Source organism: Rhinopithecus roxellana, chromosome 10, assembly GCF_007565055.1.
Source record: "Rhinopithecus roxellana isolate Shanxi Qingling chromosome 10, ASM756505v1, whole genome shotgun sequence".
Lineage (NCBI taxonomy): Eukaryota > Metazoa > Chordata > Mammalia > Primates > Cercopithecidae > Rhinopithecus > Rhinopithecus roxellana.
The window spans coordinates 118,274,342-118,346,430 of record NC_044558.1 but is presented as its reverse complement, the minus strand read 5'-3'; the positions used below and the strand labels follow the sequence as shown (position 1 = coordinate 118,346,430).

The 72,089-nt window shown below is 39.5% G+C and overlaps 3 long non-coding RNA genes across 4 annotated transcripts in view; 1 reads left to right on the top strand and 2 right to left on the bottom strand.

Annotated features, from left to right (window-relative positions):
* LOC104678606 overlaps nt 1-4,506 on the bottom strand; it is a 12,667-nt gene extending 8,161 nt beyond the window's left edge. Inside the window, exon 1 of the long non-coding RNA XR_004059480.1 lies at nt 4,349-4,506. This is a non-coding gene — a long non-coding RNA (uncharacterized LOC104678606). The remainder of the gene's footprint in view (nt 1-4,348) is intronic.
* A 32,265-nt stretch (nt 4,507-36,771) lies between these two features.
* LOC115900071 lies at nt 36,772-49,911 on the top strand. Of its 2 annotated transcripts, XR_004059751.1 has the most exons (4): nt 41,791-41,844; nt 47,356-47,445; nt 48,833-49,007; nt 49,547-49,911. It is a non-coding gene; the product is annotated as an uncharacterized LOC115900071 (long non-coding RNA). The 2 variants fall into 2 exon arrangements; XR_004059750.1 differs by lacking the exons at nt 41,791-41,844; nt 47,356-47,445 and adding an exon at nt 36,772-36,853 and having other exon boundaries at nt 48,833-48,992.
* Nucleotides 38,763-48,480, bottom strand: LOC104678607. The gene is made up of 3 exons (XR_750215.2): nt 48,159-48,480; nt 44,046-44,613; nt 38,763-40,732 (listed from the first exon to the last, which is right to left on the bottom strand). It is a non-coding gene; the product is annotated as an uncharacterized LOC104678607 (long non-coding RNA).
* Nucleotides 49,912-72,089: the final 22,178 nt, after the last annotated feature.

The window sequence follows — 72,089 nt, the reverse complement described above, 5'->3', positions numbered from 1 at the left end:
CATTTTTTATCTGTAAAATGGAAATAGTTATACCTTCACTGTAAGTTTGTTATTTTAGCAGATACTAGGTATTCAATAAATGGTATATATTATTTCTACTATTAATTCAGATTATTTGGGATATTTGGGAAGAAACGTCATATTGAAGACAGACAAATACAGTTTCTAAACTATTTTTAACCAATATTAAACTTAGTCTTTCCTACCGCAAAGTCATGATATTATTTTTATTGAAGTACAAAATGTGATAATTACTTAATATTGCTAAATTGTTTTATATTGGGTTTGGCTCATATGACAGGCTTATGAGATATTGCTGAGCTCTGATTCCATCATTCAGTATGTGTTACCTGTCCTTCTTAGTCTTGTGATCTTCAGGCAGGTGTACAGGCAAGGACCAAGCTCACAAAGACACATTAGCCACTTTTTCCAGAGTTGACATTAATTCACTAAACGACTTTCTATTGTGACCGGAGTTTGTCATGTACCTTGCTGACAAAATGATACTAAGCACGTGGGATTTCCCTGACCTAATTATTTAGATAAAAAAGTGGGGGGCGGGGGGAAAGAAAGAAAGAAAATGACATTGGTGTGAAATAATTTGTTTTGTGTGAGCTCATGTTGACTCAGTTGTTGAACTAAATCCTTTTCAAGTCCCATAGTGATAAGAAAACTATAGGAAGAAGGCAGGGCTGTACCTTATTTGCACAGAGTCAAACAGATTTTGAGTGTAATAAATCTAAATGTGTAATAGATCACTTCTTTGACTTGCAGATCAGAGTGAAAACAATTTCAAGGGCAAATAAAAGGAGGAAGTCCGGCTCTTCAAAGCATGGTCACATTCCCTCACACATAATTTGGCTCTTATGTTCTTCCAGAGAACTTGTACAGAGCATGGCATGGCAGTGGGGCTCATCAGAAGGAAAAGTGTGGGTGGCTGGGTGTGAGGCTCCTCTCCTTGCCCAGACCCTCTAATCCTCTCCAAGGTCAGGGACAGAAAAAATAATAAAGTAGACATTCATTCCTTCCAAAAGACTTGCTAAAAGGAAACTCTCTGAGAAACCCTTTGGCTATTTTTATGAATGAATTTTTTTAAAAAAAGTTTTTAGATGAATTTTCCAAATACCTTTTAGTCTGAGAGAAAGAAGGAAAAAAAAAAAAAAAAAAAAAAAAAAGACTCAATGCTAATACCCTTCGCATGAGCTCTAGTTTGCTCTTGCCTCCAGCTGTTGAATGAGTTAGGGTCATATGTGGAAGGACAGCTCATTCTGTTTGGAAGGTCATGCAAGGGAGTCCGGAAGAGGAGGGGCATGGAGATGCCAGACAGAAGGGCGAGCCAGCGGACACATGTGGACAGGGCTGCAGCCAGCTCCTCTTACTCTTGGTGTGTCACTGCCTGCAATGGAATCCAAGGGTCTGCCGTCAGGAGTGCAGCAGTACTGTGACCTCTCTTGGAACCTGGCGGTGAAGTCTCCTAGAAAGCATGTTTACTCAGGGTCCCTGATCCAGAACAGGAGCCTTCGCTTTGAATTTAGATTAATTGTCTGTTAGTATAATTGAGTGCACCTTCCCATCCCTGCCATCTACAAGTAAACTGACAGTCAAAACATTTTCCTTTTATTAGAGTCTGTTCTAAAGTTGTAAGGCATGATGACATGTAGGACACGAAAGGTTTTACGTTCTCCAGAGGAAGATGCAATATCCAATCAATATATTTCTCTTATCTTAACCTGATATCTTATTTAAAGCAAATAACAAGTGTCCAAAAACAGTCTGGCTCTATTTTCCTGGATAAAATGCAGGAATAAATTAAATGCCCACAATACATAAACTCTCTACACAAATTAGCACATGGAAAAAGGCGTACATAAAATGAAGCTAATCCCCATGAGAACACTTATAAATGGTATCCTAAGATATAGCAAGGAATTAATTTAGCTCTCTAAAAACTTACTACCTAGGAATACATTAAATTAAGGAAGAATTTGACTCATTTGGAAAGGTGACCCTTTTACATCATCTATAGTATTTATATATTTTTTAAGATGAGGGTCTCACTATGTTGCCCAGGCTGATCTCAAACTCCTGGGCTCAACCTGTCCTCTTGTCTCAGTCTCCTAAATAGCTGGGAGTACAGGTGCATGTGCCACCATGCCCGGTCTTATACGCTTATGTTTTTAAAATGATGCCTATCAAGTAGTGTGGCCAAAAGCATGCTATTTTTTATTCTTTTATCAATAAAAGTTTATTTTATTTTATTTTTAATTGACACATGATAGTTGTACATATTTATGTGGTACAATGTGGTGCTTTGATACAGGCATACCGTACGTAATAATCAAACCAGAGTATTTATCATATCCATTACCTCATATATTTATCATATCCTTGTGGTGAGAACATTCAAAAGCCTCTCCCCTAGCTGTTTTGAAATAGACAATGCAATGTTGTCAACCACAGGCACCCTACTGTGCAACAGAGCACCAGAGTTTATTCCTATTTAACTGTAACTTCGTACCCATTGCCCAATCTCTCCCTATCTCCCCCTGCTCCCCTTCCCCGTCTATCTTCCATTCTCAGGTTCCTAATCTGAAAAAAATGCACCTAGTTTCTGTCTTGCATACTTGTGAGTCTCAGCGATACCATCCATATACGCACACAGTTCTCAGTGCGGGAGTTGCCCTCAGCAAGTGGCAATTAGCCATTCCTCTGTTTGAAAGACAGTCAGACACAATGGCCTAGGGTACTTGCCTTGCGGATGCTCTGCAGTTTCTAAGCAGTTCTGCTGCAGAAGCACTACTGGGGGACATCCCCTTTCCAGGTGAAACTGCGTTGTAATGAACGCATTTTGATACTTCGGTCATCAGTTTCCCTTGAGTTGGTCCCACATTGAAACTGTCATAAGCTCACATCCGTTAATCTTAAGAAATACTGTTTGTTGAATTTTAGAGATCATGGAAATGATCAATTCAAAGTAGTTTTCCTCCTGTTCCATCTGGGATTTATAAAGAACTTCAGCCTTTCCTAAATATGAGACAAAAAGGTCTGACAGCGAGTGACTTTAGAGAGATCTCTGGCTCAGAAAAGGCTACCAGACTCCAGGAGATGGTTGGAAAGAGGGGCCCATATGAGAATTCTGTGTTTATTTTCTCCTTAGGTGAATGCCTTTGCTGATAATGTTTCCAGGCACCACTGGGCAGTGAGTCATTTTTGGCCCTACCCACTTCACTTAAGAGATACAAACTGAATTTAAAACCCAGATATCTGAGGAAGGCCATCTCATGTTCCTTCAGGGCACCCACAGCCCCAGCAGCAACAAAAGGTGGTGATAATGGAAGGAAGTAGAGAAGGAGACCCAGAAAATTGCATGCATTAACTAGAGTTTTCATTAACAGAGTTGAAAAAAGAAGACATTTCAAATTTTAAATTCTTCTCCCAATTCCTGTACCTGGCTCTTTAAGGTTATACAAATCAGAGGATTACACTGCGGGGGATAAATGTTTTGAAGAAGTAATCCATTGATCACTTCCTCTCACTTGACATGTTTAACTAGATGGAATCAATACTTCTTAGCCTAGCAATGGGTTTGTAAAAAAAACAAACAAACAAAAAAAACAAAACAGTAGCACAATTGGATGTTGTAAGGTATCTTAGGATAAAAGGATCCTGTAGACAAATTCCTTCTTTATCCCTTACCCCACCTGGAGCACCTTTGATTAAAAGTCAGATCTGTATGGATGTATGAAGTCACTGAATTCATGGAGGTCAGGGCACAAAGAATTCTTTTTTTTCGTTTTTCAATGCATTTACTTGTCATCCAACACCTGCCCTAATGACACACACGTAAACAAAGAATCTTGAGCTTTAAACTGAGTGCAAGAAATTGAAAATATAACTATGTAAAACATCAAAAGTCCCACCCACTTTTTAAAATAATTTGCTTAATTCAAGCATATTTAAGAAATAGTGCGCCTGTCTAACACATGTGTATTACATTAACACAGTGCCTACTTGCAGGTTTTATTTCTTGCAGTTCAATGAGTACAGTATTTCAACTGGAGAACTCGAAACAGACACAAAGGCTTTTTTTTTTTTTTTTTTTTTTAACCCTTCAGAGAAAATATGCAGGGGCAATCACCACTTCTTCATTTTGACTGTCACCTGGATTCACAACCGTGCAGCCAAAGACAGTTTCAGATGGGCAGATGGCCCTAGCGGTTAATAGGGATGAGAGTGGGAAAAGAAATAAATGAATACTCTGTTTTCTGTGTAAGCAAATAAAAAGGCAGAGGAAACAAAAGGAATGAGCCAGTCATGGGGTTGAATCATCAAGTCCCTCTAAACATACCTTGACTTTCCCATGCAGGGGTCTATTTCCCTGATAGCCAGTTCAGTGTGGACACTCATGCCGACGAGCTTAAGAATGTTTGCCTGTCAGAGATAAATACTGCATTTCTGCTTGCTGCACACACAGTTGCTGGAACCTGACAATGCCATGCACGAGTAATAAGCAATCATGAAATAGTGAAGGAGTCAGGGCTCTTGAATTACACTTGCTTTATATGGGTTGAATTGCACATCTAGGGCAATGTTTGGCCAAGTGAACAGGGCATGCAAAGACCTCGCTTCCTCTCTGTGCTGTGGGGAAGTGAGACTGTGCCAGGCCTGCAAACACGGTGAGGAAAAATCTGTTTGAATGCTTACTGCTGAATGGTGCTGGGCATTGTCAGCTTTTGTTTACTTCATCTTACATGTGAAGATCGCAGCTGTTCCTTTCAGTAAAAAGAAGTAGGAGAATGTAGCAACCAACCTCACATTTTCCCCTCCTCCAAATGTTTGTGGAGCCCAACAGCTGTCTTTGCAAATCCTGTCACTCAGGATTGGAATGGTTCTACATAATCAAGAATGGAGTGGTGAGGTTGAGATTGTTGGCTGGCTTGAGGTGGCAGGTGGGAATGAACTGTTCTCGTAATGGGCTCACTTGGTCTGTTCCTGCAGGGATTGACTCAAAAAAGAAAAAAGAAAGTTTAAAGGAGGCGATGTAGGAAAGTTGAACACATACGTCTTATATTTCATACATATAGGTCTGAATGGCTGTGAAGCATGAATTCACTGCTTGTTAGAATGGTAAGGGATTTGAAAGGTCCTCTTGTCTAGGAGTTTTCAAAGTATTTTTAGAAGCAGAATTTTTTTTTCCGCCCCTCAAATGAAATCTTAGACTAGGGATATCGTGTGATAAATGAAAATACCTACATAGAATAAGTGGGAGCATCAATGGAAAACTGGGTTGGGTATAAGAAAAGTAACTTTAATAACAAATGAACTCAGTTCTGGGAACAGGGTAGGAGTCATGAGGACTGAGGCAAATTGGATGTGCTTGGAGAGGACGAGTGCTCCTCCTCCTCAGCACAGCCATGGGCGGCCTAACAATGTTTTGGTCAAGAAAGACTGCATGTATGATAGTGGTTCCAGATTATAATACTGTATTTTTATCGTAGTACTTTCCCGATGTTTAGATACAGAAATGCTGACCATTGCAATGCACAGGAATGCCCTAGGATGGCAGCCAAAGCCTTCCGTCTCGCACCCAGCTCATTTTCCTAAAAAATATGTGCATTTAACATTGTTTTTCATCCCCCAAGAATGGGGTATCAACAGAATCTATAGGACCAAGACTTAAATGAAATGAATCAAGAGTAACACAAACTCTAGCAATTTTCAATTAGAAATTCAAGGAAAGCTTCATAAAATTTTCATAGAATTCTGTTCCAATTCACCTAGCCCATTTCAACTGTAGTGTAGAATTCTGTTGTTAACAGCCTTAACATCTTTTTTGGGATTTTTGCAAATATGAGTACAGTTTACGTCATCTACTCCCACCCAATAGATTAAATTCCAGGAGCCTGGAATACAGAGAAAAAAGAAAAAAAGAAAAACTTATAAAGAGAACAACAAAAAAAAAAATCAGCTAAGTCTGAGCAGTTTCAAGAGACATCCTGATTTTTTAAAAATATGTGGAGACTATCCAGTTATCTCAGATTCCTGGTTCATTTTCCACTCAAAAGTTAGGTCAGCCAGCCTCTGAAATAACAGTCCTTGATTATCTCTGGTTTTGAAAAACAGAAGAATACAACAGATTGCCTCTGCTCAGTCAACCAAGTTCTTGTGTTTTAGTTACCCTGACATCAACTTCAGGTGAAGGAAGAATGTTTACATATCAAAGTGGATAACATTTCATGCTTGTGGAAGGCCCTTCTTCCTCTGTTTTTCTGGCTGTGCAGGCTGCAGCCAGAACCAGGCTGGCCTCTGCCTGTTTTAAAGGAATTTGACTTATGGACTTGCTCCAACACAAAATAAATATTCATTTTCCAGAAGAGGTACAAAACATCCCCTGTTATTAATAACCTACAGCACCTCTCTTCTTCTCATTTCATACATACAAGCAGAACTCGACTTTCACTCATATTATAGTTGATTTTTTTTAACACAATAAAAAGTGGAGAATGACAGAATTTTACTCAAAGAATCTTTTTTGTATTTAGTTTTTTTTTTTCATTCAGTGGTTATGAAAAGCAGAATTATGTCTTACTCATTGAAATCTTTTGAAATGCTTTTAGACTTTCCTCAAATCTTTTAGATCACAATAAAGGAAATCGATAACCATCTTTCCAGGTGAAAGGAGTTGAACCAGCTAATGCATCACTCATTCTGATTAACCAATTCAAAGGCAGGCAGGCAGTTAAATATTTGCTATAATTCATTCTTGAGTGGTTATGCATGCTTCAGTGGCAGATTTTATTTAATAAATATCAATAACCGTGGCAATGCTCAAGGAAGAAAAACAAAAACAAACTATAAAATTATAATTTAGGTGTCTCTTTTATTAAAAGTACAGTGGAAAACTATCTCAAGATAACCATGGCACATGAATTAGACATGTCTCAGGAATATGTTTGTTTGTTCTCTCTGTGCCTTGGGATGATTTCAATTAAAGCTATAAATTATTTTATTATACATTTATTCCAATTTAGTAGATGTCTACAGTGTGGGAAAGTAGGACGATATGGGTACAATTTAAATATCTTACATGGTTGCCTACAGCATCGTAGAGATTGGACTAACTAACTAACCCATGAAATAATACAAGTGTCATTAAGTACAAAATTTGTGCTATAAAAATTCTTATGGGCTAAAATTACTGGGGCAGGGATCATAGAAAATTAGAGTTGAATTAGGTAGGAAATCATGGGTACAATTTGGATCTGTGTTGAGAAATGAAACCTGGCAAACAGACAAGCAATGGCAGAGACACAAAGCAGCAAGCATGCCCTATATAGAGAGAGGACTACAGGGATGGTGATGAGACCAGAGCGGAGGTGTATTCATAAGGCATGCCCATATTATGAAGAAACTTGAATCCTAGGAGGATAATCTGGGGCCTCGTTCTGAGAGGCGTTGGAGAAACATTGCTGGATGCTTTGAGATTACACCGATGATGGTATGCAGAAAAAATCTCAGGGAGGAAGGACCAAAATATCAAGAATTACCAAGGAAGTTTATAATATGTCTGCAATAATGGTCCAAAAACAATGGTAGCAAAAGGAAAAAAAGATCTAAAAAAAAAAGTATAGAATGATGGTTGATTCCATCATATATTTATTAACAGATAAGAATTGGATGCCTCTATGTGCTGTGGACACAAATATTAGTACTGTCCCTGCCCTCATGGAGCACAGGCCCTAGGAGATCAACCAGGCCTGAGTTTGAGACCTATGTGTGGATTTCTTAGCAAGGTGTCATGTCAAATGACTCTTGCAAAAAGTGAGACAGAGTCCAGAACAATAAATTAAAACACTTTACAAGTGTCTACATTGCTTTTTTTTTTAATCTCTAGAAAACCTAGTCAACATATGGAAAAACAAACAAGGAATAAGATATGTTTTGTGATCCTGCATCTCTATCAGCTTCAGCAGTGGATAAAGGGTCACCTCTGAACTCCCAAAGCCCCTCCCCCAAATCTCAGCCATCTTTGACATCAAAACAGGTGGGAAAAGCTCTGGATTAGTAGTCAGAAGTCTTCTGATTTGAGTCTTGACTCTACCACTTATTTAGTCATATGACCTTGGGAGTCATTTATATTCTTTGAGTCTCATTTACCTTCTTCATTTATGAGACTAATACCACCTGCCTGGCAAACTCAGAGGATTATTATAAAGATCAAAGGAGAAAATATCTATTAGGGCCACTAGGGCATAATGATGTTGGTAGGAGAGTAAAGGAGAATGAAGAACTCTGCTTGGGTAACTCTTTGTCTTGACCTAATTATCAGAGTCTAATTTTTTAAAAAAGATACATAAGAATCAAGCCTTGATCTAAAAAAAAAGCCCCAATCTAAAGAGGCAGATCTTGACTAGTTAAGTACTAGTTAAATGTTTCTGCTGAAAAATATCTTTTTTAGCTCCAAATGAAAATTTACATGAAACTCTAAATATATAAAACAGAAAAAAAGTGAGTTATTTTCATATAAAGGCTTTAAAAACAATTGATAACATTTACTTATTGTAAAGCCAATCAATGGGAATAATAAAGTTTTTCTGATTAATACAATATTAGAGATGAGAACCTTATGTCCACCTCAGCCTCCAATTTTAGATTGTTTTTACTTCAGTTGCAAAGTGTCAAGACAATTCTGATTCACACAGCTAAGTGGTTACAAATGGTAAGAATTATTTTTATCAGCTTACCTTGAATTCTCTGCGATTTTTTTAAAATAAACCCAAAGAACAGGAAAAGCTTTGCTTCAATGTCTGTGTAAAAGTTAACTGACAACACAAGTTAACACATAGAGTGAGAATATGTGTTAAATTTGGTATACGTTGCATGAATATATGTTTCTTTTTATTAAGGCATTTTAAGTAGTGAAAAATATTTTTTAACAGCATTTAAATCATATATTTGCGGAACTTCTGAAAGAACTCTCTGGAACCTGAAGTGTCTGCAGAACTGTGGTCAAAGCTAGCCACATGCATTGAGCAGAGAGCATTGTTCTAAGCAAGTGCTGTTTGCAGTTTTTTTCTTAATCCTCCTAACCACTCCATGAGATAGGGGAAGACTCTCAGACACACAAAGGTCTAGTAATTTTCCATATAGGACACCATCAGTAAATAGCAGAGGCAAGATTCAAACCCAGTTGTTTTTGACTCTGTGGCATGTGTCCTTAAGAGCTGAACCTGATGGAAGAGAATGGGTTCATGGTCTGGCCACACAGCTTAATAACCAGGAAGTTTCAGTTTCACACCTACTGAATACAGATCAGTTGTGAAGCTTAATTATGACACTGTCTGGAAACCTTGGAGTTTAGTGGGTGCTTAATAAATATTAAAGTGGCTGACTCCCCATCATGAATACATCTAGGTATTGTATTCTTATCCTCTTTTTGCCATGTGAGAATACAAGAAGAAGACAATAGTCTATATCTGCGAAGAGGGACTTCCTGACCTTGGACTCCCCAGCTTCCAGAACTGTGAGAAACGTGTTTGTAAGCCACCCAGTCTATGGTACTTTGTTATAGCAGCACCAGGCATGGAACTAGCCACTGGTTATACATGACATCCAACACAGGTGTGGTAGCAGCTCTCTGAGAGCTGGCAAAAGGGATAAGAAGTAACACTTTTTGGTTTTTGTAAATTGTAATAAGGGAATGAATAGGGTGAAGTGATAGAGAAAAAACTGGGAGGATCCAGCTCAAATGGACTATGGTGGTAATAAGGAGTGAGCAGAAGGAGACATGTGGATATGCAAAGGTCCTGAGGCATGAATGAGCTTGGAGTCTTCAGTGAACCGAAAGAGGACAGTGTAGTTGGAGAAAGGGGAAGGAGGTGAGGTTAGAGAATGCATGCAAGACCTCCTAAGCTGTGTCAAAAGAGAAGAACAAGTTAAGATTTTGTATTTCTTAAAAATGAAAACATGTAACTTCATTTATTAAAGAAAAATCAATAAAGGGAAAATTTTCTGGATAAACTTCTATTGTCTTTTTTGAGGGACATAATTTCTCATCTATTTATTTTTGAAATCTCCAAGGAAAAGGTAGTGATTGTGCAACAAGAACACACCTTTTTGTGAATAATTACATAATAATACTACCAGAGTAAAGCATTTAGAGAGAGGAGTTGATTTTATTCTTTTCAACCTGGAATTTTTAGTAGATAAAGATAAAACATTTCAAATTGTCTCTGAATACATTGCTATCTCTGCAGGGATTCGAATTACTGTTCTTTCTCCCTTTTACAAAAGAGTCATATCCTAATAACTTATTACACTAAAGAAAAACATTTATATAAACTTTGCATATTATATTCCTGAGATACCTCAAGAATCAAAATAAAGTCATTAATGCAGAAATATACATATATAATATTTAACTTTCTAAAAATCTACGGAGTGTAGCAACATAACAGTGAACTTGACAGAGAATTACCACTTCTGAAATAATATTTTGCAAATGGTAATTTATGACACTATCACTTAATACCTATAAGAATATGATCTCAGCAGGTATTCTAGGCCAGATTGAAATGCAGGGAACTCTTAATAGAAATGATAAAATAATGGTATGGTTTGGCTCTGTGTCCCCACTCAAATCTCATGTTGAATTGTAATCCTGCAGTGTTGGAGGTGGGACCTGGTAAGAGATGATTCAATCATGGGGGTGGTTTCTAATAGTTTAGCACCATCTCCCTGGTGTTGTCTCATTATAGAGTTCTCACGAGATCTGGTTGTTTATATATATATATATATATATATATATATATATATATACACACACACACACACACATAAACACACAAATGAATATATATATGTGTGTGTATATATATATAGTGTGTGTGTGTGTATATATATATATATATACTGAAGACAGAGAGTCTCACCCTGTTGCCCAGGCTGGAGTGCAGTGGCACAATGTCGACTCACTGCAACCTCCACCTCCTGGGTTCAAGCAGTTCTTGTGCCTTAGCATCCCGAGTAGCTGGCACAACAGGTATGTGTCACCAGTCTCGGCTAATTTTTTGTATTTTAGTAGACACGGGGTTTTACCATGTTGCCCAGGCTGGTCTCAGACTCCCGAGCTCAGGCAATCCACCCGCCTTGGCCTCCCAAAGTGCTCGGATTGCAGGTGTGAGCCACCGCGCCTGGCTGAGATCTGGTTGTTTAAAAGTGTCACCTTCCCCTTTACTCTGTCTCTCCTGCTCTGCCATGTGAAGATGTGCCTGCTTCCCCTTCGCCTTCACCATGATTGTAAGTTTCCTGATGCCTCCACATCCATGCTTCCTGTACAGCCTGTGGAACTGTGAGTCAATTAAATCTCTTTTCTTTGTAAATTACCCAGTCTCAGGTAGTTCTTTATAGCAATGCGAGAACAGACTAATACAAATAATAATGATGATGATTAAAACAAAAGCTACTCCTAAGCAGCTAGACAGAAGAGAAAGGTTGGATTTAATGACTCTTTAGAGCCAAGAAGGTAACTAAGCACTTTTTATGTTGTGGGTTACTCTACTTTGAAGGGCTGGGTTTTGAAACACTGAATGATAGGTATGTATTCCCTTAATATCACAAACCATCAAATAGGATCAATACAGAAATGTGGAAGATAGTGTTTCAAGTTCTATAGTTTCCTCCTGCAATTTCACTTGTAAGTGGAAAAGCCTGAGTTGATTACTTAGAAGATTAAATTCCTATTACCATAAAACTGTTATGAGGAACAGATTATATGTCCTTTCTAAGTAAGCTGTTCTGGAAGATCCTCTGTGATATCTTGGAATAAGCAGGATTAAGAGTCAGAAGACTTACTCTTGCTTACTCAAGACTAAGTATGACCTGGGTCAAGTCATTTAACCTCTTTAATCATTACCTTCGTCGTCAGTGAAATGAAAACATCAACAACAAAAAATGGTCTTATTTGCGTACTTAACTAGGTTTTCGACGTCAAAAGATGCCTCTGAACTTAAAATAAAAGTTACAAAAAGTAAATTGTTTAGTGTAAACTATACCTCAATAAATCTGACTTTAAGAAAAAAAAAAAAAAAAGAAATTGCCTGCTACTCTGTGAAGCATTGTATATTTGTATTATGTTTTGTTTCCCAGTGGAAGCAGCAAAGTACTATGTGGTCACTTTAGTGTGGTCAACGTTGATGCCACATCACACTTAGTCACCACTCACATTTTTGGGATATGGGGGACATCTACACCTTAGGAGGTGCTGCAATGAATGGGGGCCGGGTGGGGTTGAGAATATGCTATATCTTTTTAGTTATACTTGGTCTCATATAAAAGCAACTCTATATAAAAGCATTCTTCCCTTTGCTTAAGATTACAAGGTGTGATGAGAAAAATAGTACTCTTACAAGAAGAAGAAGGCAGTTATATAGGCCCTAATCAATTGGAACTTTTCTTGTCCCTGACAAAATGTATAAAATACCTGTTCACTAGACAGCTCTTATGGAAGTCTCACTACTCTCAATGTGTCTGCAAGTTAATCTGTTTCTCTTCCTTCTCATAATGAATAATATCATCATCTCTCTCTTTGCCAAACCCAGAAATCTGGGATTTATTTTAGAGTTTTCTTCTTGCTCAATTCTCATGTTTAAACCCAGCACCAATTCTATAGATTCAGTTTCCTTACTGTGTCATGTAGCCATACCTTCCATTATATTTGTGTTGCCTCTGCTCTTGTTCTAGTCCTCATTTCTTCACAGAAGAATTACTACAGTAACTCCCTGCCTAGTCTCCTTCGTCCAGAACTCACTCTTATATGTCACTGTCTTCAATGATGGAATACTAAACATTCTATATTGGAGATCTGACCAAATGATTCCCTTGTTAAGAATTTTTAAATGTTCCCTAGACCTTTCAAGATAAATTATCTTAGCACATGTGGTTTTTTATTCTCTAGCCTTCTATCAATCAAGTCCCATTATTTCACACTTCTCTACATGCCCTTTACTCTAAACATATCATGTTTCCACACTTTCATGCATGATGCTAACACAGTCTAGAAAATTCTTTTCCCCTCTGCATACCTGGCTAAGTTGCTCATTTTTCAAACTTTAGCTCTATTGCCAACATTTTTCCAGATGCCTTCCTGATATTCTTTCATGTAAATGTTCCTTTTTCGGGCTCTGATGATACTTTGTGTATACCACTACTGAATTCATTAGTCTTCATTAATCCTAACCCTAATATTTTCCTGTGTATTTCTAGATACTAATGATGACTGGCACATAAACTGGCATTCAATACATTTCTTTTGAATGGGTGAATCAGCACCATACAATATGGCGGTCACATCAGAAATGAAGATACTATGAAAGCCTGAAACTGAGTTGAATAAAACAAGGGAAGCCAAGCTGTAAAGCTGTTATCTGTTAGAGTTAATACTTAAGGAAGCCAAAGGGAACAAATTAAAAGAGAGGAGCAAGGAAGCCAAAAAAAAAAAATTTTGGGATAAATCTTACAAACATTGGGTTCTGGCTATGGGTTGACATATGCATTAGGTTATGTAAAGTTCCCTAAAACTACAAGATTGCAGCAAAAATGATTGTTCTTTGCAGTGGCACAGGGAGAAGGAATAGCCAGTGCAAAAGCCTTGAGACAAGAATGTGTTTGAAGACTATGCAGAAGACCAGTTTAGCTGGAATATAGTAAGTGAGGGTATTATGGGTTGAATTATGTCCCTCCCCTTACCAAATTCACACATTGAAGCCCTAACCTCTAGTATATCTGAATGTCCTTGGAGATAGGGCCTTTTCAGATGTGATGAAGTTAAAATGAGGCCTTTAGGTTGGGCCCTCATCCAATCTGACTGATATCCTTATAAGAAGAGGGAATTGGGGCATACACAGAGATACCAGGCATGTGTGTGCACAGAGGAAAGACCATGTAATGACCCAGCAAGAAGGCAGTCATCTATAAGTCAAGAAGAGAGGTGTCAGAAGAAATGAAATCTGCCGATACCTTGATCCTAGACTTCCAGCCTCTAGGACTGTGAGAAAATAAATTGTGGCAAGGCACGGCGGCTCACGCCTGTAATCCCAGCACTTTGGGAGGCCGAGGCGGGCAGATCATGAGATCAGGAGTTCAAGACCAGCCTGGCCAACATACAGAAACCCCGTCTCTACTAAAAATTAGCCGGGCATGGTGGCGCATGCCTGTAGTCCTAGCTACTCGGGAGTCTGAGGCAGGAGAATCGCTTGAACCTAGGAGGTGGAGGTTGCAGTGAGCCAAGATTGTGCCACTGAACTCCAGCTTGGGCAACAGGGTGAGACTTCATCTCAAAAATAAAATAAAATTAAAAAATAGATAAATAAATTTGTGTTGTTGAAGCTCCTCAGTCAGTGGTATTTCATCATGGCAGCCCAGCTGGCTAATACAAAGGGAAGGAGCAATAGATAAAGCCAAAGAAATAACAGGCTGTGCAGAGGAATGGGAGAAACTATGTTGTGAGGACATCGTAAGGACTTACATTTTTATTTTAGTGAAATGAGAACCCACTGGAGGATTTGGAGTGGATGAATAATATTATCTGACTTTTACCTTTGTGGATATTGGGAACTGATTCTTCAGTAGTTATACCAATATGGCAGTTAAAATTGTCAATTGTGTAGGAGAGAAGATGCAGAAAACAGTAAACAAGGAGAGGACATTGGAGAGATCTTTTTGCTTTCATTTTACAATGGAGAAAACTGAAGATTTAGAAAATCAAGCCCCTTGCCCAAGACACACAATAATTGCCTAGCAGTTCTGCAAATAGAAATCAGATGTCCAGCACTCTTTACTACTTTGTGCTTGGAGAAAGATGAATTTGGCTTCTCATGTAAAGAACATGAGCTTGATTTTGTTTTAGGGAGGCTGGGTTTACCCTTGTGAGAAGATATTAAGACTTGAGTGAGTTATGGTGGCCATGGAGAGCACTGTGACAATCAGCTGCTCCCCCATATCTCCATGACTCAGGGCATGTAGCTTGAAAGACTGGCAGGAACAAGTGGAAATTATTCATGGGCAGCCATCACAGACTTCCCAGCAACATCCTTCATGGTAGGGCATTTCACTGATGCCACAGTTTTCAGAAATGATAATAGCAATGTCTGGTCTCTAGACATTCTCCAACATGCTAGAACGGCCTTTTGGTTCTAGGTAAATGAAGAATTCATGTATATATGTGTATTTAGTATTTAAATATATGTATAATGTATATGCAACAAATAAATATCAAACCTGAAGATAATAAAATATGCTTAACAACAGTATAAATATACTCAATCTGTAGGATGTTGAAGTTACAACAGCATAGAGACCTGAGTTCAAATAATAACTCTGGCTCTTGGTTAACTACACGAATTTAGAAGTTATAGAAGTTCAGCAAGATTCAATTTCCTCATCTGAAATGTGGGATAATAATCATGACGAACTCATAAGGTTATGAACAGATTAGAAAAGACACTTAGCATAAAGCACTTAAGATAATGCCTGGTAAGTGTTCAATAAAGGTAGCTTTTATTTTTATTTTTAACTTTTGCTTAATATCCTCTTCTTTTTCTAGTTTTCTAAGGTGGAAGCTGAGATCATTGATTTAAGAAAATCTTCTTTTCTAATATAAATATTTGATGCTATAAATTCTCTAAGCACTGCTTTAGTTGCATTCCACAATTTTTGGTATATTGTGTTTTATTTTCATTCAGGTGAAAATCTTTTCTGATACCCTTTGTAATTTCTTCCTTGACCTATCATTAGGTTTCCAAATATTTGGAGTTTTCTGCAGATATATTTGTGTTATTGAGTTCTAGTTTAATTCTCCTATGGTCAGAGAATATACTTTGTATTACATTAATTCTCTTAAATTGATTGAGACTTGTTTTATGACCTGGGATATTGTCTATCTTACTGAGTGACCTTGAACAGAATGTAGATTTTCCTCTTCTTGTATGGAGTGTTCTATAAATGTTAATTAGGTCAAGTCGATTGACAGTGTTATTCAAGTCTTCTATATCTTCACTGATTTTTCTGTCTACTTTTGCTATCAGTTACTGAGATTGAGGTGACAATTTTCCAAATATAAGTATTGGAACTATAAGAAGTCATATATTAATATAGTTACTCCAGCTTTCTTTTGGTGAGTGTTTGCATGGTATATCTTTTGCCATTCTTTTATTATTAATTTTAAAAATCCACTTGGTAGGTACTATATTTCAGGCAGTATATAGTTGGATATTGCCTTTTAATCCAGTCCTGTCAGTATCTGCCATTTAATTCAAGTGTCTAGACTGTTAACATGCAGTGTAGTTATTGATACTGTTGGTTTTAAATCTTCTATATTGGTTATTTGTTTTCTATTTACCTGTCTTCTCTTTGTTGTTTATTCCTCTCTCCCTGTTATTATTTTTTATTAATTATTTTTATTATTTTATTTTTACTATTGTCTTGTTAGACATAACTATTTTTAGTGATTCCTCTGAGGTTTACAGTACATATACATTTTAAATTTATCACAGTTCACCTTCACATAATATTATACCACTTCACTCATGGTGTATGGACCTTACATCAGTATCCATCCATTTCCTCATTAATCTTTTGTGCTATGTTGCCATGTTTTTTACTTCTATGTATGAAATAAAGTCCAGAATTTGTTCATTTTTGTTTTTAACTTTAAAGAGTTATTCATCTCTTGAAGAGGTTCTAAAAGAATAAAAAATCTGTTCTATATTTATTCACATATTATTCATTTCTCTCTTCATTCCTTTGTGTAGGCCCAAATTTCCACCTGTTACCATTTTTCATCTGCCTAGAGAATTTATTTTAATATTTGTTTAAGTGCACATTTGCTGATTATGAGTCATCTCCTCCTTTTGTTGTCTGAAAATCTGTCTTTGACGTGATTTTTGAAAGATATTTTCATTGTATAAATAATTCTTGATTAACTTTTTTTCATTTTTATATTTTAAAGATATCTCTCTATTATTATTTGGCTTAAATAATTTCTGACAAAAAGGATGACTTCATTCTCACCTTTGTTCCTCGCTATGCAGCCTATCTTTTTTCTCTGGTTGCTCTTAAAAAATGTTTTTTTCACTGTTCTTCCCACTCTCCTGCCAATTTTACTGTGATTTTTCTCAGTGTGCTTTATTGCTTAAAAGCCTTTCTTCTGCTTGAGGTTCATTGAACTTCTTGAGTCTTTGGGTCATACTTTTCATCAAATTTTGGAATTTTTAACCATCATTATTTCAAAATATTCCGTTTTCCACTTCTCCTTCTGAACTTCAATTACGTGTAGGTTATAACAATTATATTTTCCCGTATCTCACAGATTTTCTTTGTGTGTGTGTGTGTGTGTGTGTGTGTGTGTGTGTCTTTGGATTTTTTTTACTCTCAGTGTTTATTTGGGGTCATTTTCTTTGGCTTTATGTTCAAGTTCACCAATATTCTTTTACAGTGTCTAATTTTCTATAAATCCCTGTATATTTTTTGATCACTCAATTATAATTGTTTTCTCTAGAAGTTCCATTTGAGTATTTTTTATATCTTCAATTTTTCTCTTTATTATGCTCATCTTTTCCTCTACCTTATTGAATACATAGGGAATATTTATAATAATTTTAGATTTTTGTCTGTTAGTTCTAGCATCTCCATCATTTCTGATTCTTTTTCTATTTTTTGACTTGTTCCTTGATTTATGGATTTTGTTATACTTCTTTAAGTAGTGTTAGTTTTTTTGTTTGTTTTTTGTTTTTCCGAAACACAGTTATTTGGAAGTGATTGGGTCCTATCCTGTAAGCTTTGCTAGGATGGGCCCAGAACAGTCTTTAGCCTAAGGCTAATTTATCCTCACTACTAATATAGGGCTCCTCTGAATATTCTACCCAATGTTTATTGGATTATGACATATTTCCTTTCTTTCTTTTGGGATCACAAACTAATCACAGCCCTGTGTGAGGGTCCAAGGGTTTTTCCCCTTACTTTTTTCTGACATTTCTTTCCCCAGTCTCAGATAGTTGCCTCTTGCTATTGTTTGAGTGTCTCCTCCAAAACTCATATTGGAACCTTAATTCCCAGTGCAGCGATGCTGGGAGGTGGAACTTTTTAAGATGTGGGATCTAATGGGAGACATTTGGGTCTTGAGGGTTCTGCCTTCATGGGAAGCTTGGTACTATTCCCATGGTAGTCAGTGGGTGTTTACTCTTACAAGATTGTGAGAAGTGCCATCTTGCTCTCACAAGGTTGAATTAGCTCTCACAGGAATGGATTAGTTCTTAGGAGAGTGGGGTGCCTCTTGTGTTTGATCTCTGTCTGCTTCCCTCTCTTCTTCTTGCCATGTTCTGTTGCAGCACAGGCCCTCAACAGAAGACAAGTGGATTCTGGTGCCATGCTTTGTGGACTTCCCAATCTCCAGAATCATGATCCAAATAAACCTCTTTTCTTGATAAATTATTCAGTCTCAGCTATTCCATTATAGAAACACAAAACAGACTAAGACACCTCTCATGAATAGTCAGATCAGAACTCAATTAACTGAAAGGAACCCTTCTGCATATCCGTAGTGTACTGTCTCACTCTTTGTACAGCTTTCTTCCTTTTGCTACTCACCCCTCAAATTCTAGCCTCCTTGCCTCTCTAAACTTTTGCCTCTATCTCCTCAACTCAAGCCTGGCAAGCTATATGGGGTCTCTCCTTCCTGTGCTACAGACTGGAAACTTTCTACAAGCTGCCAGTTGGTAAAAACACAGGGATTTCAGATGAACAACTTATCTTGGTTTGGCCAGGACATTTTCAGTGGTAGCAGTGAAAGTCTCATGTTCTGGGAACTCCCTAAGTCCCAGGCAAAGTGGGAGAATGGGGATGGTTGGCCACTCAATCACTCAATGTCACATCATTGCTTTCCCTTATTTTAGCATCACAGTGCTATACTACCTTTAGTCAAACACCTGAGACCTCCATTTTGGTCAGAAGTAAAAACCCTGATTTATTTTTCAATTGCAGAGGGCAAATGTGGGAAGATAAATTGGTACCTATTATTGTGGTCTTAGATGATGGTGGCCTAGACATAAATGGTGATACATATGACAGCAAAAGGTAAAAGGAATTGAGATACATTTGAGAGATATGTTGAACAGGTCAAGGCCCTAAAACAACTTATACAATACTTTTTATGGATGTGTTTCAATAATCCAAATGATTATAAATTCAACTACTATGTTTTAATTTTGCCTATGTTTTTGTATTTTGATCACAGGAAATCATGTATGAGATCCTCAGACACCCAGGACCCACACCCACTAGACAGAGAATCCATTGAGAAATTTGAAAGAATTGAAGTAACAATTCACAGAGGGAGTAGAGCAAGAGATTGCTTTTCAGAGTAGAGAGGCTAGAACATTTGGGTCCCTTCCTGCAGTAAAAATTCCTTTTGAGCCTCTGGCAACCAGTAGAGAAAGGGAACCTACTTAGAACCTACCACTTCTTTTGCCATCTGCTATCTTCACAGCTATTCAGGCATGATCAAAGGCCCTGCCAGTCCACATTATGCAGAAAGTTGGACATCATCAAGCTGTACCGATGGTACTCATTTGTATCCACCGTGTTTTTCTTCACACCATTGTCAGGATTCAGCTGCCATAGTTAAGTTAACTGGATGTAGATCTTCTTGGGAGTCGAGGAAGCTACACACAGAAAACTCCCAGGTGAGGACATTCTCTGGGATACTGTAGCCCAGAAGGTAAAGGAATTCTGTCACTTAACACAGGTCTCTTACTTCGCCTGCAAGGAGACAGGATGTTGGATTTGGCCTGTTTTGAAGGAAGGTAAGTGTGCATGCGTGTGTATATACATGTGTAAACACCTGTGTGGTCATGTGTAGCAGGCAGGTGAAGGGGAAGAAAATTGCCAAAAACTGTTTAGTGCTAACACACAAAGAAAACCTTTGTCAAAATGTCTCACAGGAAGCCCAAACCAATCCAAATGACTGATGTTAGATCTTTTCTGAGGGAGCGGAAAGAGAAAAATGTGGGGATTTGATGTCCAATACAGGGAAAGGAGTCAGACCTAAGGAGACAAAAGAGGAGGATGACTTTATAACTTTATCGAGAGTTTTCCATACTCAGGTAAAATCAATCAAGGATAGAAAGGAAAGGTGACCAAAGCATTTTTGTTATGCTTGGTTGTGAATGCACTTTTAAATTTTGTTTTATAAAAACATATCTCTTTTACAATACAACTTCTTCCTCAGATGATTTGTATTTTTGTGTTAACAAATAGTTTTGCAGTGGCAGGAATCTGAAAAATGGCATGGAACAGATCTCTCCACAGAGAATTTCAAACTAAGATGAGGATTAAAATAAGCAATCCATTAGATCATAAGATCTTTGAGGGAGAGGAGCCCATTTGATATATTTAATTAAACCTCAACACTCATCCCCCATGCCTGCACATGGTAGATGTTCAGCAAATATTTAATTAATGGAAGCCTAAATATTTGGGAATAATAACAGTCTTTGAGCAAATGAGCTTGAAAATGCCACACCAGATATTCTTTCTTATAGAATTGTTCCCTTACAACACACATTAAAAGATTCTGAGAAGGTCTACAACAACAACAACAACAACAACAACAACAACAAATCCCCATTTACTTCTTTATTTGTTTTATTTTTTAAGATAGAGTCTTGCTTTGTCACCCATGCTGGAGTGCAGCGGGGCCTTCATAGTTCACAGCAGCTGTAAATTCCCGGACTCAAGTGATCCTCACACCTCAGCCTCCCAAGTAACTGGGACTACAGGCACATGCCACCACTTTCAGCTATTTCTTTTTTAGAGACAGGGTCTTGCTATATTGTCTAGGCTGGTTTCCAACTCTGGGGCTCCAGAGTGATCCTCCTGCCTCATCCTCCCAAAGTTCTGGGTTTACAGGCATGAGCCACCATGGCTGGCCCCTATTTAATTTTTGAGTGAACAAGTTTGTCACCACTATCTTTGATCATGGAACTGTTTGTAAGGAATACCTATTAGCTTCCTGCAGAAATGCTGTTGTGACTCAGTGTATCTTTAAGGTACCAAAGCTGAATCCTAAAGATGAGAATTTTGAAAGACGACAGTGGTATCGTGTTGTGCCCTTGTTAAATTGAATCCACATCATGAAAACATTTTATGTGTTCAAGTTAAATTGGTTTATTTTGTGTTATTGTATAAACTGGACTTGATAGGTTGCAATTACAAAGCATTTTTTAAATTTTGCTTCTGCCCTTCCAAACCTGACATTTTGACTACTTACCCCCAATCCCTAGGTTCCTCTAACTAATAAAACTCTGAGTAGTTCTCTATTGGCTTTTCTGATTACCAACAGGTAATAAATTTTTTTAAAAAAGCTTTTTTCCAAGGTAGTAAAAAGTCTAGTCGAAAGTCTAATCTGTGTAAACTTAAGCTCTGTCTTTTCTCACAACTCTATTATCAGATTGGAAATCCAGGAGTAGGAGAAGAGGCCAGGTTTGTTTCCCAACTTCTCCTTTCTCTATCTCCTCTTCCTTTCCTGTCTGTGATTTCTGGCCTCTCCAAAGGCAAAGTATTCAAAACAACTTATAAAATACTTTCTATAGATGTATTTCAATAATCCAAATAATTATATAAATTCAACTACTATCTTATGATTTTGCCTATATTTTTGCATTCTGACCACAAGAAATCATATATGAGATTCCCAGACACCCAGGACTCACACCTACTGGATAGAGAATGCAGTGAGAAATTTGAAATAATTGAAATAACAATTCCCAGAGGGAACAGAGCAAGAGACTGCTTCTCAGAGTATAGAGGCTGTGGGGAAGCAAGAGGAAGAGTATAGAGGAGTGTGGGGGAGCAGGGGAAGGTCATAAGATGGAATAAGAAGTTCTAACTTGACTGGTGCTCTTATAATCTGTCATTGTGATCCTCCTAGTACAGGGAACATCCCAACTGATGTGTGTTTCATAGAGCATTGTGTTGAGTTTGGGGATGTTCCCTCTTTTTCTCTACATTGCAGGACATCTCTCTCAGTAACTGTTCCCCTGACTCCAGTTACGCCTTCTCAAACTAGCCATCCATGACTTCTTTATTCTCTTGGCTTCAAATGGTGCGTTCCCCCTAATGGAGTCGTGACACCCTGCCAGGCAATTTCTTTCAAGATGCCTCAGTCTGCCTTCTTTGAACAGGGTCCTTATTTGCTTCAAATTTTGGAAGTCCTGCTTAGCCTCCACATAGCTCTGTTTCAGACGTTTAAAAAAAAGAGCAGTTCTAGTTATAGTGTTTTCAGGTGTAAGTCAGACCTCAATAATATCTGTCTGTTAAAATTCAGAGGACACATATCAAGCTCTCCAAGTGGTCCCATCAAAGTGTCTCTCATTTTGTTTGCATTAAGGAAGAGACAAACGTATCTGGAAAGGTGAAGCATGAAGATGAAGATGCTTCCTAAATTGACAACACCCTCCAGAAAGATCCCCATGCCAAGTTCTTTGAAGTCCCTCTTGATAAGCTGGAGGTTGCCAATGTGATAACTTGGGTAGAACCTCCTAGTGTGTCCTTTTATAGGCAAGCTACCATCTGGTTTTAGAAGGTGAGTTTCCTTGGTACCAAGTGTATTGGGCCTCTTCTGATATACCTAGACAAGAGGGAATGCCCCATTTAACATTCTATTGTACGTGATTTCATATACTCAATCCACACTAACATCTTTTATGAGAAACATAGTAAATAGCAAGAGGAACCAAAGCTGAAATAAGAACTAGCCATGGATACAACCGCTGAGACTTAGTCGTGTTATTTATAGTGCATAAGACCTGTGAAATAAGGAAGAAAAAGCTGAAAGTATTAGTTTTGTGCACCATTTACTAGCTTCATGGTGAGTTTTACAGCCATTAGAATGTGGCCAAAGATTGAATTGCTCTTGTAAAAGGCTCCCTTTGCTCTACTGTCCACTTTGCTTCATGCCCATCAGAAAAAAAGTTAATTTTCCCTGTAAATACTTTCCTGTGCTTAGGGCTTGCACTTGTCCTTTGGCTTTCATTGTGTTTGACCTCTACAACTATACCCTTGTTTTGCCAATGGGTGTCTGTTGTTAGCTGATTCCTAATGAGTCCAAAGATATTAAGGCCATCAGCAATGATGCTAGAGAGTTTTTAACTGGGACTCTCAAAAGAGTCTAAAAAATGAAAAGAAAATGCCGTCTATATCGAATGTCAATTCTCTGATCCATGTTCAGAGATTACCTGTGTATCTTACCAAGTTAAAACCCAACTTTCTGTAATGCTTAAACTTTCTCGCAATACCCTAACATAGTGGTTCTTATTCAGGGTCGCATGCTGGAATCACTTGAGAAGCGTTTATAAAATCCCAGTGCTCAGGTTGCAGTCCCAGGTAACACCCAGGTATTCCAAAGTGCAGCTGAAGTTGAGTCACTGCTAATCACGTTTGTCTGGAATCTAGCCTCTATTCATTCACAGAACAGACAGTTAAAACCCTTAAGGAACCATACCCTAACTACATATAGAAGAGACATGGGGAGTACATTGCTTAGGTTATATGTTTGTTCTCGCCTGCTCAGTGCCCCTTTAAAAGTTTAAAAACGATGATTAGATTTCATCATGTAAAAAAATCGGGGGTTCTAATACAAAAGTCTAAATGTTCAGTTTCTCTTGAACATTCGGCTGTTCTGTCAAGAGTAACTTCCTTCTGGTTACCAGAGACAAGCATCTGGTATCACTAGCAGCAGACCACTTCACAGGTGGCCTGGGCTTTCCAGTTTGCCCACAGACCTTAACCTGCCTGAGTTCCCAGCCTGGTCCCTACAGGCAGAGTTCTGAGTATCTGCTATCATCCCAGTTTGAAAAAGTCTGTCAAGGCTTCCTCCTCTTTGCCTCTTCCATTTTCAAATGCCGGAGACTCCAATTTGTGCCAAAGAGCCTTCTTTGATCTGAATGACTCAAGCTATCCCTTAACTCCTGGATTGTTGAAAAGGTTATTATGTTTCTCTCTTCCGTTCTCTACCAGCCCATTCTCCCTCTAGAGAGTTTGTTTTGTTCTTTTGCTTTAAAAATGAAAACAAAGTGTGACTACACATGTATCCTCCAAAGACCAGCTCCTCAAGGCTGAGAGCCAGATGCCTGATTTGTTTTCCATCTAGAGCTGTACATGCAGAGAAAGTCGTCAATGCAAGGCCATTCTGCTTTTGACCTTCCTAGGGCTGAATGCACAGCTAGTCAACAGAGGAGCTGAAAATAGAACCCAGGACTTTCAAATCATTGTTCTGCTCACTGGGCTGTGCTTCCTCCCACAAGGACTTGGTTAAACAATGTCCTGTTTGGCAAAAGCAGAAATCATAACCTATGTATGAGAAACTGGATGTGAAGAAACGCAAGCCCCACCCTCGGGAAAGATGGCACTGTAGTGTAAAAGGAGTGTGAATTTGTTTCTAGCACTGCAGCTTATAAGTTAGATGCACTAAAAAAAAAATGTGTTAAGAATCATTGGCTCTGTAATGTGTGGCATTTTGAACAAGGAGTTCTTACTGAGTGCCAAGAATGAATTTGCCTGACAACCCACAAAAAGGAAATTTAGAACATTAGAAAGGTTATCATGAAAATGACAGAACCTGTAATAAGATATTCAGGGATGTGGAATCTGGGGACTGGTTTTTAGCATAGGGTAGCCAGTGTCACAGGAAGGAGCCAGAAGATGGGTAACTCCATCATTCTTCACTCGGAGTATGTGTGTGACCCATAGAGAGGGCAGAAAGCAGGGCTAAACAACTTCCCCAAGCTCTGAGGAAGAGTTCAGAACTTGTGCATCTGTGCTGTCATTTTGCAAAGGATGTACCTCTCTTTTAGGGATCGTCTCTCTGGGCTGATTTATAGTGATCACCTTGAGGGCAGGAACCCTGTGGGCCTCATTGCTGTTGCCCCAATGCTTAGCACGTGGCCCATCCCCAGAGACAGTAGACCAGAGCCTATAGCCAGGCTTTCTGAGTTTGAGTCCCAACTCTACTGTTTCCCAGCTGCAAGACTTTGAACAAGTGACTTTATGTCTCTGTGTCTCAATTTCCTCATCTGTAAACTAGAGATGGTAATAACAGTTCTTACCTCAAAGAGTCATTATAAAAATAAAATGAGTTACTACTTGTGATGTGCTTTGAATGGTACATGGTACATAATAAGCATTCCTCAAGTTTAGTTATTATAGGCAATCAATGCATAATTTGTGAACAGATAAATGTTCTAGCTAACAATAATGACTAGTTTTTATAGGCCAGGTGACTTGCTAAACACTTTACATGAATTATCCCACTTAATTCTAAACACAGGCATGTGAGATCCCCTAATTCTATCAGTCCATATTACAGAGGAGGCAACTGAGGCAGAAAAGAACTGGGTAACTTAAGCTTGTACAGCTGGCAAGTAACTTTATTGTCTGACACCACATCTTTCACCATGACTCTGCCAATGAAATACCTATTTTCTAGGAAGAATGCTAAGGAAAAAGCTGCTTTATGATATTTGTATGAGGCTCAAGTATAATCATTTATTGACACTTTGAAAGCATTAAAACATATATACACATATGTGAGATGGTGGTGATGACTAATAAACCCATGAGAAATCCCATTTTCGTCTCGTTAGTCTGATTTAGAATATCAAAAGGTGTTAAAAATAATAATTAGCTTTAGGAACCAACAAACAAGTAAAACAAGTCACTTTGACACACCAAAATGCAATTTGATTTGCAAGAATCACCTACTCAAGATAACAGCCACTAAATAAATGAACAAAAGAGAGTGTTGAGAACTGAGGCACCATAGTCCTTTGCTTATTTCTTTGCTAAGATGTACTCAGCTGTGATATATATTTTTTATTTATTCACATACTTTTATCGCTTTGAATAGTTTCCTCAGCCAGAAATATGAGTAGAAAGGATGAGATGCTTTTTTTTCTTCTAAGATATTAGTTGGAATATTCTAGGATGTCATAAAGGAAACCAAACTTGAGGCTGAGAAATGAGGTTTCTGATTCCAGCTTCACTAAAAAGTAATTCCCTCGAGAATCTGAAGCAAGTTTCTCAGTCTACCTAGACCTTGGATTTCTCTGTCTGAAAATACAGCTTTGGATCCCATTGACTATCGAATTCCTAGTACCTCTAAAAATATTTCATTTTCCTCCTTCATTTTATAATATTATTAAAAAATAAAATATTTCTTTTTTTATTATGCAGTATACCTTTCCCACCTTGACCCCCACACATAGATTTGAACGTTTTTGAAATCAGATGGTTTCACAATTCGAACATAAATTAAATTTAAGAATTTTTTCTCTTTTTCCCCTTCTTCTCCTCCTCCCCTTCTTTCTCTTCCTTTTTTATCCTGCAAAGTTGTCATTAAATTGATAATGTATATCAGAATTAAAGAAAAATACAAAACCCCAACATAAACGACACAACCACTGCCACCACAAACAATAACGAACCTGTCCCAAAGACCTGGTTGATGTGTAAATAGATTTGCATACTGAAAATTGGAGAGAGAGCATTTTAAGTGTTATTACTCCTTAATTTCTTTGGAGTTCGGGCCCTCTTCCAAGGAATAAATTATAACTTATCTGTAGCAGCTATGATCCCTGAGTTTCCCTGGCCAAGGGTGACAGCACTGTATCAGAGACAAAACCCTTACTTTTTGAAACTAAAATGTCTCAATACATTTGACTATGTCATCATCTGCATGTATGTATGACTAATTTATGTGACGCCAATCCTTTCTCTGTAGTCAGCTGAGAATACTGAGGGGCCCCTCTTTACTCCAGGCACATGCAAAGTGGGAGAACAGATGTTCTTTGTTTCAGGAAAGGATGGGATGAAGGTTAGCTCATGGGTAGAGTTTCCTGTTTGTAATATTTGAAGCCAGGGAGATGCCAACAGTTTTAAAGGTCTTATTAAAGGGATATAGTTCTGCTGGGGCAAGCTGCAGTGAAAGTAAAACTTGCTCCCCAACTGATGTCTTGGTACTTCAGATGTACATAATACTGACCATATTATTTCCTTGCTAACAATCCTTCAATCACTCTCCTTTTGCCTGCCAGAGACAGGCTAAATGCTTTAGCCTGTCCGTTCTGCCTTTGAAATGGTTTGTTCCTCTGCCCTTGAAATGGTTTTCCCACGTCTTAATTTGGGCAACTCATTTGTTAAGACCTCGCTCAGGGCCGGGTGCGGTGGCTCATGCCTGTAATCCTAACGCTTTGGGAGGTCAAGGTGGGTAGATTACATGAGGTCAGGAGTTTGAGACCAGCCTGGCCAACATGGTGAAAGCCCATCTCTACTAAAAATACAAAAAATTAGCCAAGCACGGTGGCTGGCGCATGTAATCCCAGTTACTGGGGCAGCTGAGGCAGGAGAATTGCTTGAAACTGCGAGGCGGAGGTTGCCATGAGCTGAGATTGTGCCACTGCACTTCAGCCTGGGTGACAGAGGGAGACTCTGTCTCAAAAAAAAAAAAAAAAAAAAAAAAAAGACTTAGCTCAGGTGTCATCTTCCCTTTGCAGCCTTTAACATCTTGTCAGTTAGAATAGAGACCTCTTAATTGTGGTCCCAAGGCAGCCCATACTTCCCTCTATCCAAGGGATTCTCAAACCTCCCTGCAGAATGGAATCACCTGGAAAGCTATCAAAACACAGCAATGCCCAGGTGCTACTCACAAGGATTTTGGTTTCATTGGTCTGGGTTGGAGTAAAGCATCACTATATAATATACCCAGGTAGTTCTGTTATTGAGCCAATGCTGAGAACCACTGCTTCATTGTAAATCTTGCAACATATTGTATTATAAGTTTTGTGTTTATCCTCCCCAAGATTAAGTTTATTGAGGACTGAAATTATTTTGTGTTGATATGTGTATTGCCTGAGATTTTTAAAAAAATTCCAAGCACTAAGAAGTGTTCAATAAGTAGATTATAAATAATAAATGTATTCCTGAATGAATGAATAACACGTACACATTCCAACCACCCACCCATCTATGTTTAGAAGCGCGCTTACGTTCATGCAGCTGTTCAGGGTTAGAAATTGTGGAAAATAAAAGAATCAATGTGGATCCCAGGTGTCTGGAGATAAAGGATGTAGACTAAGAGGAGTTTCTGAGGAAACAATAAAATATGGCCTGTAAGAAAACCTGCAAAAGTTTGAACTAATTAAGAACGGGTGCTGAAAAAACAGGGCTGTGAAATCTGACCTCAGCAAGAACTTCTGGAGCTTGAGATGGGGAGAAGGGAACAACCAGCCCTAATGCAGATCAGCTTCTACCTACATAAGATAGAAATACAAGGACAAGTCTCAGCTTTCCCTTCAGGGCCAGAGTTCAGAGCCTGAAAGTCAAGATGTCCTAGTAGTCGGGTGAGGGGCAGCGGGGTGAGAATCAGCAGAATGGGAGTCAAGCTTGATATTCAAGCTTGAGTATCATGAGACACAGCAGTGCTCCATCTGCTCTGTGAATCTGTATCTTGGGGGTCATAGCATGTGCTAAGTGCTTTATATATGTTATCCCATTTAATATGCAGAATTAGGTTTATGAAATAGGCTTTATTATTTCCAGCTTCACAGATGAGGACACTGAGATTCTGCAGAGTTGAGTAAGCCTCCTAACTCACCTAATCATAATTGATAAATGTCACCTTCTAAATGGCCAGTAGGAATTACTGGCCTGACAACCCCGTATGGAGGAGAGGTATGGGAGAAGATGGAGAGATAGGTTGGAGCTCCAATATCTCTGTTAAGAAGAGGGCTTTCCCCGCCAAGTCCTGCCAGTGGACTAGGAGACAGCAGATGAAGGAACCTTTGTAGATAGTTGCCTTTAATTTTAGAAAGCTCCTACTTGTTTGGGCCAGGAACTACTATGTGACCTTGAACAGTGAAAACACAATACTCTCCACTTCTGGACTCCCAGTGGATGTGTTTGTGGAAGCATGTGCCTTTTCTCAGAGGAGACATGAACAAGAACACTTGGAATTCAGTCACTCTATAAGATAGAAGAATGTGTATAAATATTGGATTGCTGCTTTTTAAAAGAATGAGTTCTTTTTATTACTTTCATAACATGAAAATTTCTTATATTTCATCTAATGTGTCATTAAAATTTAAGTATTTGATCTATCATGTTAAGGGGAATTCCCTCTTCCTCCACCTCCCTCTTGACTATTCATAGTCTGTCTTCCGGAAATCTTGTCTTCTCTCTTGTCTTAATAGACGTTTATGTTCCAAAACAAAGTCTGATCTTAATTATTAGTCTAGCCAATCAGTTTTGTCTGTCTACATTAAGGAGTGATGAAGATGCATGCAGATTTTAGTCTGCTAAAAGATACCTTCTCTTTTCAATAACCTGTGATGACTAATTTGCCTGGAATAGTTCATGCAGTCACAGCCTTGATGCTAAGCATGTTGGAGCTACTGTTCTTTCCCCGAACTCTGTACACAATTTCTGTCTGTGGAAACTATAATCACTCTTGCTGATAAAGATGCCAGGAATAGGTTGGCATTGGAAATTTCTTTGGCTTATTGGGAAATAACCTGGGCTTTGAACTCAGCTGGAACTGGGTTCAAATCCTAACTCTGCCATTTACAAACACTCCTAAGGCCAAGGAAATGTCAACAAATGTCAATTACATTTTTTGTCCTTTTCTGTTGAGGAATAGTATACGCTTCTTTGATCATCTCTATGATCCAATCATATGTACATTCAGTCCAACACACCTACACAAAAAGCACACAGTTATAGATTTTACTGTCCTCTGCCTTTAGTTTTTTGACAAGAAGCCAAGATTTCAAAATAGCTCATGAGCAGTCTGTATTTTATGGCAATTTATTATTTGACCTTTCTCTAGAATGTGAATGTTATATTACCCCTGGTTCCTTGACATGTGAAAAAATACATCCCTTCCCTCTCAGCCTGTGTCTTCTGAAAACAAGTTCCAATGATCATTTTCTAAATAATAGAAACGAAGGTAGCTACTATAGGCATTCATAACTGACCTTATTTCAAGAATTTGGGTGGGCAACTCTTTACTCACTCTCAAGAGAGGCAATGTGTGAGTCATGAGAAGATCTCCCTAGAGGTAGTCAAAACAATTGGCAGTACCTGATCTTGGCATCTTCATCCACCCTCTGGTCCTGGTTTTCCCCTATGTGAAAGGAAAATTGTGCCACAGAACATCTAAGGTCCATTTCTCCTCTTAAATATCTGTGTCTAGTTACTGCTTATTTATAAGAAAATAAGTTGACTTGTCCAAAGATAAAAATATATTAAATGGCAAATATTTCACAAGAGAACTGGTCTTTCTCTGCTCTTTCTCTTTTATGTCTGGGTTATAAAATTATTATAATGATACTCTTCATCACCCACCTAATCCCATAAAACATCTCTGACTATATAAGCGCACATGGTCTGTTTCCCTTTAGCAATTACTCACTTTACCCATGGGAATCAGGTTTTTGCTAAAGCCCAGTAAGGGAAGGTGCCAGCTTTCTGTTAGGAGACTTAATTTTTCTCTCTGGGCAAACTCTGAGTGGGTCTCTCTGAGACCAACTCAGCATTACTCTACTGTCTTCTACTAAGGGAGAATTACCACTAGTACTTAGTACTAAACACTGGTAATGTGCCATAACAATGAGGGAGAAGGAAAGGAACACCTATTAATAGGTATCTCAGTTCAAACTGCAACACTGAAATACCATAGACTGGGTGGCTTGAACAACCAACATTTATTTCTCATGGTCCTGGAGGCTGGAAGTCTGAGATCAGGCTGCCAGCATGGACAAGTTCTCGGGAGGGCTCTGGCCATGTCCTCACATGGCCTTTCTTTCGTGGCCGCATGGTGATGGGAATGAAGGGAGAGGGAGAGGGAGAAAGAGAAAGACAGAGAGAGAGATTTCATGTTGTCTTCCTTTTTGTTGTTGTTGTTTCTGATTTTTGTTAAATAAGGGCATTGATCTCATCACGGGGGCTCCACCTTCATGAGTTCATCTAAACCTAGTTCCTTCCCAAATGCCCCACCTCCAAATACCTTTACAATGTGGATTAGGGCTTTATCATATGAATTTGCAGTGGGCGGGGAACACACACATTCAGTTCACAGCAGTGGGAATAAATGAAACATAATAGATTCTCTTTATTGTGCCTTTCTATATGGCTTTGTGCTAAACTAATGCATATTACATAGTTATCTCATTTATCCTTTTTTATGCCCATCATTATTCTTCAGAGCAATTCTTATGCCTCCTTCAAAGCTGAGAAAATAGAGGCTCAGAGATATTAATGAATTACCCAAGGTCGCCTAGGTCTCTGACTGTAAAGCCTGTATTAATTTCATTTTTTTATCATGGGCCTTGCCAGTAAATGTGTCTGTAGCGGGTAAAAAAAATTATTCTAAAATGTGGAGAGCCCCTGAAATGACCTTCATTACTGAAGAAAATCTGCCTGAATCGTATATTCCACATTTGTAAACTTTAGGGAAAGACCCCTCCAATGAACTTGGAAGTAAGTGCTAAAATATTTGACACCCCAACGGCATCCTTTTCCCCAGTAGAATCATAGAAGTCAGATGTGATTTGGCATGTAATAATAATGGATATCATTGATTGAACTCGTTACGCTCTTGGCTGACTGCTGCATACTTCATAAGTATTATCTCATTTACCTAATGCCCCATGAGATGGTTACCACTTTCTTATTCAGTTGCAGGCACTGAGGCTTATAAAGAGTTGTAACTTAGCCAAGTCACGTGGCTTAGGAAGATGGGAATCTGGGTATATCTAAATCTAAAGCAAATTACTCAACAGTGCATCTTCACTGCAGGGCAAAATAGAATGCAGGGAGTCCTATTCTCTCTTCTTGTTGGGGTTTCACTTCCAAAATTCTTAAAGAACTTGTGAGAATCACTCTTAATGAATACAGAATATCCACAAGAAGTGGCAATCACAGTTACAGGAAAGGTCGACACTGTCAGTTCTGACTACATTTACCTTAATTAAAAACAGAAATTAAAAGGGAAGAAGGCAAAGGGGAAAGTCCCACTTCCAAATGAGGTCATTTGAACAATAAACTAGTCTCAGTAATTATTTAAAGGGAGTAGAACTGATTAGATATCAGAAATAGAACTAGGCCTTTTGGAGAAGAGGCGTTCTCTAGAAGCCACTTCCCTTGCAGAATTTCCCTGAAAGATCACTTATGTTTAGTTTAACATTTTCGAAAATGAGGAGTAACAAGATCTGCTAATCTAGACTTGTTAGAACATAAGGGATTACCAACAATGGAATGTTTTCAGTTGACTGCAGCATAAAGAAGCCAAATCTAACAGGTCATCATGAAGGAAAAGCATGTAAATACTGCCCTTGGATTTCACAGTGACAATATTTAAGGGGGCCTGGCCTAATTCAAGTTGGTTTGGCACTAAATGCTAGACTTTCTTATCATAGCTTTCATTCCTTAGCTGAGAAATGGTTATGAAAGCAGATATTTTCTTGGGAACTGAGTGAATTTCAAATATATTGTGACTTGATATCAGTGGATTAGGATTGTTGCAGCTGTGTGGGATGAAGGGTAGCCAACACACTACCTGGAGTCCTGTAGAATGCACTTATTATGAACCAAATGTTTGTGTCCCTCCAAAGTTTATATGTGGAAACCCTTACCTTCAGTGTGATGGTATTTGGAGTTGGAGCCTTTAAGAAGTATCTGGGTTTAGATGAGGTCATGAGCATGAGGCCCCCATAATGGGATTATTGTCCTTTAAGAAGAGAAAGAGAGACTAGAGAGTTTGCTCTCTCTTCCACGTGAGGACAGGGCAAGAAGGTGATCATCTGCATTCTAGAAAAAGAGCCCTCGTCAGAATCCAGCCATGCTGGCTTCTTGATCTTGGACTTCCCATCTTCCAGAACTGTGAGAAGTAAATGTCCATTGTTTAAGCCACTCAGTCCATGGTTTTTTATTGTAGCAGCCCAGCTGACTAAGACAGACTGGTCCTAAAGTTTCTACCAGCCCATTTCTGATGGTCACCAATACTCACATGACTTTCATAAAATGGCAGAAATAAGAGCTCCTGTGCTTGTACTAATTTAGAAACTTTACCATTTCCAACTTCTAACTTAGTCCTAATGTATACAGATAGTCACTGACTTCTGACGGTTTGACTTTATGATGGGTTTATTGGAGTATTAAATGCATTTTTCAGCTAGGTGCAGTAACTGATGCCTGTAATACCAGCACTTTGGCAGAGCAAAGCAGGACGATTGCTTTTAGCCCAGGAGTTCAAGACCAGCCTAGGCAATGTAGTGAGACATTGTCTCTACTAAAAGAAAGAAAGATGAAAGGAAGGAAGGAAGGAAGGAAGGAAGGAAGGAAGGAAGGAAGGAAGGAAGGAAGGAAGGAAGGAAGGAAGGAAGGAGAGAAAGATTAAAAAATAAAAAATACAATAAAATTAACTTTTGACATAATATCTTCAACTTATGATGAGCTTTTCAGAATGAACTCCATCACAAGTCCAGGAACATCTGCATAGGTATTTCAAAAGGTAATGAGAAAACAAATTCATTCACTTTCCAAGTTGGTATTGAGCACCTACCAATATGCTAGGCATTCAGAGCAAGTGGTATAGATGGTGGAATAGGACAAAGCCACTGAAACACAAACAGCTATGCAATAGGGTCCACACTGCATACCAAAAAGAGGCAGAGCCCAAATATGCAAATATATGAAACGAACACTGACAGCAGAAGGCTTAACAACAAAATGACAACACTAACAACATGCCATTAACTGTTCCAGACACTGGGTTCATCACAGTCTAGTAGAGAAGGCCATGGGAAGGGCTGTGAGAGAGCCAAGGGCACTGAGGGAGGCCTTTTTAGTAAAGATGTCATACAGACTGCCACAGAAGGGGGCATCCCTTGGATGCAGAGGCAGTGGCATGGGCAAGAGCAGAGTGGTGAAAATGGGTGTGCCTGGGTATCAGTGAATGGTCTAATTTGGTGTGTGGCTGTTTCCAATATAAGTGGGTCTGCTCAGTGAGAGAAAGCTGGCCTAAATCTGAAACAAAAATCAAATAATCGACAGAGTGAGACGACTCCATCTCAAAAAAAAAAAAAAAAAAAAAAAAAAAAAAAAATCAAATAATCATAGAGGAATAGAACAAAGAGAAAAGATGATCCAATCCTCTCATTCGTGTACTATCGCTCTTTCCTGTAGCTCATTCTATAACCTCAGGGAAGACCATTACTGGAGATGTTATTAGAGTCACTAGGATAAACTTTGGGCCAGATAGTTTAGGCCAATCCTAATTTCATACATTCTATTCAATCATCCCCAGTATTCCCATTAATACACTCACATATGTAGCCTGAGGTGCCCTTAGAAACTTCCCTGTAGAGAAACATCTCCACCACTGGCCTTCCTGTGGGCCATTAGTTAAGATGGCCAGAAGCGGGTAAATACAAATCCATATTCATGTTATCAAAGAGAAGGGTGCAGCTCCAGAGGAGCAAAACCCATGAATAGAAATGCTCCAGCCCAGGCAACACAGTGAGACTGTCCCTAGTAAAAATTAAAAAATTAGTCAGGCATGGTGGCATATGCCTGTAGTCCCAGCTACTTGGGACCAAGGTGGGAGGATTGCTTAAACACAGGAGGTTGAGGCTGCAGTGAGCTATGATCTTGCCACTGCACTCCAGCCTGGGCAACCAAGCAAGACCCTGTCTCTAAAGAAGAGAAAGGAGAAAGAAGAGGAAGAAAAGGAAGAAGAAGAAGGAGGAGGAAGAGGAGGAGGAGGAGGAGGAAGGGAGAGGGGGGAAGGGAGGAGTAGGAGGGGAGACAAGGAGAAAAAGAAGAAAGGAATGCTTTGTTTGGTGTGGTAGAGGTGGAGAAGCATTGTCCAGCTTCCTCTTGAAGGACTTGCCACCCAACTGTGGGTAATGAGATGAGCAAATCACTTTTCGCTGTCAGGCCCTTCTGATTAATCTTATCTGCAGATAGCCATCTTGTCCAGTCAAACCCTTCCCAGGACAGCTTGCATCTGACAGCTGAACCAGGCAGAAGCAGAAACACCCAGCAATGTTGACCTGACCCAGGTCGGCTCTAACAGGTGACATTCATTCCTGAGCTCTGTGCAGGGTGGGCTGAAGTTTTCATTGTGTCACAGCGTCGCTTCTCACTGAGCCCAATCTGACATCTTCCTCCCTTCCTTTCACAAGGGTCAGTTCCTATTAAACATCTTGTACCTCGAACTCTGTCTGTTTGTTTGCTTCAGGAAATCTAAACCTGTGATGGTTAGAAATGGGGGTGGGTCAGAAAAATTTCAGGCAAGGAGCTTCCACCAGGAGAAGACTGAAGAATCCCATACCCCTAGGAGGCCATGTGGATGTCTGGAGACGGAGAGGTATCAATAAGGAAGGGGGACCCAATAAGGGTCAGAGGTCTCTGATGTATGTTAGAGAAGAAGGAATTTATTCCTTTCTTCATTCAATGATCACTTGTAGGGAAGGCACTGAACTATGGAGATACAAAGACATATTCCTGCTCTCGAGGAGTTACAGACCAGACCCTGACACTCAGAGAAATGCAAACTTCCTTAGAAGTGGAATATTTCAGGCAATATTGCTTTTTGGAGATTCACCTAGATCTAAAGATGGTTTAGATACTTCAAAAATCTAGACCTGTCACAAAAAGAAACAGGAAATTCACCCATATAATCCCACAATGGTAGCACTCTGAGAAGACCCAGAAGAGACAACAGTTCAAAGACACTTTTTGTTTTCTATTTACTTCTTAATCCAAGAGCCACACAGCATTGTTTATAAGAATAAATTCTAATAGAAATCACTATCTCCCAGCCCCTATACACACAACAATAAAATAATTAATAATAATACTAATAAAAATGAGGCCCGGAAACACCAATTAAAGTGGCCCAAGAGTAGTGTGGCAAAATTCAGGTGTCTTGACTCTGTATTGTCTCCCTAATCTTAATTGTGACCTTGGCCTTTCTAGTAAAAAAGGTATGAGATTCTCCCAGAAGAGGGTAAATCAATGTAAAATTATAATAACTGAATCCCTGGCAATCTCCTATCAAAGGCAAAAATAAAGAAGATATAAATAAATATTCTCTGTAACTTTCTAAAATGCAACACGAATTTAGAGCAAGCTCCCTGTCTGCATTTGCAAGACGTGGCATGAAGATATTGATCCCTGTGCAGCAGGACATTTTCTGCCTTCTTCCAATGGAGCACTTTCCACAAGCCTAATATTCATAGGACATAGGGTTACACCTTGTCTTTCCCTAAAGCTGAATAGAGTAACATCTTCAACTTTCCCTATCCTAAATGACATATTCTACTTCCCTAAAAAGATAGATCTATTTATGTTTAAAGAACTTTATATCTTCACTTTCCCTGGATCCTCTCCAATATTCTCTCCCCATCCACATCCCCAAGGAGTTGATGTCATTACTTTCTTAAAAAAGGTTTGCCAACTGATATGGTTTGGATTTGTGTCCCTGCCCAAATCTCATGTTGAATTGTAATCCCCAGTGTGGGAGGAGGGGCCTGGTGGGAGGTGACTGGACCATGGAGGCAGATTTCTTCTTTGCTATTCTCATGATAGTGAGTAAGTTTTCATAAGATCTGGGTTTTTAAAAAGTGTATGGCACCTTCCCCTTCTCTTTCTCCTGCTCTCGCCATGTAAGACATACATCCTTTGCCTTCCACCATGAATGTATATTCCTGAAACCTTGCCAGCCATGCTTCCTGTACAGCCTGTGAGCAAAATAAGTGTTACTGTCTTAAGCTACTGTTTTGGGATGTTTTGGAAACAGTGAAACGTGATCAAAACAGGTTCTGAGAACTCGAAACTAGATGCCACTATAATGAAACCTAAAACATGGGTATTGCTTCTGGTACTGGTTGGTGAACAGAAGCTGGAAGGGGCTGAAAGAGATTTTTAGTAGAATCTTGGTAGACCTTGAGGAGGCTATTGGTAGATTGTTACTGAAAACTGGAGAAAGGGATCCTTGTTATGTAGTGGCAGAAAGTTTAGCAAGATTGTCACCTGCAGTGACATGGAAAATGCAAAATATACCTAATAAACTGGTAGATTGGGCTAAGAAAAATTCCAACCAGAATGTTGAAAATGCCAGGGAGTTTCTTTTAGTCATACATAATAAGTGTGTGGGGAGAATGAATTTTAAAAACAGGAACTGTTACATTTTCAGGAAAATTTTAAGATAATCTATTAAAGATCCAAGATGTTACATTCAAATATAAAACTATTTCTCTTTCTCAGTCTCTCCATAGAGCAGAGGATTCTCAAATTAAGAAAAGGTATCAGCTCAAAGATCAAACTCAAAAGCCGAAGACCTTTTGTTTGTACCTTAGAAAGATATAAGGTAATGTCTCATAAGCCCTTTGAAACAGAGCTCCTCTAAGGATCTAAGCGTATGCTAGGCAGATTCTCTCAGTTAAACAATAAATCTTCTGGTAATCTTAAGGTTATATAGTCCCATCACAGCCTTACAGGGATCTCAGGTAGAGAATGGCTTACGTCAAAGAGATGTTTGTCTAATGGAGTATTCTCTAATAAGAATCACAGGAAGTCCCGGAATTTTAAACAGAATTGTACAAACATATTTTGACAGCTTGAACTAAAAGAAACAGAAATAGTATTAAATGAAAAGAGGTCCAAGAACCAAGAACCTGGAGGGAAGACCCAAGAAGCAGTAGGGAATCCAGGCAGCAGGACTGAGACCTACAAAAAGACCTGTAGTGTTTGCTGTCTGGATATCAGAGTTACTATGAGCCAATGACTGTCATGTGCTCTGATTTTCCTCTATTTAAAACAAGAGTGTCTATAGTGGCTGTCCTATGTATATTTTACCATTGAATATTGGGTATGTAGGTTGCAAATAACTTGTCTCTTAGTTTACAAGTCTTCAGATTGAGAGGATAAATACATAAGAAATCTCACTTGAAGGACTTCATCTGTACCTGCTACTGAGCCTTCTAAGGAGAGAGTGTAGGAGTGTATTTTGCATGTATATATAAATAATTTGTAACCAGTAAGTGGACTTCAGAATTTTAAAACATGTCTATAATTTTTAAAAACACTTTTCTTATTATAGATGAAGTCTAATTCCTATCCCCTTGAATATGAGGTGACCTTAATAACTCACTTTTAAAAAATAGAATGGGATGAAAGTGATGCTACACTAATTCCCAGGCTAGGTCTTACACAGTAATACAGTGTCATCCTAGCTCTCTCTTGAAATGCTCACTGTTGCACCACAGCTGCCTTGCTGTGAGGAAGCTCAGGCCACAAGGAACCTCCCAGGGACCCTAGCACTCAGCCCCAGCTGAGCTCCCAGCCAAAAGCCAGCACCAACTTGGCAGGTATGCAAGTGGGCCATTCTGGAAGTGCATGTGCCAGTCCATCAAGCCTCCCCCTGCTGATACCACATAGAACAGAGGCAAGTCTTCCCAGACAAGCTCTCCTCAAATTTTAAATATGTTTGCAAAATGAATGTTGTTATGTTAAGCCATCAAATTTGGGGTAATGTGATGCAGATCAATAGTAACAGGAATAATTTCCCTTCATATATATAAAATTTTAACTCCATCCTTACAATGCCAATCTGTAGATAACCATTCTATGATAATGAATAAAAACATAAAGAACTAATATGTATCTGGCATTTATTGATAACTTAATATAGGCTTGGCCCTATTCTATGTGCTTGACATGTGTTAGCTCATTTTATTCTTACAGCTCTCTGAGGAAAATACTTTTATTATCTTCATTTAATGATAAGAAAAGGAGGCCTGGGGAGATTAGGTAACGTGGCCAGGACCATACAACCAGAGTGCCCAAGCCAGAAGTCCAGACATTCTTATTCAGGAGTCTATGGTCATTGTTCTTCGAGCTTCTTATAACTGGAATCTTCTAACTTTAACTATTCCACTTATCATTAACACCAGGCAGCTCTTTGCTTTCATAGCTCCAGCCTTGATCTTCAGTTGACAGAGCTTCTCGTTCTTACTCAGCAGGTCACAGTCTAAATGTTGTCCACAAATTTAAGATTTTATCAGGTCAGAGGTCAGAGAACTATGGCCCATAAGTGAGATCTGACCTGCCAGCTGCTTTTGTAAAGAAAGAGTTAAAAAAATCCCATAAAACAGTCGCATTGGTTAGTTTAGATTTTGTTTATAGCTCCTTTTACACTACATGGTGATTTGAACAGTTGTGATACAGACCATAGGGTCCACAAAGCCTGAAATATTCTTTTTGGTCCTTTTTAGAAAAAGTTTGCTGACCCCTGACTTAGATGACTGAAGATCCCTTTATGCTGAATTCGTGCCATGTCATACAAAGGGTATACATATGTTAGAGTTGTAGACGGACCTGGACTAAAATCCAGCTCTGTTACCTAACTGTAATCCTGGGAGAATCTCTTAATATCTCTGAATCTTAATATTCTTTTTCAAAAAGAGAATGTTAAGACCTCTGTCTTAATTGATACATGCTAAGATATTGACACATAAACAAAATATTATTAATATGTTAAACATTTTACCAATCTTTTGTGATTAGGTCAAAATTTAGTGGACCATATAATCAGGGGTCACAAAATAAAAGATGCCATGCCTAACAATAACAACCATTTGTAACTGTTGGGGTATGTGAAGAGAAAACAGAGGCAAAAACGTCTGTTAGGTGTAAGGCAGAGGTGGGAATTGGTCAGTGCAACTCTGACCAATGGAGGTGAAGGCCTAGGTTGTGAATTTCCTTCTATAGTCTGGATTGTAAAAGAAAAATCCTGCAGGCGGAGATAGCTTCATAGGAAACAGTTTTCCAAAAAATCAATTTCTAATTGATTCAATGTCAAGATTTGAAGAAAGAACTTCTGGTTGCTTTATTGAGCTAAAGGAATAATCCTATTTTCCCGACTATGACTGAATATATTTCTTTGAGAATATGAGTAAATTTAGAATCCCAAAGGCAGAGTGATTTGACCTGATTAGATGTATTTTTTTCCATTTCTGCAAATAGTCCAAGCAACTGTCAGCAAGTTAGTTATTTTATCATTCCAACCAAAATGGTTTAATATTTTGAGGGTTGAAATTTTTAAAGTTGATTTAAATAACTGAAATGGCCAATTGTTTTCAGGTCCTTAGAGAAGTGAGCAGTCGCATTCCGGTTTCTTGGGAGAATGAGGAGAACTGTGTTTTGGAAGGGAGATTTTGGGGGCAGTTAGTCTTTTCTGTCATTGTTGCTGGGAGATCTGTCATTGGTGTGATAGTAATGGAATCTGAGCTCCTCTGAGCTCCCAGGTGAGGCAGGTCATCTGTGCAGATATTCTTGTATATCTGGCTAAGTGGAGGGTGAACCAGAATAGTGGGAGAGACTTTGTTCTGATAAACGAATAGTGGGCCTGTCCTACACACGGGGTGTAAGATGAGCAAGGAGATGGTCCTGGGGCTTGATGAGGCAGGTAGGTGGGAAGCAGCTGAAATACCCCGGATCTGCTGCACAGATTCTGGTTTTCTTCACTTGAGTTTCTTTTCTTTCCCTGTTTTCACTTGTCACACACACAAAGGGCAGTGAAATGCCAACCTGACCCAATGAAAGGCCTGGAGATATGAAACTGTAAAAGAAGATAATGATTAGGAACATGTGGGGATGACTGGAGACCCTTGATAATTGTGCTTCACTTTCCTGTTTAACCTTTTAACTAGAAAAAGGCATTCATCTAACAGACATGTTCTGCTTAAAAGGAAAAAAGAAAGGGAAAGAAAGACAGAAAGAAAGGCAGAAATAAATAAAGAAAAAGAAAAGAAAGAATGAAAAGAAAAAGAAAGAGAGAGAGAAAGAAACAAGAAGAAAGGAAGGAGGGAAGGAAGGAAGGAAGAAAGGAAGGAAAAAGGAGGGAAAGAAAATAAGTTTCTCTCAAATCATATAGGCACTTTTTTTTTTTTTTGAGACGGAGTCTTGCTCTGTCGCCCAGGCTGGAGTGCAGTGGCCAGATCTCAGCTCACTGCAAGCTCCACCTCCCGGGTTCACGCCATTCTCCTGCCTCAGCCTCCCAAGTAGCTGGGACTACAGGCACCCGCCACCACGCCCGGCTAGTTTTTTGTAGTTTTTAGTAGAGACGGGGTTTCACCGTGTTAGCCAGGATGGTCTCGATCTCCTGACCTCATGATCCGCCCGTCTCGGCCTCCCAAAGTACTGGGATTACAGGCTTGAGCCACCGTGCCCGGCCAGGCACATTTTTTATATTGTATCACACCAATTTTCAGTTCCTTAAGGAAATCACAGAATCTAAAAGTGGAAATTTCCTTGGAGGTCACTTTGCCCAGATTTCTACTCATGCAGAACTCTTTTATGTAACTACCTTGGTAGGTTCATTGATTCATTCAACAATATCTCTTGAGCGTGATCACTAGGTATTGATCTGGGCACAGGACTGAACAAAAGAAATTAACATTTTTGCCTTCATGGAGACCTGGTTATATTCCAGGGCCTATGCTTGGTCATTTCCAGTTATTGAGAACTGTCAGTCTACATGCAAGTAAATCAGTTCTTAAGTGTTTAACAAACTCTTTTGGAGCAGCATTTTAAGCACTTTACAAATACAGTATTAACTCATTTAATGCTCACAGTAATCCTATAAAGTAGACACTACTGTCATCGTATCCCTTCTACAGACGAACAAATTGAGACACAACCAACTTAAGGAATGCCTTAAGACTGCCACTGGTAAGCAACAGGGGTTAAATTAGAATCCCACAGTGAGGGTCTGGAGTGAGGACATGGAATGCAGGGTTCTAGTTAAGAGTCTTCTCTCTTAACCACCAGGCTACACTGCCAACATTTGTTTAGCTTATGTTTGTGATTTGGCCCTATTTCTCCCGGTATTGGTTTTTGTTGTTGTTTTTTTTTTTTTTTTTTTTTTTTTTTTTTTTTTTTGATGGAGTCTCACTCTGTCTCCCAGGCTGGAGTGCAGTGACGTGATCTCGGCTCACTGCAAGCTCTGCCTCCCGGTTCACGCCATTCCCCTGCCTCAGCCTCCCGAGTAGCTCGGACTATAGGCGCCTGCCACCACGCCAGCCTAATTTTTTGTGTTTTTAGTAGAGACGGGGTTTCACCATGTTAGCCAAGATGGTCTCGATCTCCTGACCTCATGATCCACCCTCCTCGACCTCCCAAAGTGCTGAGATTACAGACATGAGCCCCCGCGCCCAGCAGTATTGGCATTTCTTACCCTAAAATGATCTGAAGATCTCTTGGGATCTTCTACTGTATACTCTAATCCCCTGAATACAACCAACCAAAGACAACTTCTTACTTCTTGACTTACGTGATTTATATAGGAGGAGATAGCACCTCTTTAAGAGGTGTGAACCCCACTCCCCCCAACCAACCCTCCCTGCCTAAATAAAAGGGCACTGCCTGCCACATACTAGTCAATAAATGATAGATCTTGTTATTAATACATTTTTGGCTCAATGATTTGCAAAATTTCTCAGTTTAGCTTTCTTCCTCCAGTTTAAGCCTTTAGGATAAAGGGTCAATCAGGCACTATTGGCACATTTTCAAAATTTTTCCTGAAAGCAAATTTTAATAAATGAGAGAGAACTCCATGAGGCTGATGGGAGAGACCTTGTCATCACCAACAATGGAAATGAGGGACGGGGAAGGATGCAGAAGCTGGGAACCCTGGAAAGTTCACTCACATGGGAGTATCTTAATGGCTGCCTTCCATAGCCAGTTAACCATTTTCTCCCCACAGCATAGACAAATAAAACAGCTCTGACCAGGTAGCTGCCTTGCCTTGGGTCCAGAAAACAAACAAACTAACAAACAAAAAACACCTCTTTTATGTCATTTCATCATGGAATAAGAAGTGAGAATGAGTTAGATAAAACTTTGAGCAGAGCAACAATACTTTTTATGTTTTTCTGAGTCAACTCATGGGTAAGTTTAATCCTTTGCTGGAAAGGAATTCAAAGAATGTCAGGTACCTTCTCATTTCAAATGGAATAGTCCCCAAATACCTTCTACCATCAAATCCCAATGATTTCTGGATTATCTCTCACGGCTCCTCTTCCTGTAATGGATGAAATTGATCTAGTCCACTTTCTTTACACCTGGTTTCATGAGCCTCAGCCAAGATGACTTCCCTTTCCTTAGCCAATCCTCCTACCTGCAAATTTGGCTAATGAAAAGCATAATTCCTCTCGCTTCCCCATTTCTGCTTCTCTCACTCCAAATAAGAGGCTCTGCTCTACATAGAATCACCCTCCTTTTCTGTTCATGCAAAGCCTACCTTTAAATATGTCTTTTCTTGCATGACATTTCCCAGACATGCTTCTAAACATAGTTTGCAGCTGCTCCTCTGTGTGTCCCACTCCAGTCCTGCCCAGAGGGCCTTTACCCAAACTAGGAAAACAATTGATTGGGTGAATATTTCCATGCAGAGGGGTGGGAATAGCTGTTGAAAAAACAGTCTTTTTTTTTTTTTTTTTTTTTGAGATGGAGTCTTGCTCTGTCGCAAGGCTGGAGTGCAGTAGCATGATCTCAGCTCACTGCAACCTCCGACTCCTGACTTCAAGTGACTCTCCTGCCTTAGCTTCCCGAGTAGCTGGGACTACAGGCGCCTGTCACCACGCCTGGCTAACTTTTGTTATTTTTAGTAAAGACTAGGTTTCACCATGTTGACAAGGCTGGTTTCAAACTCCTGATCTCAGATGATCTGCCCCCTTGACCTCCCAAAGTTCTGAGGTTACAGGCATGAGCCACCACACCTGGCCAAAAACCAGTCTTTTTATAATAGTCAACATGTAGGTATATAGAAAGCAAAAACAACAGCTACTTCATGTGGGTATTCCAAAGGCTGTTTTTGTGAGTTTGTAAAGGAGGATGTCCTTTAAGAATTTTTCACACTACACAGTACTTACTTTGTTTCTAATAAATTTTTTAGTGTGTCATACGTATCTGCAAGAAAGGTTTTTAAAAATTAATCAATTTTGGGTCCCTTGACACCCATTCATGAAACTTTTTTTTTTCCAAGATAAAGAAAAGTTGGCAAAAGTAATTCGAGACGTTTGCCAAGATCACTCAAAGAATTTGGCTTAGAATCTGAGTCGCTGGAACCAAACAAAAATATTAACAAGTCAGGTGCATTTCCATTTCATCCTGGCTGGATATTTTTAAGTGCTTGCTGCTTGTTAGGGAAGAAATGGATCATAGGTCATTAACTTAAAAAAAAAAAAAAAGAATATTTATTCTTTTGAATTTTTCCTGAATGCTTTGAATGGATTTCTGTTGCATTATTGGTTGAGTATATTCTTGTCAGGATAATCCACTTTTAGTGGCTTCATTTACATTAGCTATCACTCCAGAGAGCCATAGTAACAGGCTGCTGAATTACCCAAGAGAAATTACTCTTGAAAGTAATCATTGTGAATGAATTTTCATCACTTGGTCTCATCATCTCATGCTGTTTTGTCTCTTTCCTTTTTGCCCCTGATAAAAGATAGGCATAAAGAGGGCTTTTGTTATGATCTCATTTTCTTTGGAAAACTTGGTCTTATTAATCATAGCAGCCAGCTTGTGGAGGCAACCAAAGCGTATCTCTCTCTGTCTCTCTCTCTCTCACACACACACACACGTACACAACACAGAGTTTTTGAAATGCATTTCAATTTGTGGGGAACATAAAGACTAATTTACTTTCATCTACAATATATCACACAAATTTGGTTTTCATGTAACTTCACTGGTACAAGGAATATGTTAAAGTACAGGGGCTTAAATACTGCACTGAATACTACTGTACTGAATTTGTTTTACGTTATCAACACATGCACAACAGTTGAAATTTAAAACTCTTGGACAAAAACCTAGAATAAATAATATGTTTTTTACTTACCTGTCCGTAATGTATATATACCTGGCTTTATGGAAGTGACATATTGCTCACACATCAACTCAGGGTAGGAGAATATAGAAGTGCAAAATAATATCTTAAGAGGTAATTTGCTAAATCGTATTCTGTTGTTTTGAGAAAATAAATAAATAATCAGCTTATTTATTTCAGAGTTTAGTCTCCAGATAACACTCAATTACTAAGTTTAGAAAATAGATAATATCACAAAGGCTGCTAAGAGAATTGTCTGCGGCAAGTTTGTAAATAGAGGAATGAAAGGAGCATTTATTGAGCATCCTCAAAACAAGTCTGGGAGATGATTATCATAGTCCCCATTTTATAGATGAGGAAACTGAGGCACATAAAGATTGATTTCCTTGCTCAGGAGTCATGCAGCTAGTAAGTAAAGGAGAAACACAAGTTTGTCAGAAGCTGAGGCCTGGGTCTTCTTCCTTGGGAAAACTCAGAAATACTAAGTTACAGAAAACAATCACAGGCTACAATGGAACTTCTCCAGCTCTACTGTGCATATGAATCCCGGGGCCTCTTGTCAGTATATAGATTCTGATTCAGTGAGTCTGTGGTGGGACCTGAGATTCTGCCTTTTTAACAAGCCCTCAGCAGATTCTGATGCTGCTGTTCCAGGGACCAAAATGAAGTAGCAAGATACTTAAGATTACAATATAAAATTTTACCTTAAACCCAAATATGTCATATCCTACTCCAATTCTGTATTTTTCTGATAGTTTCCTTTCTTCTCTTCTCTGATCTTTTTGTCACTTTTCTCTATTCCTGAAGAAGTTAGAGCAAACTACTGAAATACAGTTTTTCTAGCACCCTTTAGCCAACTGCAATGAAATGTTAGGTCAAGTGTTATTTTTCCTTAGTTGGTAAAAAAAGAAATGTGATTTGTGGAATCTGTGGAATCTGGATGCTAAAAGAGAATTTAATCTCACCCTCCTTTATTTCCTTCCTCTGATATTTCTATTTCTCAGACCTCCCTCTTTTTTATTTCTTCTTCCCCCAACCTTTTAATTTTTTTGTCACACTGGTAATAATCTCTGGCCGTTTCACAAAAATATTTAAAACTCTGCATTATCACTTAACCCCAATATTTTCTCTCCTTTTATTAAATTGAGTCCTATGACCCATTTTAATTCCTTTAGCTTTTTAGTTAGATGTATGATGCTATAATTCAGGCATAGTCAAAGCTGGAGACAGCAGCATAATGCTATCATACCTGAGTTAGACTGCCTGAGTTAATAGCCTAGGGTGACTAGCAGTCTTAACTTGGGTTAGATATTTAAACTTTAGGAGCTCAGTTTCTCCTTCTGTAAAGTAGGATAATAATGGTATACATATTTGGGTTATTTGTGAAAAACAAATTTGATGAAAGTTAATTCACATAAAGGACTTAGTGTAGTGCTTTGAATGCTATCAGCTATATCATAATTAAAGATTATTATTTCACCACGGGCTATGGGGTTATTTATCTGGACAACTGAGGGTGGTGGCATGTAGCCCAGCAGTTTCCTTACATGCTGTGACCCAACACGCTGAGCCAGCTCTGTCTTAGGCATTCCCTGGAAGCAGTGGCTTATTGGTATTTTCAACTCCCAGGCCAGATCGTTTGTTAACCCCTTCCTCCTCTAGTCCATACATTTCTTTTTCAGTAATAACCTTGTAATAATCAGTAACAATTATGTTTTTCTTGATTTACTCTTCAGTTTTAAAACAAATAACAGTTTTAAAAAGAAGAAAGCTGTAATTTCAATGATATTACTTAGTCTTGTAAAAATATTTCACATACTTAAAATTTGTGTCTAAAAAGCCAAAAATATTCCAACATGACATTCACACTCTCTTTTACTGTTCAGAATTTTAAGCACTAGTAAAAACTCTAAGTGCTTCAACAGAATGACAGAAGCAAGCAATTTTGGTTCAGTTATTTTGTCTATACAATCACTGTGTTATCATTCTTGATTTTGAATCTGTGATTTGAAGAAGAAACATGTGGTACCCCAGAGACTAGGGCCATGAACTACCATAAGTATTTACCTGAGTCCTTAAGAGTCAGGGACTGTATACCTGGATGTTTCCCATAATAATTTTCATGTCAGATTCAATGTTTGTTAAGGAAGAGATAATAAAAATGTGCAAACTTTAAAGTATTTATATATTTGAAAGCTCAGTGGTGACCACAACAATTATTTAGAATGCAAACCAAGAAAAGGTTTTTTTTCAGGGAAGAGTATTTGACCACTAGTATGATTTAGAATTATGATGCATGGCAATAATGATACCAAACTACATTTCAATTGACTCTATTATTTTTTCAGATTCTCTACAGACAGCGCAGCCTAATATCTCTCAGACTAGCACTTCCCACAGCCCTGCACTTGGGGCCCCACTGCCTGGTAGAAATGAAGGTCAGTGTTTGAAAGTATTTAAAGAATCCTGCTAATCCCTATTTTATCCATAAACGTCATCTGTCATAAAGAAACTTTTAGCAGAAACATTTTTCACAACTTCTGAGAGATCTTGTGGGGGGTTTTGCCATAAAGTGCTCTTGTTGAGCTCTTGACACCTATAAGCTGATGTCCTGGGTGTGTCCCAAATGATGCCTCCCACCCATTCATTAGCAGGACACTATCCCAGTTCAGATGCCTATACCCCATCTCCACATATGTTTCACCAAAACCATAAATTTTGAAACAGAGTCAATATAAATGTATAACATATTGTTTTAGGGCTCTTCTGACAAAAAGAACCAATAAGATGTGTGTGTGTGTGTGTGTGTGTGTGTGTGTGTGTGTGTGCATATACAACTATGCACTACACAATGACATTTCAGTCTACAAAGGATTGCATATATGATGGTGATCCCATCAGATTATACCATATTTTTACTGTACCTTTTCTACATTTAGATATGGTTAGATACATACATACTTATCATCATGTTACAGACTACACTATGTAGCCTAGGTGTGTAGTTGTTTATGCTGTCTAGGTTTGTGTAATAACACTCTATGATGTTTGCACAATGATGAAATCACTCAACAATGCATTTCTCAGAAACATATCTCCATTGTTAAGCAATGCATTACTGGATATGTAAATTAAATGGAAATTGGCTCACACAATTATGGAGGCCAAGAAGTCCCATGATCTGCCATCTGCAAGCTGGAGAACCAGGAAAGCTGGCAGTGTAATTCAGTCCAAGTCCAAAGAACTGAGAGCCAGGGAAGCCAAAGGGGTAAATCCTGGTTTAAGTCTGAAGGCCCACTAACCAGGAGCACTAATATCCAAGGGCAGGAGAAGATGATATGCTAGACCAAGAAGAGAAGAAGCAAATTTTCCTTTCCTGTACCTTTTTGTTTTATTCAGGCCTTCAACAGATTGGCTGATGACTGCCCTTATTGGTGAGAGCCACCTACTTTACTAAGTTCACCAATTCAAATGCTTATCTCTTCTCAAAACACTCTTATAGACATACCCAGAATAATGTTTTACCAGGTACCTGGTCATCCTTTAACCTAGCCAGGTTGATACATAAATTTAATTATCGTACATATAGTCTTACCCATTAGTGACCTTTTCATTCTTTATGGTATTAACAGTGAAGATTTGTAGATGGTCTACTTGGTTTTATAGGTTTTGATCAGCACTCAGAAGCTCAGTTTGATCACCCTAGCTTGGCGTGAGCTGAAAGTGCTGAGACTGTGAGTTCTTTGGGTCTTATTTCTAGAAACCAGGAAATGAGAGAGATAGTGACTTGGTTTCCCTTTTGTTTCCCTTTTGTTCTCTTCTCAGTGGCCTTGCTAACAAGTTTACCTCCAAACTAGGAGATTTCAGAAGGAAAACCAAGAGCCATCTCTGCATATGTGAGAGTGGGCAAACGAAATGTGCCAAGGAGAAGAAAGAAGACACACTTGGGCAATGATTATGGGAAGAAGGAAGCACAGGAGAAAATGTAAGACATGTACAGGTGAGAGAGAGATCAGGAGAAAGATGGGAAATGTGGGAGAGCAGCAGGAATCATAACAATAATAATGCCAATTTGGAAACAAGAACCAGTGCATAAGGCATACCAATAACGCCAATGACGTGCCAAGGATGGAAAGCCACCCTATCAGGAGAAAGTAAAGCCATAGCAGATGTTTCATGAGACAGCTTAACACAATGACTGACCAAGACAGCAGGACAAGTGAGGCATGGAGAAATGACCCAGACCTGGACCTTTCTGGCCTCTGAATTTGGTTCACACCTCTTGTCAGAAGGAGTAGTGACCAAAGGAAACTCTCTTTGCTTTAATTATAGAAACAGGAATATACCTGATTTTGCATTTAACTGTGTATATTTAATATCTGAATATTTCTATACCCAAAAGCATAATGTATTAGGGTCAATCATTTGAAATTGCCAATATGCACTCATTTTACCTATAAAAACTATAATTTTGCATGGTTCAAACTAATAGATATGGAGATATTCTCAAGCAAACTTTTTTTTTCTTTTGTCTTGAAGCCCATATGGAAGATCCAAAGAGAACTTGACTAAGCTTCCTACATTCTCCTGGAGTTTGTGGCTTATGAATGTGGTGCCATCTGGGGAACTGACAACCCCTGAGGTGTTCACTCTGCTCATCTTCCAGGTGAGAGAAGAAGAAGGGGAGAAGAAAAGAGAAGTTCTAGAATTTCACAGGCTGAGGGAGATGGTAGGAACTGTCTATGTTGGTTTCTGTGTATTGGTTTGCTTTTTATTTTGAACTCGTTTGACTTCAGGTTCCAGATTTGTTTTTCTCTTTGTAAACTAGACTTTGACATTATTAGCAGTCCCATCTGTTTGCTTTTTTTAAATAAAATGTAAATTGGTTTTTGTTTTAAATTTCAGGTGCTTTTAAGTTTGACTCTGCTATTCATTTCCTAAGGTAGTTTGGGCATGCTAGTGCTGGGAAGAACAGATAAATCTTGCTTTACAGAATCTTTTTGTTCAAATGAATGTACATTTCTAGTGTTCGAAAAATATCAGTTTTAATAGGTTTGATTTTCCTGTCTATAATCCATGTTTTTCGCCTTTATTCCTTCATTCTTTCCTATCCCATGGGCCCACATTTATGCTCTGATCAAGTTTCTTTTCATATCTTTCCCCCTCACAACACACACAGGAAATCTAATACAAGCCACTATCTGTTTCTTTCTCAAAGGAAAAGAAAAGGATTCCTGTGGGATCATACTGATTCCTGTGGGCCCCTTGCATAAAAGATTGTAGTGCATTAGATAATGACCCTCCATTGGCCAATCAATCATTATTGAGTGACTAGTTTGTGTGGAATACTGTTCATATAATATCTTGAGTAATGATGGGAACAGATTTTGTGAGAGACATTGAAATACTCACGGACATAGACTATCTTGGCAATTGTGCTCTTGAGATTCTTTTATAATGGACACATATTTGGAACAGAAAAAAGCTGGAAACTTTCACAAAGGTTTGATCCAATGGCTCTTTAAACATGAATCTAACCATTGTGAAGTTTGGCATCTACTTTGTGCCCCCAGCAGTGCCAACCCGTGTAAGGTATGCAGGTAACAGACAGATGATTGTACTGGGAGTGGTGAAAGTCCTGCCTTAACAAATGTTCTCTGTTTTCTCTGCCTCTGTCATACTATAAAAATGTTTTCTTCTCTGTGATTATTTTAAAGATACCTTTATTCCAGGTAGTATTTTATCCCCTGGGAGATAGATCTTCTTATCTAACCACACATTAGAAAGAGCAGCTGATCTTCAGCCTGGGTGAAACAGCAAGACCCCATCTCTCACTCTCTCTCTCTCTCTATATATATATATGTGTGTGTGTGTGTATATATATATGTATATATATATATATATATAAAAGATTAGGAAGGCATGGTGGTGCGCACCTGTAGTCCCAGCTACTCAGGAGGCTGAGGCGAGAGGATCGCTTGGGTCCAGGAGTTCGACGCTTCAGCAAGCTATGAGCGTGCCACTGCACTCCAGTCTGGGTGACAGAGACAGATCCTGCCTCTAAAAAAAAAAGGAGGAGAAGAAAGAGCAGCCTATCCTATCTTCACATGGCAGGAAACAAGGTCATGAGCAGTGTTCACACAGGACTGTTTTATTTTGACATAATGGAAGTGGCATGGGAAAATGTGAAAAGAAAGGTCACCCTGAATAGCTCTAGGGAAGAAAAAGAATGTTGGGCATTTCAACAAACAGCATTACAGAAAAGAAGAAGCAGATGCCAAAGAGGGGAACTGAAGAAACGTCAGTGATAAAATCACCGTTGCTGCAAATTAGTATTTGCCCAACCTGACTAGGGAAGTTCCAGTGAGCAGTGGAAGAGCTTGGCGTGGAGCCTGGGAAAGTTTGATCAGCCATCTAGATGGGCAGACGTAGGGTGACCAGTTCATCCAGGTTTGCATGCAGCACTAATTCAGTTTTTATTTTATTTTTACATTTATTATCTTTTTAATTTATTTGTTAACTGAGGGAATAAAGGAAGAAAACATAGATTATAGAGAGGAAAATCAAACCTATTAAAACCGATAATTTTCGAATACTAAAAATGTACATCATCTCATACATCATCATTTTTTTCGTGTGTTAGGAACATTCAATATCCTCCTTCTAGCTATTTGAGACTAATTAATGTATCACTATTAACTATAGTCATCCTATAGTGCTACAGGATGCTGGAATTAATTTCCTCCCTCTAATTGTAGTCTTGTTTATGTATCTGTTAACAAATCTTTCCCTCTCCCTTCCTTCTCCCTGCCTTTTCTAGTCTCCGATATCCTCTGTTCTACTTTTTACTTCGATGAGATCAACTTTTTCTAGCTTCTGCATATGAATGAGAATATGTGGGGTTTAACTTGCTGTTCCTGGCTAATTTCACTTAATATTAATGTCCTCCAGTCCCATCTATGTTGCCGTGAATCACAGGATTTTATTCTTTTTTTAAGGAAGGCCTATTTTTAATGTTTTTTTAGAGACCGAGTCTTATGTTGCCCAGGCTGGTCTCAAACTTCCGACCTCAAGAGATCCTCCCACCTCAGCCTCCCATGGAGCTGGGATGACAGGCACACACCACTGCTTTGGCTAATTCTTTTTTATAGCTGGTAAGTATTTCATGGTGTACATATGCCACATTTTCTTTGTCCATTCATCTAATCACCTAGGTTGAGTCTGTATCTTGGCTATTGAGAATAGTGCTGCAATAAACATGGGAGTACAGATTCTCTTTTATTACTGGTTTCTTTTCCTTTAGGTAAATTCCCAGTGGTTGGGTTGTTGAATCATATGGTAGTTCTACTTGTTTTCCATATGGTTATATTATTTCCTGGTGTTGACACCAAATATTCCACATTTCAGAAATATCCTCAGTCCTAGGCTCACTGGGGTGGTTCATCACTCTAGCTCATACCCCCCAGATACTGAGAATACCATCATCTTATTCTAACCTGCATAAGGTTATCATTACTATGGGTTAGGTCATATAGTGTGTACATTAAGGTTCTTTGGAGAAACAGAACCAAAAGGAAAGCTATAGATATATAAGCACATATTTTTTATGGGAATTGACTTATATGATTATGAAGGCAGAAGGTTTCATGATTTGCTGTCCCTACTCTGGAGAACTAGGGAAGCTGGTGGTGTATTTTAGCCTGAGTCTTAAGGCCCGAGAACCAAGGAAGCTGATGGTGCAACTTAGCAATCTGGGGCTAAAGACCTGAAACCAGAGGTGGCCACTGGTGTCAATCCTAGAGACCAAAGGCCCAAGAATCCAAATCTCTCATGTCTGACGGCAGGAAAGGATGGATGTCCCAGCTTAAGAAAAGAAAAGGAATTCACCCTTCTGCCATTTTTGTTCTATCCAGGCACTCAACAGATTAAACAATGTGCACCCACATTGGTGAGGACCATCTGCTTTACCCAGTCTACTGACTCAAGTGTTGCTCTCTTCCAAAACCACCCTCACAGATGCACCCAGAAATAGTGCTTTACAAGCTATCTGGGTGTCCCATAGATCGGTTGGGTCGACACATAAAGTTAGCCATCACAGTGTGGTTCAAATTCCTATCTTTTATTTCTTCCTGCATTTCCCTGAGTGTCTGGACCATCCTCATAAGAGGTTATACTGTCTTTTGTCTTTCAGTAGCTTCAGCCTTTCCTTCCTGACCCTCCCATCTCCTTGTCATTGTTTTCATTTTTAATTTTAGAAACTGATTCATTCTAGGAACATCACTTCCTAAAGTTGTTGTTTGGCACTATGTGAGAAGATTCTCTGAGGGCTGTAATAGGGGTTGTGAAGCTGAGAGATTTCAGACGTGTCATTCTCACCAGAATTCAACAGTGGCTATCTATTTCCACATGGAGATAACTGCAAAGTGTGGTAGTGACTTCAGGAATGTCGGGCCGTTGGTCCTATGAGATAAGCACTTACTGATTTTTTCACGGAAGGCCTGGCATATTCCAAAAGGCACCACACATATAAAATACATGCGTGCCCTGGTCCTGACCAGCCTTTGTTTGGTCTATAGTTTATGAAAATATATTAAACCATGGTTATGTTATACATCCTATATAATGGTGATGATCTGTGGCAATACCACAAAGTCATTTATGAAATTCATAATGATTTATGTAATCCATAAATTATGCTATAAAATCCATAAATATTTGAGAGTATTGTCAAAAAGTTTTAGAACCAGATAAAATAATTCACCAAGAAAGCCATCTAAGTGAGGCTGGATTCAGTGACTCACACCTGTAATACCCAGCACTTTGGGAGGCCAAGGTGAGAGGATCACTTGAGGCCAGGGGCCAGGGGTTTGATGCTAGCCTGGGTAACATAGCAAAACCCTGTCTCAAAAAAGAAAGAAGAAAAGAAAAATCTCATCTAGGTAAAATCAAGCACATTGTATTGACTGAAGATATTTGTATCAAAGTTTCATCCCATGATAATTCTTTGTTACAGAATCATCAAGTACTAATGTCCTTAGCAAGGAAAACAATGAGAACGTGCATAAATTAGGATTTTTTTCATAAGTCAACTTTTCATTAACCTTATTAACAGTGGAGAGAAGATGCATTGTTTTGTTTTGTTATAAGCTGAATCATAGTTAAAACAAAAGTTGTCAAAATGTGGTACAAAACACATTTAGTTAAAAATGCATGCAGTGTTTAGAAACACATTTACTACTGAAAGTAGATAATCAAAACATAAAAAAATTAATATGAAGATATTAGATTAGAAACATCTAATGCCAGAAGGTTCTGATGTATCAAAATATTATTGGGGTTTCTTAGCAGATCACTGTTTTATTCAAACATTGGAATAGTAAGAATCTTAATAACTAAAAGTTTCTGCTCTCTGTACCAAGTTTTTGAGATAACAGCTCATTTAAATCATCCAGCAATCATATGAGGTAGATACTACTATAATTCCCTCACATTCACATCTAGAAATGTGGGTGGTACATATAAGGGTATATATTATGTGACTGGCATACAAAAACACATCTAATAATTAACTAATGATAACATTTTATGATTAATGGTATTATTACTCTCTCAGTGACTTTCCAAAATGAGACAGAACCCTGCTCTCATTTTTAGCCAGATACACTAATTTTCTGCTTTATTTTGTATTCTGTAATATATGAATTTCTGAATGCTGGAGGAAATTTATCTTAATAAAGCTCATTAGAAACCTGAATGTGTTGAGAAATCAATTTAAATCTTCCTGTGCTAATACAGATACTTCGAAATTTTTAGGGACCCCAAGGAAACAAAATAATCTGTTCATGATCTTTACACACTTTTTATAGAGTGACCACAATCAGAATCCAGCAGAGACTGGGGAAAAGTCCATTTCTATTCATGCTCTCCTGCTAGAAATGTCTTTCCTGGTAAAGTTCATGAAAAAGTAGATGCTGAGTTGCCTGAATATCTCTGTAAGTATATCATCTAGGAGGTTTACATAAAGACGAGATACACAGCTCTAAAGAGAGCTTAAGAGTAGACGTAGTGGAGAAACTGGTTAAGGTCAGAGAGTGTTGGCAGAGAGAATGTTTCCTCTTGTGGCTTGGAAAGTAGAGCAAGTATTTTGAAACCAGAATTGTGACAAATATTTCACAGCATGGAATAGGTTTCTCTTTAGGAAAAAGAGCTGATGTAAATGTTTACCGGCTATTTTTTTCCAAACATGTTTTTACTGTCATGAAAACTTGAATTTCCAAATTTGAATTTCTGCACATACCAATGAGGGCTAAAGTGTACCTTATTCATCATGGCCTGTTAGAAACTGCCGCCTCTAGTTATATTACCTTCCCTGGGGCAAAATCCACTGCTCACCTGCCTCTCTTCTTCCTTGTTCTTTCTGCCAACCTGTTTTTCCTCATTTCTTTTCTTCCTTCTCTCCTTTTTTTCCATCTCTTTGAACCTCATCCTTTCCCCAGTAACAAGCCAATTCCCCCATCTCATGTTCCCAGACCATTCCAGCCCACAGTAATTTCTCCTTTTCCTGACTCATCATATTACCTAATGTCTTTGCCAAAGACTTTAGCTCATGGATTTTCTAGCTCATAATGTTGTTGAATTGTATTTTGTGTATAAGTCCAGTTCTCTCAACTAGATCCTAAAAGTCTGAGACCCAGGAAGAGAGCATATGTCACTTTTACACTTCCAACAGGACATATATTCCAATAGTGTTCAATAAATACATGCTATTTTGAATTATATTCATTTCCCCCTCCCCAGTTTTCCCAGGCAAGTGTATTTCTTTCGTTATTTTTGCCCAGCCATGCTAATTTTTATCCGTAATATCTGTGACAGGCTAAGGGGAAAAAGAGACAGCCATCACAAACAGGTCATTCATTTGTGGAAGGCAAAGTGTTAAGAAATAGTATTAACTCTACTAAAGAATAAGACATTAAGTAATAAACCAAATTTAGTCTGAAAATTTATTCAATGTTGACACAAGAAAAGTGAGGACAGTTATATTTCAACAAATGTTGACAAATTGGATGGTAATAGAAATTAGTTAGCAGATCCCATATACTAACTAGAGAAGCTAGTTGACAGTCAATATAAATTTCAACCCTAAAGAGTAGACACTTGAGGCTCATGCCTATAATCCCAGCAATTTGGGAGGGTAACGTCGGGGGAACACCCAGGAGTTCGAGACCAGCCCGGGCAACCTGGCAAAATCTCGTCTCTACAAAACATGAAAAATTAGCCTGGCATGATGGTACACACCTGTAGTCCAAGCTACTTGGGAGGCTGAGACGGGAGAATCGCTTGAGCCCAGGGAGGTCGAGGCTGTAGTGAGCTGTGATGGTGTCACTACACTCCAGCCTGGGCAACAGAGTAAGACCCTGTCTCAAAAAAAAAAAAAAAAAAAAAAAAAGAAAAGAAAAAAGAAAAGAGAAAGAAACCAGTGAAACAGTGGAGCCACTTGAAATATGGCTATGTCAAAAAAGTCAATTTATTAAAAATACCTTCCTTAATTAGGTTATTGCTCATGTTTGAAATAAAGAATTCATAAATGATTGTTAGACATTGTGTGCTGACATTAGACATGTTGAGTATGAGCTGTAGGATTTCTACATTTATTGTCCAATAATACTTTTTAATAACAATAAAACTTTACCATAGGAGAGTAAGGTCCCACAGAGAGTGATAAACACCAAAGGACAAATAATCAGCAGGCTTTAGGGGATCCCACTGAGTGAGTGCAAGATCTTAGTAGAAAACAGGTATTTGATAAATAGTTGAAACACGAAGACATGCTTGTTCAGACGTTCATTCCCCAGTGTCATGAAAAGAGCATAAGCCAAGAAGTAGAAGATCTGTAATTCAAATTCATTTCTCCACTTTCTGGCTGTAAGAACTTGGACGAGATACCTAATGCATTTGAATATTCATTTCCTCATCTGCAAAATAGATGCAACAATTTTTCAATGGCTTTTTGAAAGCAAATGAGAAAAAGCTGTAAGTGCTTGGCAAAGAAAAATTGCAGGTGCTTTTTGAATGATGCCATTCATACCTCAGTTTCCCCATATTACACAGGATAGGAATGACATGGCCATATAGAAAAAGAATCACTGAAATTTACAATGTGAGAACCAGAGACCCAAAGATATGACTTCAGGGGTAAGAATCAAGCGATGAACTAATCTGAAAACCTGTGCTTCTCTTTGGGTGTCTGACTTCGAGACAACTAACATCAGGACTTTCCTCTATTAAAAAAAAAAGACACAATTAATACATATTTATTATAACAAAGGCCCATGATGAGGCAGGCTGAGGGCCACTCATAGCCTAGGTGTACTCACCTGTGGGAGTGCATGGTGAAAAACAGTGGTGGGACAGAATCATCACCAGACCAGGATTTCTAGCTATATAGCAACTGGCCGGTGCAACTCTGAAGTCGAGGCTTGTCCTAAAGTGGTGCAAGAGAAGAGGCTAGAACCCTGAGAGATGATATCTCACCACCATTTACCTATTCTGTAGCACTTAAGAGGACCAGGCACTGTGCTTTACATGCATTATCTCATGTAATCCTCCCAGGAACCCTATGAAGTAGGTATTGCTAGCATCTTCCATTTACAGATGAGTAAACTGAGGCACAGAGAGGTTATGTAATTTATCCTAAGCCACATGCCTAGAAACGTTCCAATAAGAGTAGAGTCCAGGCCATCTGAATTCAAAGCCTGCTCTCTTAACCCTTCTGAAAGCAAATCATATTCAATACATTTACAAGAACATCAAGGGAGGTACCTCAAGGATCTGGGCCTGGGAGATGGATGTGTGAAGGGGAAGGCAGTTTGTTCAGACAGCCCTGTGTGATTTCGTCCATCTGGTATGCTGCCTAAATGGCATGGAACCTGCTCCCTGACGGATGCTGGGTGAGGACGTCTGGCGATAAGAATGGCTGTACGTGCTGTGTGTCCCAGTGACAAGGTTGGTTGCCTATGTCCAGGACCGGGGTCTGCTCTCCCAACTTGACCCAGATAAGTGCCAGACACAGGAGCACAGGTGCAAGATCAACTGATCTGTTTCTTGGGTGGAATTTTCCTGCTTAAAAAAAAAATAAAAAGATGCAGGAAAACAACAGTTTCCTATGACCTCACTCTGCTTAAAATTCCTGGATACGTCTCTTATTTCCTCTCTGCTTCCAGATTTTTTTCTTACTTTATTTTAGACTAAATTCAGTTTCTTTAAAAGGAAGCAGGAATCAACTTCATAAATAAGGAGTGTTGATTTTTTTTTTTGCCTGAACGATTTGAATGACAAAGCTAAAGCACCCTTTTCGGTTGATCTCTACTAACTGCCTGAGTTTTTGCCCAGATGGTCAACTTTGCTCCACAAGGTGCTTCATGGACTTTCTGCATTAGAATCAATGGATGCATTAATTAAATTCATGCCAGGCATGGTGGTTCATGCCTGTAATCTCAACAGTTTTGGAGCCAGGAGGTTGAGACCAGCCTAGGCAACAAAGGGAGACCCTGTCTCTACTAAACATTTTTTTAAAAAAGTCAGGGTGTGCTGACATGCACCTCTAGTCCCAGATACTCAAGAGGCTGAAATGGGAGAATAATTTGAGTCCAGGAGTTTGAGGCTGCCGTGAGCTATGATCATACCACTGCACTCCACCTTGGGCAACAAAGCCAGGCCCCATCTGTAAAAAAAAATTATAATCATTCATTCATCAAAACTGTTTACCGAGCACCTATTATATTAAATGTTGATTTGTGGGGCCTTTCCCCACACCTTCTGAAACAATGTCTCTGGCAGTGGATGTCTTAGTATGTTTTGTGCTGCTATAACAGACCACTTGAGACTGTGTAATTTATAAGGAACAGAAATTTATTTCTCACAGTTCTGGAGTCTGGGAAGTCAAAGATCAAGGGCCCCAGCAGGTCTTGTCTGGGGAAGGCTGATCTCTGCTTCCAAGATGGCGTTTCGATGCTGTATCCTCCAGAGAGGAGGAACACTGTGTTCCCACATGGAAAAAGAGCTGTAAATAGCAAACTCACTCTCGCAACCCCGTTAGATAGGGCCTTAACCTGTGCATGAGGGAGGAGTCCTCATGACCTAATCACATCCCAGAAGCCCTACTTTCTAATATCATTACCTTGATGATATTTAGAAGAGGACGCCACACTCAAACCATAGCAGTGGGCCTAGGAATCTTCATTTTTAGCAAATTCCCAGATAATTTTTATGTACTCAAAAGTTTGCAGACCACTGACCTGTATTATGAACTCTTCAAATACAGAGCATGGGATTTTTTGGAACTTCGTAGCCCATAACAAAGTGCCTTACATCATGGTGTTGATGTGGAGTTGGTTAATGATTTAATGAAGAAAGGAATTTCCCAACTTACTGTTCAGAGTGACTTAGGAAGAGCAAACCCATCACTTACTGTCTTTCATCTTTTCATACTTTTTAATTGTTTGGTCTTGAGCCTAGCTGCTCAGACACCTGTAAGTTAAGGATCTACTTATTTCAGACATTGGCTGTGGATGTTCTAACTGGAAAGTAAAGTAAAAGAGAGCTATTGCTGTCATCTTCTCAGCACCCATGCACTCTTCTTTTAGGAGTGGCACCTTGATTTCCCTTAGAGGACTGACTTCTGCTTACGGAAGGCCAGCTTGGTGGACTTATCAGTGAAAGGGTGAGTGTGGTAGGTAGCACAGTCCCCAAAGGATGTCCATGCCCTGATCCCTGGACCCTGTGAATATGTTACATTGTATGGCAAAAAGGGCTTTGCAGATGTAATTACAAACCTTAAGACAGGGAGATTAGGACGGTTGTGGTGGCTCACACCTGTAATCCCAGTACTTTGGGAGGCTGAGGTGGGTGGATCACTTGAGATCAGGAGTTTCAGACTGGCCTGGGCAACATGGTAAAACCCTGTCCTTACTAAAAATACATAAATTAGCTGGGCGTGGTGGCAGATGCCTGTACTTGCAGCTATTTGGGAGGCTGAGGCAGGAGAATTGCTTGAACCTGGGAGGCAAAGGTTGCACTAAGTTGAGATTGCACCACTGTACACCAGTGACAGAGTGAGGCTGTTTCAAATAAAAACAAAAACAAAAAACAAAATACAAAGATAGGGAGATTATTCTGGATAACTTAGTGGGTGCAACATAATGATATGAGCCCTTAAAAGTAGAGAACATTGTCTTGCTGGAGTCAGAGTGGTACAGCAGAAGGAAAAGTCAGAGAGACCCAATGTATGAGAGGGATTCATTCACCAGTGCTGGAGAGGATTACAGGTAATGAGTGAGAAAGGATGTTGGCAGTCTCTAGGAGCAAAACCTGGTTCTTGGCTGACAACCAGCAAGGCAGTGGGAACTTCAGTCCTAGAATCACAAGAAACTGGATTTGGCCAACAACCTGAATGATGTTGGAAGAACATTCTTCTCCAGAGACTCCAGTACAGAGCCCAGCCCTACTGGCAACTTGATTTTGGCCATATGAGCCCCTAACAGAGGACCCAGTTGAGTTCATTCAGCCTTTAACCCACAGAAGTTTTGAAGTAGTAAATTTGGGCTGTTTTATGCCATTAAGTTAGTCACAGTTTGTCACAGCAGCAACAGAATACTAATACAGTCAAGAGCTGGCCAGTCAGATGTTCTTTTCCAGGAACTGGAATATTGAGCTATGTGATACAGGGAACAAGACATTTTGAAGATGGTCCATTCCAATAGTAGCATCTTGAAGACATGGTATCCACATGCTCTGGTCCCTCTTCTTTCAGAAGCCTGGTCATTCACCTTTCTCTGAGTTACCTCTCAACTTTTTTGTCATTATTGTTTTAGCTCACTAGAGTCAGATTGCCTTCCCTATGACAAATAACCCTACATGGTACAAAGGTAGATAAGTAGTGGAGCTCAGAGCTGCCGTGATGCTCTGGGAGATGTGGTGCAGACACCTCCCATGTTTACACATACTTCTCAAGAAGCTAAGCAAGATTGTGACCTGCCAGCTCAGTTGTAACTTCACTAGACAAGTGACATTGTCTAAAGGTCTTTAGGGCCAGGCTGAGATTCAGCCATGCACATTCCTCCTAATTTAACTGTAGCTGGGTTGCCTATTCAGTTAGAGGAGAACTTATTAAAGAATAGTCTCTAAGGAGAAAGAGGAACTGTTCCCTCAATGCATTGATTTTTACATGTGATAGCAAACATGTTTTTATGTGTGTCTAGGAATATATTGGGGGTTATAAGTTTTTTTTAAATTAGGATATTCTCAAAATCTGCTTTGCTTCTTGGTCCAAAAGTCAAAGAATGTCAAGATTGAGTAGACATTAAACAATAATGAGTTTAATCTCTCATCAAGTACTTAAATTCTGCCCTCTGTATTCATCATAACAGGGTGACTGCTTTAACAAAAACTTCACAATTTTATTGGCTTCACCTCAATGAAGTTTGTTTGTCACTCATGTCTTATTTCATTGCAGATTAGCAGGAAGAGGCTGTGCCTTTCAGGGATTCAAGTTCCTTCCATCTTGTGGCTCTCCCTTCTTCTAGATAATCAAGATATTCCCCTTTCAGCCAGCAGATGGGGCAAGGGGGTGAGGCTCACACAAAGGGTTGGTAGGGCGGAAGGGGCAGTTAAAGGGCAGCCTGGATTTGGCAGGTAGCATTGTCACTCACATTTTATCAGCCAAAACTCAGTCACCAGCCCATACCTAACAGCAAGGAGACCAGCACGTGCAGGCCAAGTGTACAACCAGGAAAAAGAGGAGAACATAGATAGTGGAGAAAACTAGCTATCTCTTTTTAGCCTTCCAAGTCGTTACATGACCTCCCCTAACATTTTTCTAGTGACAGGGAATTCACTACTTTTTTGAGTAAGATAATATATTTCACCTTTAAACATCCTGGGCAGTTAGAGAGTTTTTCTTTTGTTGAGTTGAAATATATTTTGCTGCATTGTCAAGATATCCTAATACTTAAGACATGGGCTCTAGAGCCAGACTGCTTGAGTTTGTATCCAAACTCTGTCAACTTGGGACAATTGTTTCTCAGAGTCTGTTTCCTCATAAATCAATGCATGTATTGCATGGCTTGTACCTGACATGTAATACCTTCTTAACAAACATTAGTGGTTAATGTACCATATATTGGTGCTTGTTTTAACTGTTGTATTCATAGAGATACATCCTTGTCCTTGGATATTTAAAGGTATCTCTGCTCTTATTCTAAGTATCTTCCAGAATCTTCAGCTGTTCCTCAAGTGATCTCATTTAGCGTCCCTTTCCAATTCTGGTCACTATTCTCAGACTAAGGTCCAGTATGTCTATAGCCCTTTGAAAAATGTGGTATTCTTACCAGATTACAAGATTCTTCTTCTTTGTTTATTTATTTTTTGAGATGGAGTCCTGCTCTCTCACCCAGGCTGGAGTGCAGTGGCACGATCTCAGCTCACTGCAAGCTCCGCCTCCTGGGATCACACCATTCTCCTGCCTCAGGCTCCCAAGTAGCTGGGACTACAGGTGCCCGCCATCATGCCCGGCTAATTTTCTGTATTTTTAGTAGAGATGGGGTTTCACCATGTTAGCCAGGATGGTCTTCATCTCCTGACCTCATGATCCACCTGCCTCGGCCTCCCAAAGTGCTGGGATTACAGGCGTAAGCCAACGCGCCCGGCCTACAAGATTCTGATATGCTCTGACCAGGGCAGAAAGCAGGAGAATTACAACATCCTTATTTTCAGCAGCTGCACATCTGTCTATGCAGCCTAAGATCACATTAGCTTTTTTCACTCACCGCTTCACCCAGTTAATATACATTGATCTTACTCTCTACAAAAATTTTTAAAATTTTATATAAATGTAATAGTTAAGCCAAATTTCTTGCACTGCTATAAGGTTTCATATTTCAAGAGAAGATTGTTATACTTATGCCTATATACTTTTAGTGTATTCTATTTGATCTTGTATTTTCAATCTAAATGGAAGTTACTACATTCTCGAAGCCCTCCCACTACTTAACGGTGGCTAATACAGTTTCTTAGAACACAAGGAGAGTAATCAAGACTCATTTGTTAGTGTAAATATCTTTTCCCTGGCATTATAAATGACTAATGTCAGGGAAATTTACTAAGCTGATGTTTAGGGTTTTTTTTTTTTTTTTTTTCTATTTTTGAAGTTATTAAAAAAACACAAAAACCACACATACACCAGCACTTATTCTTGGGGTGAAGACTAGCACAACTGTTTCATTGTGAATTCCTTTAGCCTTTTCTCCTTTTGGACGGGGAGTTTCACTGTGCGTGATGCCACATTATGTGGGGCTGAGAAGGACAAGACAGGAGACCAAAGATAAGGCAAAAGAAGTGAGTGGATACCACAGATAATACGTCAGGCAGGTTTAAAATTCTTATTGAAGAAAACTAACCTAGCAGTGGCTGAACTAGGTGGCCCTGGAGGCTCCTTACAAACCTATGATTCTCATAGTCTATCTCATAAATAAGCAGATTCCAGCCCCAGAAGCCTCAATGTACCAACCTAGGAAATGGTAGCATTCTTTTTTGAAATACTCGTTCTAAGTACTCTCTCTTCAGATCAAGAATGATGCTCTTTCTTCTTAATAGCTACTCCGTCATCACTACTCCCCCAGTCACTATCTTTGTGACTACGAAAGCCTGACTCTAAAGCCTAATCCTTAAGCTCCCTGGTCTTATTTACAAAGTCAGTCTTTGGTATGATTTGTTTGAGACAGATGCATGGGCCTTTTATGTAGTAATAGCAACAATGATAGTAGCAATACTAACAGTTAATATTAATTGAGCACATACTACATGTCAGGAACATACTGTGGCATAGGTACTATATTACTAACTACCACATGTTACTGAAGAGTAAACTGAGGCACAGAACATTACATAGTGCCAGAGGCAGATAAATAGGCACTCCTAACTATAGAATATGAATTGCCATTCACACATAGGCATAGTTCCTGCCATTTACCACCCTCAGGCTGCCGACTTAGCTACCAAACTGCCAAAGGTTTACACAGATGTAAATCTCTGGCTACATGAATCCCATAACTTTTTGTGCCTACTTTTCACTAATTCACCTGACTTTGACATATCATGCTTCCATAAATGTCTTTTAACTCAGTGGTTAATAAGAAGCTAAAATGGTATTTTGATATAATTACAAAGTAATCAGCATAAAGTTTTGGGCAACAATTGAATTAATGGCATCTCAAAGAACAAAAGGACAGAACATTTTGCATTTTAACATGGCGCATTCAAAAAATGCTTACAGGATCAAGACCATTAATCCCTTTAGTTCACTTGGACTGAGGGTGGGGAAATCCCAAGAAACAGCAATTCAATCACCTTCTTGAACAGCCCACATGCTCAGATGATTTCTGAGAAATGAACTTAACTTTTAGAGGTTTCATGATCAGCTGCTGGATGACATCCGGCACCAACCTAACCACTAATCTCAGATCTCATAGCAACACAGATCTCCTGGAACTGAAAACAGTCCTGCCTCAAGCTCTTTTCACTTCTTATCACTTCAGCAAGAGCATGTGAAGGAAAGGTGTCTGTCAGCCAACAGCTGCTAATTTTCAGAGAAATGAATAGATGTGTGGCTGCTTCCATTTAATCAGTCACCATCTATCTCAGCAGTATTAATGCTTCCATTTGACCAGCCACCTCTATCTACACATATTTCTTTTTTATCTGAGAGTCTACTGGACTCTTTCAAATTCATCTGGACATGTGATATTTTTACAGGACTCAACATTGAACAAAATCGTCTGTAATCCCAACCTTTCACCACTTTATTTTATTTCTCAACATTTCCCTTTAATAGAAACACATTGGAAGCTAATCCCCAAGACTTTGAGCGAAGTCACACAAGAAAGTCTGACTTTGCTGGAAGATCTTTAACCTGCCTCAAGCCTTGGATGTCATCTGATCACTGCTCCTGATCTCTTTATCCTTGGACTGCAGTTACAGACTCGGCTGCTATACAGTGAATTACTCTTGAATAAGGGCATTGTTCCACTGTGATAACCTTGCTTCTATCCATGACAGCTAGGGGACCTGCAGCCTGAGAGTACTTTGCTTGATAGCAGATGTAATGTAGTTTTGACGAAAATTCTATTGAAGAAAACTCTCTGAGCTTGCTCCCAAACAATTTATGTCAGCAGAAGAAATAAATAAAGAAACCATAATAGAGTATATTGTTCGAATTTGTTGCAGCGGGGTATATTGTTTTATGATGAAAAAACAAGTAACAATTTTTAGTTGTACACTTCTAGGTCACCTAAATGGTTGGTTCCGGCACAAAATTTCACATAAGAAAATGTGAAAACTCCTTCTCTAACTTCTGCCAAGCCTCTCCTGTGTGGTTAACTGCTGCTTTCATGTCCCCTGTCATTGAGAGGACTTTGGTAGTCATCTTTCATCACTGTAATTCCCATATGTACTTGCCTTAAGTTAAAAACAACCAAGGATGCATTCTCCTTTGCTTTGTCAGAGGTGATGCCCGGAGTTCATAAACTGAATTTAAATTATACCAAAAGAGATCTTCAAACTGTGAAGAAAGCCTAGCATACGAAAGTTTGCTCATAAAGACCAAGTAAAGCTACTGTATTGCAGAGGAACCAACAGTTTAGTAGAATCCAATTCAATTTGCAAGTGATCATTGATTATTTTCTGGGTTTATTATATCATTAATGTCTATAAAAAAGTCATGTATTTCAGTTGAAAGGAATCAATTCTACCTTTAAGTCAAATTTGAAGAAGAGGAAGGGGAAAAAAAGAAGAGGAAGAGAAGGAGGAAAAAGAAGAAAAACAAGAAGAACATGAAGAAGAAGGAGGGGGAGAGGTGAGGAGAAGAAAAAGAGGTAGTGGAAAAATAAGGAGAAGAAGAGAAGGGAGAGGGATAACAATGATACCATCTGTTAAGAAATCAAAAAGTGGATCTGTTAGTCCTCCCTCCACCTCAGGCACCCAATCTCAGGTGTTGCTAGACAGAGGAATATAGGACAGCAAGACCCTTCTCATTTCCCATCGCAGTAATACACCCAAGTGCCATCTCTCCCTGAAGTGCTAGAAGGGGGCTAACATTCACTGGACTCCTCTTACTGTCATTTACTTTCTTTGGTACTTTACATGGCTTAGATGTATAGTTCCATGTAATTCTCAAACAAAAATATAAGGTAGACAATGCTATTTTCATATTTATAGATTAAGTTCAAGAGGTTGAGAAATTTGCCCTAGGTAACACAGCTAACAAGAGAGGATCTGACATTTAAATCTGCATGTCTGGATTGCCAAACTTAGACTTGTTCCATCATCTCACATGCACTTCACCTTCTCTGCTCTGTCAGCAGATTGATCTGGTATCTCTTTTGCAACCTGGTAAGCCTGTCTGTCAGCACAGCTTACCCAAAAATGGTCTCCTAATACCAATCTTTGTTCCCATACATTGTTAGTGAGTCCCAGCCCAAGCAAGGGCAATTTGCTTTTGCAGGTTACTTTCCCAATGTGGCTATACATTTGTGTTTCTTACTACTGAACGTAAGACAGTCCGTTGCTCGGGCATAAACACCAACCTGAGAGAACTGGGTACATTGATAGTTACCACACAGATGAAAACCTTTGATGAAAGGGCAAACACTGGGAAACACGTGGAAAATTGGCTTCATGTGGTTTGATTACACTGGCTTAAAATATCCCTTTTTCTGATCAGATCAGAAATTGATGTATGTGTTGCTATTCTGAGCTATGAGCCACCACCACCACCACCACCACCACCACCATCACCACTGCCACCACCACCACCACCACCACTACCACCGCCATCACCACCGCCACCACCACCGCCACCACCACTGCCACCGCCATCACCACCGCCACCACCACCACCACCACCACCACCATCACCACCGCCACCGCCACCACCACCACCACCACTACCACCACCATCACCACCGCCGCCACCACCACCACCACTACCACCACCATCACCACCGCCGCCACCACCACCACCACTACCACCACCATCACCACCGCCGCCACCACCACCACCACCACCACCACCACCATCACCACCCCCACCACCACCACACCACCACCACACACCACCATCACCACCGCCGCCCCACCACCACCACCACCACTACACCACCACCACCATCACCCCGCCACCACCACCACCACCACCACCACTACCACCACCATCACCACCGCCACCACCACCACACCACTACCACCACCATCACCACCGCCGCCACCACCCCACCACCACTACCACCACCATCACCACCGCCGCCACCACCACCACCACTACCACCACCATCACACCACCGCCACCACCACCACCACTACCACCACCATCACCACCGCCGCCACCACCACCACACCACTACACCAACATCAACCACCCCCACCACCACCACCACCACCACCACTACCACCACCATCACCACCGCCACCACCACCACCACCACTACCATGAAGACTGAAGGAGCAATACTCCATGTAGGGTCCAGCAGCTGTTGCGTGGTGGAGCTGATAATTGAAATCATATCTCCCTGGGCTGTTTTCACTACACTGCACAATCTCCTAATGAGCAGGGCTCTGTTTTTGGCCTGAGGAATGAGTGACAAGATGTACTCTGTGTGTGTGTGTGTCCTGTATTCAAGAGGCTTAAAATCTAGTTAGGAGACAAATTTAAAAGGTCAGTAGTAGCAACCAATGCTTGCAAAAATGCTAAGCCCAACAAACGTACAGAAGTCCAAAGGAGCCACTGATTACAAAGATTCCAAGTGGTGGAGGGGTTCTCATGAAGGACAAAGACTTGGGTGGGCTTAGAAAAGAAAGCTGAGGACTTACAGATGTGGAGAAGAGGCCAACAGCTGTCCCAGAAGGCAGATCACCTTGAGCTAAGAATACACATGCTGTTTTTAGGAAACAAAGTGAGTGGCTGTGGCTGCTGTTATTTCAGAGGTGAGCATAGAGTGAGAGTTAAGAAATGCCCCTTTGGAAGGTGTGTTAGACCCTTGCTCCTCAAGGCGTGGTCTGAGCACCAGTGCTGTCACCATCACCTGAGTGCTTATTAGAAATGCAGAATCTGGTTGAGTACAGTGACTCAAGCCTGTAATCCCAGCACTTTGGAAGGCCAAGGTGAGAGGATTGCTTGAGCTCAGGAGTTCCAGACCAGCCTGGGCAACACAGTAAGACCTCTTTCTATTAAAGAAGGAAGGAAGGAAGGAAGGAAGGAAAGAAGGAAGGAAGGAAGGAAGGAAGGAAGGAAGGAAGGAAGGAAGGAAGGAAGGAAGGAAGGAAGGAAGGAAGGAAGGAAGGAAGGGGAGGGAAGGAGGGAAGGAAGGAAAGAATCTTGAGCCCTGCACCCAACCCACTGAATTTGAATGTGCATTTTTACGTGGTTTCTCATGTGATTTGGAGGCACAATGAAAGTTTGAGAACTTCCTTAAACAAGTAGGTTCACTCCTCTCATTTTTCTTCCTCTAGATACCAAAATAAGGCCGAAGAGGACTAGAATGCCTTCTTTCTGCCACTCTGTCCTCTTTTTCCCTTCTCTCTTGGCTCTTTGTGTAGAGGCCTACGTGGCTCTTGGTAAACTCAGGGCCTTTCGTGGTGCTCCCTTTCTTCTGCTTTGCTTAAAACCCAACATCCTCTTTCTGAAACTTCTGTGTGTCATGTTTCTTCCTTTTCACTGGTACTCACTGATCTGTGAATGTCACACTTGAGAATGTGGAGAAAATGCGTTTTGTACCAAATACTACAACACAAAACAATTGAATTGCCTTCCCAGGAGGCAGTCCTAAAGAATTGGCCTATGTGTAAATGTGCCTGACCTGAGCATAAGAGACCGTTCTGTGTTACTAGCATCACCCAAATTCAGCAGTAGGCTTTGGAAGGACAGGGCTGCCCTCAATGGACCTGTTTGGCTTCAGAACACCTTGAGAAGAGAGAGGCAGTTACAAAGTTGGGGCCCTGCCTTGTGGTTCACTCCGTTTGTTCTATCTAAAATCTTAATTCCTATTTTTTTTTAAATCAGTTCTCCGACTTGGGACCACAACTACCATTTGGAAAGATTTCAGGCTCAGGAGAAGCCAGGGAAAAAGGAATGTGCACAAAAACTGAGCGCTCTTCCAGTTTCCAGATCTGACAAGTGAACAGCTTGGAAGTTGTCACCCTTATCTAAAACACACACACACACACACACACACACACACACACACACACACACACACACAAAACACAAAAAACAAAAACAAAACAAAACAAAAATAACTGAACAAACTGAAAACCAGCAATTCTTCTTAGAACTTTCAGAGAACTGAGGTCGCAGGCCAAACTGCCTCCCAGAGAACAGGGGAGTCAGACGTATGGATACAGAGAATTTCAGTTTACCAGGAGCAGAAGCCAGGAAACTGAACAGTAATTGACAAATTGCTATAAGCTGTGTGTGGACAAGTTTGAGACTTAAAAACTCCCAGGGGGCCCAATCACAGGGGCCTCCCCATACCTTCCTGAGTTGTACCTCCAGGAGTAACATCAGGTTTCCACTGTGGAACCTGAAGAAAAATCCTCTCCTCTTTTCCTTTGGGGTTGAGGGGTTGGCGTGGAGAAAGAAGGCCAGAGCTCTGTGTTGAAATTAGCCCAGAGCTCTCTGTTCTCCTTAAAAAGGATTTCCTTCAAGGGAAAGTACGAGAACCCATCCCACAGGGGTTTTACCAGGGGACTCACGGACCTGGGAAAGGGAAATACCCAACTGAGGCTCACTAAAAGACAGATCTAATCACAAGACTGTAGAATTCTTTCTTTCCCCCCATACAGTACCAACACAACAATGATGCTCCGCATAAATAACAAGGGATTACAGCTCGAAGAATCGTAAGCCTCAGTCCCTATGTCAGGAGTCTCTAGGAAAATTCAAGCACAACAGGGGAGACAAAAGCAAGGGCATGGGTAATTTTAGCCCCTGATACCACAGCTACAGCAAATGGTAAAACCACAGCCTAACTCCTAGCCAGATAAACATAAAACCTCACACTAAGTTAGCGGGGAATCTGTAATGAAGGTACTTAACCAGCTGTAGTCTCTGCTCACAATAGCAGGATGTTCTAGGTTCTCTGCTTAGAAAAGAAACAAAGAAATAAGAGAAACAACCACACGGTTTTGAGATTTAGAGAGGAGGGAACATTACCTTCCTGAAAGCTCTACCCTCTTTGAACTTGACAGGTGTCATCTAGCCACAGACAATTATTTATCCGCAGTTCTTGCTGTCTTGTAAAATACACTGCAGTTGACAGTTTAGAGATTACAGAACCCAATTGGTTTATTTGTTGCAAGCCATCAAGATTTCTATAAAGACATTATAGTTTATTGCAATAATGAGTTCAGTTAATTAATACTAAATATTTAAGGTGATAACTTTACATTGACAGATCTTACATGTTAAAGTCCCTCCAGCCTCTTTTTCCAAACTGCCTGCCAATGTGTGGGTGTCATGGGGGAGAAAACTCTGCTGAGAATTAAGGACAGCTAGCTTCCAGTTCTGATTTTGCTATACATTTGTTGTATAATCAAGGAGAAGTCACATATTCTTTCTGGAGCTCAATTTTCCCATCTGTAAAAGAAGATAATAATAGTTACCTTATTTCAACCCCAAAGTCAGGATCAAATAAACTAGTAAGATGTCATATCAATGCAATTATTTTTTTTTCCAGTACTCTGTAGGCCAAAACCAATGCACAGTGATTAACGTCTGTTAAAAAAAAAAGTCTGTAAGTGTATATGTATATTATACGATGAGAGTACTGATAATCACTAAAATTAAGTATAATTCAGATGCAACTTAAAAATCAGTCCTCAGAAAGTATGAACATTGATATGGTTTAGATCAGTGTCTCCACCTAAATCTCATGTTTAATTGCAATCCTCAGTGTTGGAGGTGCAGCCTGGTGGCAGGTGATTGAATCATGGGGGTGGTCCTTAATGAATGGTTTAGCACCATCCCTTGGCTATTGTTAGTGTGATAGAGCTGTCACGAGATCTGGTTGTTTAAAAGTGTGTGGCACCCGGCCCTCTGTCTCTTCCTCCTGCTCTGGCCATGTGAAGATGTGCCTGCTTCCCCTTCACCTTCTTCCAAGGTTGTAAGTTTCCTGAGGCCTCCCCAGTCATGCTTCCTGTGCAGCCTGTGGAACCATGAGCCAATTAAACCTCTTTTCTTTATAAGTTATCCTGTCTTAGGCATTTCTTTATAACAATACAAGATGAACTAATACAAACATTTTTAATAGAAATCATGAGTTTCTCTTGAGTTTCACTGTATTTTTCTGATTTCTGCACCTTCTCTTCATGAGACTCCACATTCCATCTCCTTTGCATCTGTCTCCAGAGCCCCCACTTAGATTTTGAAGGTGTTTGGGGCAAAACAGAGTTTTGAAATTTCCAAACATCTTTGAGACACTCTAGTCAGTTTAAAATTGGCTGCATGTGGATTTTTCTCTAAAAGGAAACCAAATAAAATGTTCTTGACATGGCAAACAAACAGCCATCCTTCCTGAGGGCAATATTTTTAGGAGCTCAGTGTAAATGAATCAGAAACAGCCATGGTAGTTGCTTGTCCTTCCAAACACAAAAGAAGTTAAAAAATACATTCCTCATCCCAAATGTAAGTTGGGTTTTATTTAATTACAAACAATTGTGTAAAATGTTGGGGCCATTTGAGAATCACATCAGGCAGTCAGATTCCACATCTCCTTAAAAATCTTACCACTCACATATAACACATAATTACTGGTTTGCTGAGTAAGAATAAATCATTCCCATGACCTAGAAGAGGACAAAATTGGAGAAACAGCATTAGTCATCTCTCCCCAGGCATGCTCACGAAAGGCAGGCCTGTGAGGAGAGACACCAGGCTCAGAATGGTCTGGTCATATTCGTTGTCATTTATATGTTCTTGGATGTGAAAGAGGCGCTCAGGTCTCAGAGCCCATGAATGGGCTGGGGATCTGAGAGACTC